At 31.9% G+C, this 72,089-nt stretch overlaps 3 protein-coding genes and 1 long non-coding RNA gene across 5 annotated transcripts; 1 reads left to right on the plus strand and 3 right to left on the minus strand.

The window, feature by feature from the left end:
• Window positions 1-11,688: 11,688 nt before the first annotated feature.
• On the minus strand, window positions 11,689-24,032 carry LOC143046384 (very long chain fatty acid elongase 4-like). Its single transcript, XM_076219526.1, has 8 exons — window positions 23,925-24,032; window positions 18,663-18,747; window positions 17,026-17,213; window positions 15,973-16,053; window positions 14,901-14,957; window positions 14,320-14,428; window positions 13,097-13,224; window positions 11,689-11,893 (listed from the first exon to the last, which is right to left on the minus strand). Exons 2-8 carry the CDS (start codon window positions 18,715-18,717, stop codon window positions 11,720-11,722), a joined length of 792 nt encoding a protein of 263 aa, XP_076075641.1. The 5' UTR covers window positions 18,718-18,747; window positions 23,925-24,032; the 3' UTR covers window positions 11,689-11,719.
• Window positions 24,033-24,088: 56 nt separating this feature from the next.
• On the plus strand, window positions 24,089-25,775 carry LOC143046402 (uncharacterized). The gene is made up of 2 exons (XR_012969156.1): window positions 24,089-24,240; window positions 25,608-25,775. It is a non-coding gene; the product is annotated as an uncharacterized LOC143046402 (long non-coding RNA).
• A 3,254-nt stretch (window positions 25,776-29,029) lies between these two features.
• On the minus strand, window positions 29,030-40,746 carry LOC143046372 (very long chain fatty acid elongase 4-like). Of its 2 annotated transcripts, XM_076219509.1 has the most exons (8): window positions 40,528-40,745; window positions 38,930-38,991; window positions 38,220-38,407; window positions 37,314-37,394; window positions 34,425-34,481; window positions 30,767-30,881; window positions 29,893-30,020; window positions 29,030-29,255 (listed from the first exon to the last, which is right to left on the minus strand). In XM_076219509.1, exons 2-8 carry the CDS (start codon window positions 38,982-38,984, stop codon window positions 29,079-29,081), a joined length of 801 nt encoding a protein of 266 aa, XP_076075624.1. In that variant the 5' UTR covers window positions 38,985-38,991; window positions 40,528-40,745; the 3' UTR covers window positions 29,030-29,078. The 2 variants fall into 2 exon arrangements, with proteins under 2 accessions (XP_076075624.1, XP_076075633.1); XM_076219518.1 differs by lacking the exon at window positions 34,425-34,481 and having other exon boundaries at window positions 40,528-40,746.
• A 3,808-nt stretch (window positions 40,747-44,554) lies between these two features.
• On the minus strand, window positions 44,555-56,263 carry LOC143046392 (very long chain fatty acid elongase 7-like). The gene is made up of 8 exons (XM_076219539.1): window positions 56,119-56,263; window positions 54,473-54,534; window positions 52,366-52,553; window positions 51,263-51,343; window positions 48,544-48,600; window positions 47,109-47,223; window positions 45,888-46,015; window positions 44,555-44,839 (listed from the first exon to the last, which is right to left on the minus strand). The coding sequence occupies exons 2-8, from the start codon at window positions 54,525-54,527 to the stop codon at window positions 44,675-44,677; spliced, it is 789 nt and encodes a 262-aa protein (XP_076075654.1). The 5' UTR covers window positions 54,528-54,534; window positions 56,119-56,263; the 3' UTR covers window positions 44,555-44,674.
• Window positions 56,264-72,089: the final 15,826 nt, after the last annotated feature.

The following is a 72,089-nucleotide window of genomic DNA, read 5'->3' on the forward strand; positions in this document are numbered from 1 at the left end:
TACTTTTATTATCATACTTTTTTAATGCATTTTTGGTATCATTTTCGCTAGTTTACTTGTTTGCATCTTGCACACAAAGGTACATGAATTCTTGATTTTAAATCAAAAAGTTCAATATCTAATTGAAATTCAAAAGAAAAAGCTACATTCATCCGCTAGTCGTCGTGATGTAATATCGCATTGATTTTTTTCGCACCCGATCAGCTATGGTGTATAGAGCAGAAATACAAGCACTTAGTCTACCGTGTTTAAAGCAGAACTTGTAACTAAAAAGTATCCATGGGAAAACTAGGATAACTATCGTCTACAGCGCATAATTAAGAACATAACCGTGTGCAGAGCAAAAAAGACAACTATTTTTAGCGGAATTATGAACACTACCACGTACAGAGCAGAAGAAATGTATATGGCAGAAATAGGAGCACAACCGTGTACGTGGTACAACTAGGACCACAGCCGTGTACAGAGTAAAACTAGGAACACAACCGTGTCCAGAACAGAACCGAATTCATAACGGAACTTAAAACAAAACCGTGTACAGAGTAAAAATAGGACCACAGCCGTGTACAAAGGAAAACTAGAACTACAACTGGGTTCAGAGCAGATCAAGGAACATAACCGTGTAGATATGTCATTTTTGCGGGTACGCCCGAACCTTGGCGAGGGGTCTGAGGAGCCCAAGCGGGTCCAAGTCAAAGCACCGGGTGGAAGTGGGTCCGAGGGGCGAAGCCCCCGAAAGCTATCGATTCATTGAGGTATAAAATACAATTCCTGTCATTCAAAACTCATCAACAGTAACATATTTTAGAATCTAAATAGTTCATTTTTTTATGTTAAATTTATTCATTGTGTAAGTGTGGGATCGATATCTAATGGTCGTTTGTTTTATAGAAAACGTCCAAACCAATAACTTTGAGATATGTTTTAAAGAAGCCGCGGGGTAAAGCATTCAATCGACAAATAAAATTGTAGGTAAACATAAAAAAATAAGTTTTTAGTTATTTACATGTGCAATATCAAAACTCGTAAAGGGGTTCTGTGGAACCCTTGATCCTACCTTAGAGTTCTTCACGACAAATTTGTTTTATCATTTTATCAGTAGTTCTTTACAGGATTTAATCAAACATTTTCTTTAATTATTCTTTCTTGATCTGGAATATTAACGTCTGCCCAAGTTTCATGACAATCTGTGAAGGGTTATAAATTCATTAAGTAAAACGAAATCCTCGACCATTTGTTAAGTGGGTAAAGATAAGTCCGTCTGTAAAAAATAAAAATAAACGAAAACAAATATTTTCAAAATTTTGCTGTAGACATTCACATAAAAGAAAGCTTCTTCCAAGGATCAAAAACATTTCGATGACGGTTTAACAATTTAATTGATGTGAAACAAACTTCAACTTCAAAATCTAACTACTTTTTAACTGCAAAATGAAATTCCTTTAATCCTTAGAATACAGGAAAATTAAACGTTTAATTTCATCATTATGCTCTGGATACTCATTGGATTATAAACACTTTCTGTCCAACTTTCGTAAAATTTCACGAAGGCCGTTTAACACTTAGTTATTGATATTAAAAAAAAGCTAAAACCACACACACAACCTACTCCGCTGTCGAAATTTAGAATAGCTAAACATGTTAAACCACAGGCTCGACAAACCACATATATATCGAATCTCATCAGTAAATGCTTTGCTTTGAACAAAAGAAAAGTACGCATACTTCACAGTAGATTCAGACTTTTACAGGATATGAACAAATATACGATTTACTTCGGATAGAAATCGGCCTTGTGCAATTAATATCAATACATCTGCTAACATATTTCGGATTGAAAAAAATTTCTATGCAAATTCTGTAACTGTTTGTAAATATTGCCATATAAGAACCCTACAACACAAATCAAAGTTCACCTATTATTGTATGTTCCTCGGAGTTCAGTATTTTTGTGATTTTACTTTTTCCAAACTTGGTCATCATCTTATACATGTAAACGTTCGAATGTGGATTTCTACCCAAAGCAGCCCATATGATATGATGATATGATTCCATTTGGTTGGAAAGAAAATTTGGTCCCTCTTATTTGAAATTCATTGAAGAAAGAATTAAAAGGCTTATATGCAGTTAACCAGTTCTTTATAATTATTTTTAGATTCGATTTTTTTTTTATTATCAAAATTCAAGTGTACGCCCGGGCGTTTTGACGTAAACGTAGCTACGCGTCTGGATTTCACCACGATTGTTTTAAACATGTTCAAAGCTGGCCACGCTCTTCACGATCTTGAAGACCTCACCCCGATACGACCTTACTGCGATCTACACGATCGTACTACGATCATCAAAATTTGCATTACTTTCACAGATCGTAGTGCGATCGTGGCCTAGTGGGACTGCGGTATTAGATGCATTTTTTTTTATTAGTTGTTAGTGGCTTTGAACTAAATGTAGCTGTCAGTAACACTGTGAGTACTCTCAGATCAGTACGTTATGTCTTTTTGTTGTGGGATATACAAGTACCCGGCCACGTCCATTCGGTGTTTTTGTTAAATGTATTTCTGTTTGTATCATCTGATGAGTTAAAAGATATACGAAGATGTGGTATGAGTGCCAATGAGACAACTCTGCATTTAAGTCACAATTTATAAAAGTAAACCATTATAGGTCAAGGTATGGTCTTCAACGCGGAGCCTAAGCTCACACCGAACAGCAAGCTATAATTGGCCCCAAAAACTACTAGTGTAAAAGGGTTTGTATGTGCTTTGTATCTATCTGATGACTTAAGCTCTCTCAACTGTGTTTTCACAGTTTTACTGTCACGCCACTTAGGGCATGATTTGGCGCAAGCAAAAATATTTAACCCTTCCACATTCTGAATGCAACTGTCCTAATAAACTCATCATATATACCAGGACTAAATTTTGTATATACGTCAGACGCGCGTTTCGTCTACAACAGACTCATCAGTGACGCTCGAATCCAAAAAAGTTTGAAACGTTTTACAATTGTAATTGTTTTGCTTTTTATAGCTTTCGCTGCGGTATTGAATTTATCCATTGCTGAAGGTGGTGCGGTGACCTATGTAGTTATACTTCTATGTGATTTGGTCTCTGGTGGAGAGATGCCTTATTATCAATCAAATTTATGTAAAGGTTATTTCGTTAAATGTCAAATTTTCATTACACCTGTACATTAAATTGAGAATGGAAATGGGGAATGTGCCAAAGAGACAACAACCCGACCATTGGAAAAAACAACAACAGAAGGTCACCAACAGGTCTTCAATGTAGCGAGAAATTCCCGCACCCGGAGGTGTCCTTCAGCTGGCCCCTAAACAAATATATACTAGTTTAGTGATAATGAACGCCATACTAATTTCCAAATTGTACACAAGAAACTAAAATTGAAATAATACAAGACTAACAAAGGCCAGAGGCTCCTGACTTGGGACAGGCGCAAAAATGCGGCGGGGTTAAACATGTTTGTGAGATCTCAACCCTCCCCCTATACCTATACCCTATAAAGTAAACGCATAACAATACGCACATTAAAATTCAGTCCAAGAGAAGTCCGAGTCTGATGTCAGAAGATGTAACCAAAGAAAATAAACAAATTGACAATAATACATAAATAACAACAGACTACTAGCAGTTAACTGACATGCAAGCTCCAGACTTCAATTAAACTGACTGAAAGATTATGATTTCATCATATGAACATCAGGCACAATCCTTCCCGTTAGGGGTTTAGTATCATACCATCATAACATATATGAGAAGAACATAACCCGTGTCATGCCAACAACTGGTTTTTGAATAAATGTGTTTAGGTCCGATGCAAAGACCCTATAAGTGAATCAATATTAACGCCAAAATATGCAATCTTTAATGACCTGACAACAGTATCGTAACTATATCCCTTCTTAATAAGTCTATTCAAAGGTTTTGTTAGTTTTTGAGGTGAATACTGACACCTTTGTGCTTTATAAAGAATATTTCCATAAAAAATGGATGTGAAATACCTGAACGTATAAGAAGTCTGCATGTTGAGCTATATTTACGAATGATGTCCTTACATTGTATACCGATGATAAAATTTAGTAAATGTTTTGACTAGTTTGTGATATCGAAAACCCTGGTGTAATAATTTTTCAGTGATACATAAATTTCTCTCGTTAAAATCTAAAACATTGTTACATACACGAGCGAATCGTACAAGTTCAGATATATAAACACCGTAAGATGGTGACAAGGGAACGTCACCATCTAAAAATGGATAATTAACGATAGGAAATGAAAAATCATCTCTTTTATCATAAATTTTAGTATTCAGCTTTCCGTTAGTGATATAGATATCAAGTTTGAGGAAAGGACAGTGGTCATTGTTAGTATTAGCTTTATTTAAAGTAAGTTCAGCAGGATAAATTTCTTTAATATACATACTGAAGTCGTCATTATTGAGAGCCAAAATATCATCCAAATATCTAAAAGTATTATTAAATTTGTTTATCAGATTTTGTTTCGATGGGTCTTTGCTTATTTTTGTCATAAATTGTAACTCATAGCAATACAAAAACAGGTCCGCAATAAGTGGTGCACAGTTAGTCCCCATTGGAATTCCGATAATCTGACGATATACGGAATTCCCAAAGCGAACAAAAATGTTATCTTGTAAAAATTCAAGGGCATATATAGTATCAAAGCATGTCCAATTGACATAGTTTTTTTGTTTATTGCTACTAAAAAATGACCTAAAAGAGTTTGAACATATATATTCACATTCTGACTTTTTAAATGCCCATTTAATTAGGTGTGTGAATTTTTTTTAATGAGAATGTGAGGCAATGTGGTATACAGGGTAGAAAAATCAAAACTTTGAACAGATTCAAAATCACCAATATAAGCATGCAATTTATCAAGTACTTCCAACGAGTTCTTGACACTCCAAAAGTAATTAATTCCACCATTTTCGAAGGCCTTATTTGAACAATTTATTATCAGATTTTTAATTGTACCAAGTGTGCTGGTAAGAAGAATAGACAATTTAGTAGTGAAACAATGGCTTGAAGACGAAATAAATCTATATTTGTAAGGTGTTTTGTGTAGCTTCGGAAGCCAGTACATAGTTGGGACTTTCATTGTATTTGGCTCTGCTTGTAAAGCGGTAGCTAAAAGTTTATGTTTGTTACAGATGTCGTTTTCTGAAAATGGAGTCAGTTGGAATGTTGGTGAATTGGTGATTTCTTTTTTCAGAACCTGAATGTAAAATTTACGTCAAACAATAATAATGTTATTAGCAGCTTTATCGGCCGGGACAAAAACAAATTTCATGGCTAGTTCTTTTAGTTTATGTTTGATACGAGAAATAGGTTTTTTTGTGGTTATTGTTAATAGTAAAATGTTCTTTAAAATGTTGAATACGTATATCAACTATCTTCATTACTGAATTAAAAAAAAGAGTCCAAAGATTTTTTGTCAGCTTTTTCCCGTTTTAACCATTTCATACAGTAAGTATGGAGTGAGTCGTGGATGATATTACGACACTCATTCCAATTGATAATTGACGGGGGACGATATTTAAGATCTCCTGTTATAACATGGGAAATGGGTCCATAAATATATTCGGAGGTACTACAATTACATGAAGTAGGTGTATTTTCACTGATATTAACATCTTTACACAGTTGACTATAATTAAACACAAATTTCCGGGTAGATTTTTAGATTTTTATGGATAATGCAGTTGGTCCGAGACCACAATTATTTCGTAGTGCATTTCTTTTAGAACATAAATGAAAATAAAAAAAAATCCCACCTGCTCTTTCTCAAAGAAACTTTCACAGTGTGTTGTACTACTTTTGGGACAAATTATATCAAAATTATAGAAAACTTCATCGTCTCTAAATCAAAATATGGACAATTTTATGTTTAGGGCGTCTTGAAATCTTTTGACAGCTTCCGAAGGGCCAATTTTAAACCTTTTTCAGCTGGACCAAATCACTACTTTCCTTTAAAATTCTGGACCCAAATTTTTTTACAGTGTAATTTCACCCCCTACTTGCAATTTGTGGCATTAAACATGGAAAATAAAATAAATTTGGAAGGGGTATAAAAATTAATGGCAAGTAACCCACTGTCAACACTAGGGACTATATTTGAAAACAAGGGACGACAATGGTGGTCTCGGACCAGTTGTAAGTGATTATTTGAAAGTCTGTAAGATTTATGAGTCGGAACATTATTAATAAACACAAAATGTGTCTCTTTGGTAAGATTGAATTATATTAGTCCGATTTTTGTGTAATTTATGTGTGTACAGTTTCCGCTTAATCTATACTATTAAACGAGAAGACCTCATTTTGTGTGTCGCTTCTCTTCCTTCTACGATAAATTAATCATCATGCCTCTGTGTTCTATATGTAACATGCATAGTCGCATTTGTCATCCATTCTTATGATTATTCAGATTGTGTTATTTTTGGAGAAAAACGGGAAAAAAAAAGGAGTCCGAATATTGATTCCGTCATCAGACTGACTTTTAGTCATAGATAAACTTCCGGTTTGAAACACGCACAAGTACAACCAATCGTATGATAGATAACAAAAATGAAAAATAAATAAGCCAATCAGAGCGTTTTACAAATCATGGTGTTTAGATCGTCAGAACCACAACTATTATACCTCCTAAGAGAGGACAATTATTTTTCGCGTTTATCTACATGTAAACTACGATTATAATACTTTAATATATAGAGACTCTCTGTATTCTGTCTGCAGTTTTCTTTGAAATATATTACTATTTAAGGGGTCATACAAATGAATATATATTAAAATAAGTAAAACATGTGGAAACAAGAATGTGTCCATAGTACACGGATGCCACAGCGGCACTTTATTTACTAAGTTTCGAGTTGATTGGACTTCAACTTCATCAAAAACCTCCTCGACCAAAAACTTTAAGCGGGATAGACGGATGCACACTAGAAAACATAAAAATTTTATTGTTGGAAGTAAAAGTAGTGATTTGGCAAAAATGAAAGTAGGGTAGAGATTAGAGGGAGGCATAACCTTTTTTCGGGAGGTCGGGGTCGTGTGTTTTTAATGCCGGGATTTGCGGATTGTTCCTTACGGGATCCGGGAATATATTTTTCGATTTCGGGATATGAATTTTTTTAAATTCTGCATCTCGGGATTTCATGTTTTTAAGCCCGGTATTTCGGGATCAGGACCCCTTCGACCACCCTCAAATTGGTCTACGTCGGTCTTAGTCATTTATACAAGATTCATATCCTACCATTGGCATGTTAATAAGGCTCTCAAAAGAAAAAGCACTTATGGATTATCCTAGAAGCATATTTTATTAGACTAATAATGGTCTATATATAAACAGTTACATTTATTTCATGTTTGAAGCGGTGCAATTTTTTAATTTAATTTGACATTTACCAAAAGATGCATTGTAGCAAAGGAGAAGAATAATTGTGGTCTGAGGCACGAAACACGAAAATAATTGAATTTAACAGAAAGGAAACAAATATCGGAATTTGGAAAAAAGGGAGAGGGCTTTTGATACCTTTTATGAAATTCTCCATACATAATATCTTTTACAAAAAATCACCCTACAGCAGTTCACAAGCTGTATATGCCTGCGATTTCGCGGGTGTGTTCTTGTACTTTTTAAGATTGGTTTCCTTAGTTTCTGATTGCCTTGATATCTGTAAAGGAATAATCATAGGGTCTTTATAATTCTATATGACGTTTTCTCTAACTAAATTCAATCGGCATACATGAAGTTCATGTCCATCCTGTTAACGACTCTAGATCAACCGTTAAATTGTTTCTCGCTTTAATATTTATTTAACTATTCAGCAATGGTTTCAAAAGTTCGAAACATTCTTAAAATTTAACACAGCACGTTATTTCCAAAACAATGTAGAGAAATTAATTTATGCTTTTTATTGAACAAAAATTAGTGGTCACCCTTTCATCATGTCTGTACTGTTACTACGATATAATTATTATACTTACAAAAAGAGCAATTACGTGTTTGAAACAAAAAAATCACAACCGAAAAAACATTATCTCTGCATCAGAGGGAATTCAAAGGTAATTTCACAATAAAATTTATCTATCATGTTACAATGGTTCCAGTAACAAGTTGACACTATTTGGCTGAAACGTATAAATAAAACGTATAATTATAATTACATAAACTTGTACACATGATGAAATAATTTAAATGTTTGGTTGTTTTAAATCATTCAAAGGTTTGAAAGTTTTAATCTTGCCAATTAAGCATATGTAAAAGTTGATACATATGCAATACTGTATCGGACAAGAAGGGTAGTAACAGGATAGAACTTTTAAATATCATGTATATATAGTGACGTATAGTCAACGTACGTTCCTGTGATCATAAATCAAAACGACAAAAGTAAACCAACATGCGAAGGAATTGATGTTAGAGAATATTAGATAGAAAGGTATTGAATCCAGCAATTAAACTAAATAATTTTGGATCAGCCCCGTAATGATAATTCTTATATACCATTCAGTTTTGTTCACATCACGACGGGGAAGCATTCATTTATTCAATTAGTACTCAAATGATTAGTTACTGTATATTTATAGATGATAATTTCAGGAGTTAATTTAAATGACATTATGGTATAGACAAAAGCATTGATAAGCGTTTTCGATTATTGAGAAGAGGAAAAAAATAAGCAACATCTTATGTTTCTTTTTATTGAATAATTAAAAGCTTTATTACTGCTGCACGTCCAAGGACTAGAGGTCACATTCGTTACATATGGTACATGCATTTCTAGAAGAACAAAAGGTCAAAACTATTTACTACATGATCAGTCACATAGCAAAAATTGTGCACAGAACCAATGCAACATGTCTGTCAACGGTAACCAGCTGGTAAACGCGAATTATTCCCACCTCTGCACGTGCATGTCTATAATTACGTTTCAGACCTCAATGACCAAAATCACGGATGTGTTATTGAAACAATCCGAGAAAAAGTGATATTGTTTCTGATCATAAAATGCGACAAAAACATTTTGACTGAATTTAATCATCATTTCACCAGTCTTTAATTTTATTGAATTGAAAAGTCGTTGTTCACGAACAATTTACAATGGTTGCGATTATATATCGTTAAAAAACATAAAGAAGGGGCAATTCTGAAAAGTTTTTGCTTTGTTGATAAAATTATAATCACATTTCATAAATATCTATTATATATAGGTGGCCATTTGTGTCATTCGCTGTGTACACAATCTGTTTTAAATTCCATACACATATTTAACGTATAACGCGTTATACATTCGTGTTACCACTTTTACTGCTTTTACCGCGTTGCTTGTAGAAAAAAAAAAACTAACGCGTTCATTTGTAATTCATACGGTATACAAAAAATCTACCCGTTAGTTGCGCAAACTATTAGGTTAATGTTTCCTTTTAACGATGTATACCGTTCTTGTTTCAACCAATCGATATTAGTGATACAATCATGGTTTGATGTTTTTGATACCTCTGATTTATATTGGGCCCTCGTTGCCCTAATGGTCTAAGTAGTCCAACTCCTGTATCATGAGCCTGGTTGTCAAAGCTGAGGTTGTGAGTTCGAGTCCAGTAAGTGTCAGGGGTGTTCGATAGATAGAGAGTATGAACATATGCTTTGTCATGCAATGGCCAATAACGGTCCCTTGGAAGAGTATTTCAAATTTCTTTTAAGAAAGCATGACACTCTACATTTATAAGACAAAAAATTCAGCATCTCTATTTTGATCGAATGTTACTGCGTATATACATCCCTCGAAACCAACACAAAAAACAAAAAAACACCCTTTCTTATGTTAGACGCTCAATTTAACATAATCCAGTCAACTTGTGAGGCGTATTTAATTTAACTGAATATAACGTTGTAATTGGTCAATTTATTGCACTATGTAAATTGTCATATGTGTATGCATAAAAAGTTATATCACAAAGGACCTAACTGCACTATAAAAGACCATTATATACTATATATTTCGTATTCTTACAGTTAAATTAATCATTTTTGTTCAACTATCTCATTCTAAGTTCGGTTACAAACAAAAATAATTGCGAGGACAAAAAGTAAAGCAAAGGAGAAAATTATAAAACTTTTACATAGATTTTACTAACATTGATTAAAACATTGAATTCGTATCAGTTTTTAACTTGATAGAAATTTTTATATTTTTTCACACGACAAATGCTGCTTTATATCATGGGGCAAGATTAAATATACGTACATGACAGTTTTAAATAAGACAACTAAGAGTCGCAGTTTTGATGAAATTGATGCCAGATATTACAAGATTGTTCTGGTAAAGTATATATTTAGCTTGTTTGAAACATTTTGTTTTTGTTGTTGAATGTTTTGAATGCTTTTGGTCGTTTTGGCTTTTAAAGAATTTTATTTATGAATAAAACTGTTTCTCTATTGAATACGTTGGTATTTCTTATACAGATAATGTGGTGAACTATATTGGGGTTTTAGATTTGTTATGTTTTTATTGATTGTGTTTTCTCTGTATTTTTTCTTTCTTATCCGAATCTTGATAGGCATTCTAAAATTTAGTTGGGGACGATGTTTGTGATAGGAAAGATAACTCTAATTCTTTAGTATTATAATCTATGATTTTTGTCAGTGACATATGAGATGATATGACACAGTTCAGGAGGTGTTGCCAAGATATCACATAATCATGCTTATGGTTGTTGTTTTTTTTTTTTAAACCAGAATGGAAGGAATAATAAAAAAGATAGACTGGTTTTCCTGCCTCGATAAATTTTCATGTTACACGTTCATGTTACATATTTCGTATATAAGGTGATCATACATAGCTGGAACCAGTCTATTAAGATTGCTTTACATATTTAAAACTAATTATCTCGTTTCTAAATACAACTAAAAATGATTTCATGACATTTGAAGGAGTACATTCGATATTTTTTTGAAAGTATTTTTCCCAATTTTAAATCAAACTTTTAAGCACATTGTGTAGCCGGTTGTCTTTTGCTTTTTGTCATTTGATGTTTGTCCCATTACCTAATACCGTCTAGATTATCTTAAACATATGTGACACAATAATAAAATAGATTATTATTATTTATTATCTTAAACATACTGTTACTTTACGAATAACAACATTACAATACCAAGGGAGATAACCACGAGGCACAGAAGGACTTAATGAAATGAAACAAAAACAAAACCAAAATCCACAATCATTTAAAATGTGTACTGTTATTAGTTTGAAACAGTTTACTGTATATATATTTTTCGTTTGCAGATTTCTTTTTTGTTAACTTAATTCACTAGGCAAAATTTTGCATTAATATTATAATACCAGAAATTAAACAAGAATGTGTCCATAGTAAACGGATGACCCACTCGCACTATCATTTTCTATGTTCAGTGGACTTTGAAATTGGGATCAAAACTGTAATTTGGCATTGAAATTAGAAAGATCATATCATAGGCAACATTTGTACTAAGTTTCAAGTTGATTTGACTTCAACTTCTTTCAAAACTACCTTGACCAAAACTTTAACCTGAAACGGGACAGCCGAACGGACACACAGACCAGTAAACATAATGCTTCTCTACAATCGTAGGTGGGGCATACAAACGGTATAAGAGATTACTTTTAAATGTTTATTAAAACTATCGTAAAATATTTACGTTAGTTTCTTCTTTTTTTGTTTTTGAACATAAGATTTGTAATAAAAATTTGCAAATAACAATATAAGAGTTAATGAATATATTAAGACTGCTATATTGAATCCCTGAGGAAAATCGCAACCGCTGAGCAAGTTGTACCCTGAATGAATAATGAACGACACAAACTGTATCTGAAAAAAAAATCAGCTTATTAACAATGATAAATACAAATCTGCGGATATCTGAATGTTCATAAATATGTGAGTCAATCCAATCTTTTGGTTCCAACCTTTAGTGCAAAAGATCTACAATTTACATTTTATAAACAGGTTTCCTACGCAGTAAATACAGGCACTTGTCTCAGAATTTCCACCCCCCCCCCCCACACACACACATATAGACCTATGAAATCCTTAATATAACACTAGGTATATAGGATTGTTTTCTGTGACAGTAAATAATGAAAAAGAAACTTTACATTGTTTTTTTTAGTTTGGATTGTTTCACATTTTGTCATGTCGGAGACTAAAATGTCATTTATACGGCATATGTTTTGCCAATTGACGAAGGCCACATATAGACATACTTACTTAAATCCCCGTTATTTGACCTCTGTTGGATAGTCACCGTTGTCTAATTGGCAATCATATAAACACATCTTATTCATTTTATACTATTTAATATTAGATCCAGTTACAATCTTTATTGTGTAATTTTTTAATTGTCTGCCGCAAGAGTATACTCTTTGTTGTCAGTACTAGTATTATAGAACGATTTATTAGTCATCCTTTTTCAAATACATTAATTCAAAGACAGCACCAGTTACATGAAAATAGTTATAATATCACAGAAAGTCTGCAAAGTATACAAAATGTCATGTGTGCAGGCATAAATATTTCATGTTTGGTTGTATTCTGTTTTTACAGTCCGTTATTACAAAAAAAACTAGTACTTAACAAATTTACTGCATGGAATGATAACAATGGCGTAGGCGCACACTTAAAAGTGACAAGTACAAACAAAAACTTTTTGAAGTCTTATAGTCTAGAACTAATTCAGTGTCCACTTTCGTATACATTTTATCTAATTTGTATCTTCAACAATGTATGTATGTTCGAATAAACATACTTTTACTACTTAAAGGTTTTAATGTCTGTGTCATTTGGTCTCGTGTGGAGAATTGTCCCATTGGCAATCATACCACATCTTTTTATATTTATAACGTGGAAGCAAGTGATTGTGGTTTTAACATTAAAGCAGGGCAATCTATCAAATGCTGGTAATTATATATATTGTTTTTCGGTGCTATTAACAATTGCATGTTCTGATTACACTGACAATGAACTAGATTAACTTAAACTCAAAGAATGAAAAAATAAAATTTAGATACTTACAAGTTGTAATTTAGTCAAATACTTTTTCCACCAGAGGTATTTTTGCATATGAGGTCCCAAAACGGCAAGACCATAGTATGTATACATGATGATATGCACAAAGGTGTTTAACATTGGAACGAAGAATGCTGAAAATATATATTTATGGAATAAACCACATAATACCTATAGTCAGTACAGATATTGAGTTACTGATACTTGTTTTCCCTCATTACCATTCCTTTATTAAATTTATGTGATTCTCATTGCTTTCACTCCTATATTTATTTTTGTGTGTGTCTAATTCAATTTTGACATTTCTAATCGGTTTCTCATTGCTCAATATGTAGTGTTCAGTACAATATTTGTCGTTTGTTTTGTTTTAAACATTTTTGTTCATACTCTTATAAGCCTGTTCTTTGAATTAAGGCCACTAAATGATAGATTTTACATAACGAAATAAACACATATAGCCTAGAAACATTACAATACTGTTGCGACTCCACTTGATTTTTAGTTGTCGTTTATAACACAATAACCAAATTCGAAATAAAATGTAAGTTTCCCTTCCCTTTTCGTAGGATTGAATAAAGCTAAATAAAGATGGCATGCACCTTAGTGACTAGTCTTGATGAAATATCTAGAAACAAGAATACACACGCTGCTGTGCTAAGCTTATTCTACTAGTATGGGAAATCTGACAGATCCGAAAGGAAAGCGCCAATGCGCTACATCTCATTACTGACAAGCTGTTGACTAAATAATAAGTAATTTTGTTCAGCAGTACTTATAATGAGAAATATGTGACGAAAATTGTTATCTTCAATTGACATGTTGAAAAATCAAAGTAAACGGTTTACAAGAAGAAGGTGTCCGACAAACACATAAAGTGCTCACACGTATACAACTCGCTATTATCAAGCTACTGACCAAGTACATACACAAATATCACGGAAATAAGAGTTGAATGAACGGACCGACAAGGTTAATGCAATATAAAATTGAGAATGAAAACGGGGAATGTGTCAAAGAGACAACCCGACCAAAGAGCGAATAACAGTCGAAGGCCACCAATCGGTTTTTAATGCAACGAGGAAATCCGCCACCCGGAGAAGTGCTTCAGCTGGCCCCTAGCCTCTTGGCCTTTGGGTATAATATTTCTGACCGTCGGGAAAGGCACCTTCCTATGCCTGTCCATGTGTTGGTTTTTCCTTGACATCACTGCTCCTGTTATTCATACAAACCTTGGCCTCCAGCCACATATTTGACTCCCATCCAATATGTAAGAATCATGGTACAGTGATGATATGCATGTAAAAATGAAACTTGGTTCTTTCTCAGTATCAGAAATAACTAGAAGAAAATATCATATTTATTATGTTTTATTAAACTTAAAAGTAATTGTTTAACTTTCATTTTATAGGAAAATGCAGTCAATATACATAGTACTTATGAATTAAGATTCATGCAATGACAGGATATCGGACTATATACTAAAACAAACGAGAATGTCTGTTGAACAAACATTCCGACGAAAAGAGGCGCTGCTTGTCTGTATTTGGACAAACATTAAAGATGTATACAGAAGAAAAAACTTACGGCTTTTTGTTTTATCTATGCATTTAGTTTTGTTTGGTTTTTACGTAAGCTTCTTGTGTCAAAATTAAAATTAAAAAAAAGAGTACAGTTTTACTGCTATGTATACGCCAAGTTCAATACCATAATGCGTAAAGTCCTCAAAACTCAAAATTCAAATGGTCATTTCTGTCTGCATTAATATGTTTTGAACAATATCGAAATTTTAATTTGTGTAAATGATACTTACTGTATCGATAAGTTCTATAACTTTAGAGAAAAAGAACCACCATAAAACTTTCGCCATCTGTGAAAGATAAAAATGGTAGTGCATATCAATTTGTGCCATTTAGTATTCTATAATCATCCATGAAGTACTATGGTATTTCTTCAGACCCTACTTGTGTCTCAAATACAATTTTGTCTTTCTTTTATGTAATATGTTGTTTTCTTTTCTTTTTGAATGGAAATATATTGCTTTGAATACATTTCATAACTTGATAAAATAAAATCTCTCAGCGCGACATAACTTTTTTTACAGCCTAAGGTGGTTATCTGCATAAAAGAATAACCATGGATGTCGAAACGGAACGAAAAGAAACCTCTTGTTGACACCATGAAAAATGTGCTGAAATTCGATGATACTTAGAAAAGACCTTAAAGTAATGATCCGGTATGCCACTTAAATATTTGGACCACAAATGAAAAGTGATACACTTACAGGACATCAATAACAAGTGTTTTCTTGATGCAGTCTACATCAAGTATAGAAGCTATTGTACGAAACCATTAACCAAAAAACTCTGTAATTTTAATGTCAAATCGCAACCAAGAAACAAAGAGAATTGGACTACGCAACTTATCCAGAACATTGTAGTTTCTAAAACGAAATAAATAAATGTTCCAAAATATTGGCTCCCTTGCAAGAAACATATAAAAGAATTTCTTCTAGAAAGTGACTTTCAAGTTTTAGAATAAAAAATGTCAAGTGTTTATTTCAAAAACAAAAATAAAATTTTATTTTATTTCAACAATCTTTAATTGTATAGCTATGGTATTTATACACTTCCAAAAACGAAACAAATTTATTTCTAAGTACATGTATAAAATTGGCAATGGGGAATGTGTCAAAGAGACAACAACCCGACCAACGAGCAGACAACAGCCGAAGTCCACCAATGGGTCGTCAATGCAGCAAGAGGCTTGCTTTAACTGGTCCCTAAACAAAAATGTATACTAGTTCAGTGATTATGGAAGTCAAACAAAACTCCAAAACATAGACAAGAAACTAAAATTAAAAATTATGTATCATCGAAACTTACCCTGACTGCTAAATAGTCCTCTGAATAATCTACTGGTTGGCATCGATAACTATAGTTGGACAACAGGGATACAGTAATAAACTGAAAGACAACGATGTCAAGATATCAATCTAATTAAAAACCGATCTCTCATCGCTCCTGTTTCTGATATGTCGCGTGGGAGATCTAACGAAACCCGCTTTGAGGTCGCATGTGAGTGACCTCGTAGGTGTGTCTTTTTCGACCAATGAAATTGAGTCTTCCACGATCTTGGAAGTTTAACGTAAGACAAAGGGATGTAACTCATTTTATTTACGACGAAATCGTCAGTCAAAATAATTCATAAACTTTTTTGATTGGCTTATTAATAGGTCGTCAACTCATTTGCATATCTTTATAAATTCATAACTTTTAGTTCACTCACATGTGACCTCAAAGCCTGTTTCGTTAGATCTCCCACGCGACATATCAGAAACAGGAGCGATGAGAGATCGGTTTTTAATTAGATTGTCAAGATATAGGAGAGTTATAAGCTATGCATTACTGGAAAAGACACCAGGATGTTTTTTGTCAACTTCAGTAAATTATTGTTTTTAATCAAATAAAGACACGAAAAGTTGTTTGTTACATTTTGATAGAAACTTGTAAAAATGGTCCTAACTTTTCCAAACTTCACAAAAAGTCTTAATCATTATGCATTTTTGTTAAAAACAAACCAATAATAAAACTTTTTCCTGTATCAATACTAACAGCAGAAATATTGTTAAAGTGTTATTACATAAATCTATATGAGTTTTTTTGTTGTTGTCAAATACATAGAGTCCAAGTAGTAACCGGTGTCACTAGTGTTGCAGGAACTGCTTATTTTCTTAATAATCTAAGTCCATCCTCGGTTCGGTTCGTATTGTTTCTGTAGTTTACTGTGTAATTAATTCAACAATTGTATTATGTTCGCCGTATGTGTTTGTTCCTGTTATCGGTTATCTTCTACTAATAATTGTATTTGTCTGCTTGGTATCTTTATTCCTATTTGTGAAAGTTTATTCATAGTTCCTTTTAACGAATTATACTCACCTCTACAAACATATAAACCGACAGTGCTACCAAAACGAAGTTATAAGGCACAAGAATTAATTTTAAATTCATTGGAGGTAATTTTTTCACAAGTTTTGGACATATAAGCACCAAAGAAACATACACACTGAACACAAGAATTATTGGCACAGGTGATTGCATAAAGGGCCAGTTCTCCACTCTTGGATCTACAAGAAACAAAATTCAATTATTTTAGTAGAATTATAAAAGCAGTTTTCAATTAAAAAAAATATCATGAGAACAGCGCTTTGAAAATAAATGGTCGCTTCTACTTTTAAAAGATCTTCTTTTTATGACGCGTAAAACCTTTTTCCGAAAGCAAAAAAAAAAAAAAAAAAAGAAAAGACTTGACCTGCAAGACTATTTAACACTTGGCGTTTTTAAGCAAAGTGTTCTCTGAAATTATAAATCATTTTTAAAATAGTGAATATCATTTCAAAGGATTCTCCGTGTTAGTGAACAAATATATTCTATTAAAAGATCTACCACTACTGTCAATCCCGCAATGCAGAGTGACAGGGGGCGCATTGCATTTGCGATAATGTTTGAAAATTACAATCTTACATTTGCACAACAAGCACAAGGTTATATTTCATTTGCGCCAAAAAAAAAAAAAAAAAACTTCATTCGCGCCATTTTACAGGTAATTCAGGAAAGCAGTATTAGAAGCGTTAAATATTCATTGCTCTTTGCTCTAATAAGTTTGTCTCTACAGTATTCCCCCTGGATAATTGAGTGAGTTCAATGCCATACTCATTTCTGAAGCTGGGAGTCACTAAGGTTTATAATTATATATAGTGTTCACATGTTCGAGGTGTTAAGATGGACATTTTCAATTTAGACATAAAACAGGAGAATTAAGCGTTTATTGGTACCCCAAATAAATAAAACCTTGCAAAGCCAGCTGAAATGGACTGCAGTTTATGAAAAAACGGGCTATATTTTGTATTAGTATGGTATGCACTTGAGAGGAGGAATTTTCCAGACATAAATACATCAGGGCCGTACAAGTTTAATGTCGGGATAGACGTATAACTTTACAATAGTGTATCATGCTTAGAATTACCCCAGTGTAAAGTGTTTTCTTTCATGGTTCATACTAGCTGTTATGATCACGTTTATTTATAACAGAACTGTGTTTCATTAAGGGGCCCAACGTTAATCCTATTACAAAAATGAAGTCTATTGAAATCAACTTAATAATTATTCTCCCATTTAAAAATTTTAATGATTTATGTAATATTTACATTCAATCATAGAAGAGTGTTTAAGATTAAGTAGTATGAGGATGATAACTATAACTATTATCAACAGGATTATTAATAGACTTTTGGCTTAATAAGAAGATTAGCCTTTGGTTTTTTTTATTCAGTTTTTGTGAAAGTGAAGAAGTCAAATTAAAAATAAATATTTGAAACGTAGATGTGAATGTTTGAGATTAAATTCTTAATTCTTAATTATCAATGCTTTTCTACTAAACTATAATTCTCAGTCAAAATAATTTTGAAAAATATAAATAGAAAATGAAATGCAACAATCTTGTAAAATTGTGTGGTCCACTATCTTTTGTAGAAACAAATTAATTCTTTAAAATCATACAGTCTCATTATACAAACCTGCTCTCTTTAATCCGTCAATGTACATCTTCCTGATATCGTCAAAAAGTGCCATCTCTGTCAGCTTGAGCCTAGTATCAAGCTCCTGTAATTGCACATATTAAGTTTACAACAGGAGCAAGCATGAATTTTAGGATCAAACAAATCAAGAAAACAAATGAGTTGTTAATATCTCTGGTTTAAAGCTAGTATATACGCAAAGCATACGCACGTAAACCGTTGTGTTGCTTACTTGGCTATAAGAATAGGAATATTTATTATTCCAATCAAGGGCCCTTGATGGGCAGCATAACATGTACACATAAAACAATACATCATGATTTGTAACAGAAAAACATTTTTTATATACTAAAATGAAACATTAAAAAAGGTTCAGACAGATCTTATTATCTTCATTCTATAAAAATCACATACATTTAATTTTAGGCAGGATCAGAACCATAAAATCATTACAATTATCATTTTTATTACATACATTAATTAACATTTCGTCTAACATCTAGACATGTAATAATATAGCTCCCTAAATATTTAAGTACATACAAATTTTCATTAGTAAATAACCAAACAAATTTTGCCTCATTTGAAAGATTTATAAAATTAGGACAGATACAGTATATCTCCTTGAAAAATATCTCCCTATCATTTTTGTATGCTGGACAACTAGTTATAAAATGTTGTTCATCTTCAACCAATTTGAGATTACATTTCTTACAAAGCCTTTGGTCTCTTTCTATATATAATTTTTTATACCTGTTTCTTTCTATTTTGAGATCATGTGCATTGATTCTAATTTTACATATGGCACTTCTCAATTGAAAATTGTTTAAAGATAGATACATTTCTTTAGAAAAACAAGTTTTAAGTTTGAAATAAGTATCTTATTTACTACTGTGTGTATCTGTTGTTTTTGTGTTCTAAAATTTTACAAAACTATTAAAAAGTTTTTGCTTAACTGACTTGATAAAAAAATTGAGCTTCACCTCCAAATTATGAATATTCAGCTTTTTAAAAATGATATGTATGGATGAATACCAGCTTTCAATATTACTATTAAACATGTTTTTGTTACACATATAGGTATCATACAGTAAACCATCTTTCATATTTTTTATTCTAAACCAATATTTTAGCATTGACAATACAACTGAAAAATATAAAGGGAATCTACCAAGCCCCTTCTAGCACAGATAGGTTAGAAGACTTTTTGTTTACACCTAATATATCATAATACTTCATATATCTTAAATTGGATTTATCTAAAAAAAATCATTCACATAAATGTGCTGTAATAAATATTCACTTTCTTTCTGGTATGCTGCAGAGCTAGTTTTAAACGTACCTGTAATTTCACTGCCATACGTTAAAATGGGTTTTATTGTATAGTCATATATATGTAATAGAGTAGAAATACTTGGATTGGAAGATGATAAAGATCTTTGCAATTTGAATACAGTTTTTGGGCGCACTACGTTTGCGGGAATTACAATGTTTTACGTTTGCGCGCAGCTTTCGATTACATTTGCGCATTCATTTTACAGGTAAACTCAGGTAAAAATATAAATAAAAATCAAATCAAATTGTAATTGACTATATCTTATTTGTATTTTCATAATAAATATGACTATCAATGATTAATTTTGAAAATATTTCTTAATTCAAATAATATATTTTTTCATATTGAATTTTAAAACCAGTTATAAAGTGATCATTATAAACTCCGTAGTATAGCTTAATACATACATGTAACTTCATCGTGAATATTTCAGGATGAAAAGTGTTTCAACTGAAAGTGGTTTTTAAAATTGGGAAATAATTTAAGTTAGTTGGTAAAGTTACACCAAGGTACAAACATGGAGTTTCGGCACGTACCGACATGTAAAGTAATGAATTTATCTGTATATATTTCTATGATTTAGTGCTTGTGCATAATAAAATGGACTTAGCTTGCTCGAAATCCACTTCCACCTCATCGTTAATGAGCAGGAGACTAAGACTAACGGAATGAGTACTTATACTTGTAAATAATTAAACAAATTATAAATAAATAAGTATTATAAATTGTATTTTAACTGAGTTAACCTGTCAAAAAAATGCGCGCAATTGTAATCAAAAGCTGCGCGCAAACGTGATGATTTTTGTGCGCAAATGTAATGGTAATGCGCGCAAACGTAATGCACCGCAGCTGGGCGGGAACACCATACGGGTTCAAAACTTAGGACAGATGACATTACATTTTTCAATAACATAACATGTATATGCAAAAAAATGCGCGCAAAATTGTAATCAAAAGTTGCGCGCAAACGTGATGATTTTTGCGTGCAAATGTAATGGTAATGCGCGCAAATGTAATGCTCCGCAGCTTTTAGTGATTCTTTGTATAATTCTTCCTTTCCTTGCTTAAAAACTCCACTAGATATAAATTGTAAACCTAAATCCTTAGTACATGCTTAAGCATTTTAATGCTTTTAAATATAGAATTTCATTTTGAATATTGTAGGTTACAATATATATATATCTGTTATTTTAAAGATACCTGCAGGCGATTCCGCAATAAATTATTTTTTTCGTTGATTTTGATACTTTGAAAAACAGAAGCTAGAATGAAATTAATTATGAAGCTGCTAATTGCATATACATGTTATGTTATTGAAAAATGTAATATCATCTGTCCTAAGTTTTGAACCCGTATGGTGATCTATAAAAAAAATTATGTCTATGTCTGCAACCTTGAGTTCGATTGTTATCTCATTGACGTTTAGCCAACATACCACTTTATGTTTATTAAAAAGACACTAGCTGTGTTTAGAATTATTACTTGTGTTTTAGGTTTTTTGTTTTGTTATTTCTTGATGTTATCTGCATCTCAATACATTGGCTCAATGCATGTCGATTTATACGTAAAGAGATGTGGTATGATAACAAGACACCAAATGATACGGGTTAAACATCTAAGGGTCACCGTTAACAATGCATTCCTTAAATATAAAAAAGAAGATGTGGTATGATTGACAATGAGACAACTTTCCACAAAAGTCCAAATTAAACAGAAATTAATAGCTTTAGGTCACCGTATGACCTTCAACAGTTAACAAAGCCAATACCGCATAGTGCTATAAAGGCCCCGAAATAACAAATGTAAATCAGCCATGAAAGGTGACATGGAAAAAATGAAACAATTTAAAAGAAGAAACCAACGACTTGATTTATACTAAAACATTAAACGATATATAAATATGCTAGATAGGACCCAACGACGATTTCTGAATCACATGATCTTAACTTGAGACCGGGACACATAGAAGGACGCGGAGCTGAACATTTTTGTGGGCGCTCAACCCTTCCCTAACATGTCATGCTGGTGTTAAACCACACAAGAAAAAACTCAGTTGGAAATGACAGACCGACTCAAAGTACACAAATAAAACTACCAAAAGACAGGACCGATCAAAGAATACTCACATTTTATGAAAGCGAGTTAAAGAACAATTTCGACAAATAAATTAACCATATTTCCAAGAATAAATTATCAATCAATACACATCAGACGGATTTAATGGAAATTTCTTATAAACTGTCGGGAAAAACATGATCTTGCACATTACAAAAGTATATGTATCGCCGGTATGTGGAACATTGAGTGTTTGTAACTGTATAACAATTACATATTCCGTTATTTTTCAATTTATTAAAGATAAAAGTCAATTTTGGTGCCGATAAAAGACAATGTTCAAAGATCTGACATCGGAAACAGCACATACAAAACTTGCATTATCATGTTTCCCAAAGGTTCTAAGGTCTTGTGTTTAAATTTTAGAAATGATGAATATACAACTTACTTATATCAGTCCACTCCTGATGGTACACAGTTTATATTTTATTTGTGTTTTCCTTAAGTATTGTATAACCTTGTCTCAGTGCATTTTATATCTGAAGATTCTTCGGTAAGGTATAAATGCCATTTTTTTTACATTTTATAAGGTTGAAATGGTCCTCAATTTTTTTTTAGTGGAATTGGATTTATGAAATTGGAATTGATTTACCTATAAGAACAGAAATCAATTACCGAAGTGATGTTCGTTTTTCCCTCAAAGTCTTCGCTACATGACAAACCGAAATATGATGTGATTGGAGGAATAATTATACTCTGTAATATAGTTCCTTATTAAAAAGCACAAATGCCAACGCTTAAGTGATTACACATGTAGGTTCATCGGAAAATTTCTGGTTTTCTCCAAAATTAAACTTCTACCGTTGGTGAAGGGACACACAATTTCTCAACGTGTAAGTTAACGTTGGTCTATTTTTTAATAAAAGTATTTGGAGTTAGATTGTTAGTTTTTCTTGTAAAATCCATTATATATAGTATTATACTTGTTGGGAAAACATAGTAAAAGTCAGATTCCTTATATCAAAATGAAATAATTCAATAACTAATTTGGTAATGAAATAGTCAACCTCAAATAATAGTATTCCCACACCAAGCTTCTCTCTTCGGAAAGTAGGCGGTATTGTCCTTAAATTAGCTGATTGTATGGGCGTTGCACACGGTGCTGGTACAAACATCAATTTTGACACAGATTAATAATAAAAGCAATACAATAACTGGTCGCATTGATAAAACATGACAATATGTTATTGATTTGAATGTAATATGCTTGCAAATAGTAAATAAAAATTAAAATATTCAAGTAATAACTATATTCCCACGTATTGAGGAAGAAACCAGAGAACAGTTTCAGACAAAAAAACCCATCTGAAGACTAAAGTTCATCGTCAATAAAGGTAACAGTAGTATACGGCTGTTCAATAGTCTAAATTCGATTAAATAAAACCAAATCCGAGTAACAAACTAAAACGGAGGCCTGGAAATGTTTCAGAAAAAAATGGTGAGTCAAACCTGGTTTCATGGCTAACCGAACTATTATAAATGTAAAGTAAAAATGTATATATATATATAATAACTCTCACATTATATATAAAACAGTGGAAGATTACAATAATGGAATGATATTTTCTAATAAAGCGTGTCTTAGATCCCTATAAACCTATGCGGAGTTTAAAAACCTAAGACCTTGATGAAATACAAGTGTACAATAGAATTACAGTCTATTTTAATTTGCGGACAACTTTACAATTGGATTAATTTAAGTATATAACCCTAAAGATAATTAAAGTGGAATTTAACATTGTCGTCAGTCGATTTAGCGCAATTAAAAGAAAATCAAGCGAATGAATTCAAACAAGTAAAAAGTTACTTACTTTGTAAGATCAGGAGTTCTTTGTAACTAACTTCCACTGTTTCTTGATTTAAATATTTTGCCCTATTGACAAGTTCTGTTCGACTAACAATAAACGACATTGTAATCACATTATATAGTGTTGTCTTTAAATCAATTAAACATTTACAAGACGGATTACATATTTAAAACCACAGGTTAATGATTATATTATTGATTGGTTACTCGTGTAAATTGTCAATACCTGTTCCAAGAGAATATTGGAACTAGTTATTTTTCGGTGAAACAAGATTATTGTAATGATTTTCAAGACGTCAAATGCTTGCAAATTATGACAGGTTTGTCAATATCTTTTTTTCTTTTAATAGATTGCATAATTTTGGTAAATTTCCGCCTGAAGACGGACAGTTTGCTTATACAGATATTTGTGTTTTCTGATTTTAATAGTAACATTACTTTCAATTAAAACTTCTGACTTTTCAAAACTAATTTAGCATTTGAAGTAAATAGTTTGAACACATCTAATTTTAAATTTGATTTAATAAAACATTCAAAGTACATATTAAGGCTTTCATTTCAGTGTCTACCAACTAGCATCAGCGACCTCGTAAAAAGAAAGCTAAAAAAGATGAAATATAAAACGTTTTGAAGCATACAAACCTAAAGGTTCCAGATAAAGCGATCGACGTCAACTTTGCCCTAAAAGATTTGCAGCCTTAATTTTTGTTAGATAACATAATTCATTACTTGTAAGAAGTAAAATCAGATAAAATCAGAACTCCAATGAAAATACAAAACGAAAAGTCCTTTATCAAATGGAAAAATCAAAAGCGCAAACACAAATGAATAATATATATGAATGAAAAATAAACGAATGGAAAACAACTGTCTTATTCCTGACTTGGTAAAGCATTTCTATCTATGTTGGATTAAACTTGATTTTACAGCAAGCAAAACCTCTCACTTCCTATGACAGTCGCATAGAAATCCCATTTTTTTGTCAACAATGTGTGAGCAAAGCCTCACATAAAAGGTAAATATCAAAAAATTGGGGTTCAGCCGTCATCATTGTGTTATATTCATCATCAGTTTGGAAACAACAACTATTTTAAAAAAGAAAAACAAAATGGCATATAGACACTCTATACAAAAAGTATATCAGTGGAAATGAATGACAAGAATACAAAAACATGACAATAGCGCAATAACACAACGGTGGGATGTATAAATTACGAGCCACACCAAACGGATATTTACCAAAACTAGACTGAACTAAAAAGGTTCAATACATACAAATGCAAATTAAAAGACCTAAGATGATAAACAACATCAGTACCTACATGTATAATATATACTTTAAAACCGTCATCTTTTATTTGTGAAGTTCATACAGATCAACAAGGCCTTGATATCTTCGGACGAATTAATTTTAAGAAAAAGAACGAGACACTCTTGGACACAAATCTGGTTCATCAATTTTCTGCTCAGACACTGGTGACGTTTTATAATGGTTGAGTAGTTGTTGCAAGCTCTTGAATACCGAATGAGTTGAAAAATGTATATCCCACAAGTAGGTGAAGTTGGTATATTTCTGCTTTTAAAGGGAAATTGCAATGTCAACGTTAAATTCGTCTAGTTTGTCATGATATGTTGTTAGCAGTTTGGCAGTTATGAGTTGTAACGTTTGTCTTTCTTTCCGTTTCAGATGCTTTGAATTACGAGATGAGTATGGTTTGCACGACAACGACAACGGATGCATTCTAGTTTGTATCTGCCTTGTACCTTTCCTGATGGCGTACTTTGCAATATGATGTTGTGTTTTTTAGACACTAATATAAGTTGAACGAAAGTCGGTAAATGATTTTTTACTGTCTATGTTCTGTTTCTCAGCGATTGCCAAATGCCCAATTCTATTATCAAGGAGGTATCGAAACAATCATACAATGTCAATATACATGACTTATCTTACTGTCTCTGATATATTATTTAACCCTTACTGAGTTTCACGTTTCTTGAGAGGTGCTCAATTTAGTTTAAACAATATTTATTCAAAAAGTGCATGAAATATAAATATACAATATAAATACAGGGATTCGGAAACAAGAAAAACTTATATAAATCCGTCTCCCTTAAGAAAAAATGACAAAATTAGGAACATAGTATATAAGAAACTCGTATAATCTAATTTTCAATTCACATTTAACATGTTTATTCTGTGGTTTGCCCGTTACTCAGAAGTCAGTTTGATCGAAAAATGTGATCAACTCTTTTTATTATAATTATGGTTCATATATCTGAGAAATATGTAAATGTTCCGAAAAAAAAAGGTAACATTAAATCAAAGTTTCAACATCTAAATCGACATCGACATAAAGATAATTGTTATGGACCAAATCTCCCTGTTTCTAAAATAAATCTTTGTACAACTTTAAAAATATATTCGTTTTCCTCATCACTGATGAGTTCACTACCTGATACTAATGTTTGTACATTATATATTGGTAGTGTAGAAATGGTTTATGCCCTGATGAGTCTATAATTATGACATTCTAGCAAATAATGTTTGCTGCTCTCAACTTGCCCACATTAACACAGGCTGGAAAGAACAATATTTTTCTGGAAAAGGTGTTCATTTAAGCCACTGCAGTTCAACCGGAGTCTGGCGTGAAGTATTTGGCCTTTTCTACAACCAGTATTATAATATGTAGGGACTTTCTTAGTATCTCGATTTATGTAATTTTTAAGTGTAAATTTTGATGGATTACATCTAACGTCTTGTGAAAGCCTGTTCCATTCACGAATAATAGATGGTAGGAAAGAGTTTTGATAAAAGGTAGTTCTACAGTTCATATTTTGGACATTAAATGCACTTCTAGTATTATAGTTGGTGCTCAATTGAAAAATAGTCGTTATTGTGGTAAGACTATTTCACAAAACCTAGTTGTTCTTTGGAAAAAGAATTAAAAAAAAACCCTTATTGAAACTTTATAGAGTTAAACTAGATTAGTAATAGATTATAAATCCATTCGTACGAAGTTTGTAATTAAGGTAGGTTTGTGTGGTTGGCAAGACAGATAACATACTCCTTAAAACAACCTTGAAAATTTAACCATGCACGAATATCAGAAAAGTGAAACACATACTCCCTTTTCTGTGAAAGTGTTCTAAATTCAGGGCGGAAATTATACACAACAAGTCCAACAAACCCAGAAAATACCATGATTATAAAGAGTACGAAAAGATAAACAGTGCTATATTATGTATAAAAACTGCAAAACAAAACAGAATGAACATTCAAGAATTGTACATCTCTGATCTCCTTAAGCTTGGTGTCATTTGGACAATGGTCCTTAAAAAAGAAGACCAAATTTGGAACAGCTAAAGGAAGCAGAACGACAGTGACGCATTGTTATAGCAAAGATCTCGTTACTCTCGGTCAAGAGATATAAAGGTGGTATTGAGCGCTTGCATACATATTTAATCCGCAACATTCTTTGTGTGCCAGTCCCGAGTTGTGAGCTTACAATTCAGTTGTCGTCGTAACTTGATTTCTGTCAATTGTTTTTTTTCGTATATTCCATTGAATACATCATGCAGTTAGTTTTCTCGTTTGAATTATTATTCAATTTTCAAATCGAGGTCTTATATATTTAAGACTCTTTCATCTTACGATAGTATTTGATAACATTTGACTTTTCTACACTTTACATACATGATCCCCATTTCAAACATAAAGACAAATTGAAAGAAAAAGTACTATTTTGGTGACTATGTTGAACGCACCTTTCTTATCGAACTTGAGATAAAGGATACTACAGATACAGTTAAGTCTGTCGCCTATCTCGACTTGCATCTAGAAATTAACACAGTTCATGAGGGTTCGATGAAAACAAAACTTTCCCACAAAAGAGACTATTTCAGCTTCCTCATTGTGAACTTTCTATTTTTATGTAGCAACATACCAGCAGCGCCTGCATACGGAGTTTATATCGCCCAGTTGATACGATATTCAAGGGCTTGTATTTCCTATCATGATTTCCTTGATAGAGGGTTGCTACTCCCAATGAAGCTATTAAACCAGGACATCCAGGTGGTGAGTATAAAATCATCCCCTCTTAGGTTTTCCGAGTTGGTTGACTGTTATGGAATATTGGTTTCACAGATGCTAGCGGAATCGTTTCTGTCCCCTTTTTCCGACTGTGAACTACGCCACCTTAAATTAGACATAAAACCTGGTTTGTACTAACATGGACAACTCGACGGGTTGTGGCGCAGGATCTGCTTACCCTTCCAGAATATGTCAAAGGGACAACAACCTGACTAAAAGGCAGACAAATCTACTTATTTTCATATGAAAAGGATAAATAAAATATATGACGATACAATGACAAGGACCGCCCAGTCTTTGGTCAAGAAGTTTAAGGGGGTAACTAAAATATATAATGGTAAAAGACCAAGAAAACCATAGAAAAAAGAAATCTCATATGTATGTAAAATTTTGGGATGACCAAAGACTTGATATATATTTTCACATGTTTTTGTTATAAGTATCTGTTACCTAACAGGGATAGGCTAATCTTTTGACAAAAGTAAGAACATATTGTTCGATTTGTGAATTGATCACCTTTTTGGTACTTTGATTTTCTCTAATGTTTGTGATATTTTCACATTTCCTGACCGGTGTGAGAAAAATATTTCTCCTCACTAGTGAAAAATCTGTTCTCGGCAAATGATTGGTTGAAATTTAATTGTGACGTTAAATTTTATTGTTTTCTTCTGAATTTTCTCATTGTGACGTCATAAAAAAAGGCGACCCTGTCTTATGACGTCACATCAAAAGTACACAACTTTCCTGAAATCTTTGAAAGGAAGAAATATTGTAATACACTTGTTGCAGTTGTGGAATCTATATTTCTGTGATTGCAGTTAAATATTACTATTATTCTTTACTCGTATACCATATAGCATGCATGGTTATTGATTTCACTAACTGTGATCACGTTGATTGGTCTTCTTTTAAAAAAAATCTGTCAAATTGTTTAGGTCAGCAACAAACTGATACATTTTAGATTCAATTTTAGTGGAAATGTTGAAACATAAAGTAGTGAATAACGATTCAACAACTCGGGTATTTTATTTTTATTTTTCATTGTATTATAATATTTCATAAAATACCCTAATAAAATTTCTTCTTTTCTCGTTGTTTTTCCAAGTAGGAATGGTAGTAAAAGTTTCCAAATAGTAAAATGAGTGTTATTGCATAAATGAACACAGCAACATTAAAGCCTTGAGGAAAGTCACAGTCAGTTATTAAATTATATCCAGTATGTATAACAAACGCCATAAACTGTGTCTGAAATAAGAAAATAAATTTCACGAATCTCAATACATCAAAATACTTATATGCTCACATTTTGAATTTATACGAACCTTGCACCACATCTTCCTATATCTACTTGATGATGTTATATGTTAACACTTTATTTTATTCTATCATCAGAAAATAATCACATGTATATACTTTTCAGGTTATCATTTTATATTTACTTGTATACCAACAAACACAGTATTTTATTTTTTGTATTCAACTATAGAAAAACATTAATTGTTCAATCGCTTCAACTTCAAACTTTATGTTCATCTTGTTATTACTGCCACATAAATTATGACATTTTCGTATGTTTTTACAAGGATCTGACAACACAGTATCACTTTTTGTTATGTCCTTTTAATTATCACATCAGCCAATAAAATTCAGTCTGAACATTTTTGAAGATTTGACCTTCGGGATGTAATGTCTTTAAAACAGAAAATTGAATGGTGAGCTTTCAGTTTCATGTTTCTAAGCAAAGCTTAAGCACATACTCTACTATTATCATAGATTCTCTTCATAATATATTATGTCCCCTTTAAAACAATAGACCTATCTTGAAAACAATACCAAAGATAGAAAGAAATGATATCATCAAGATATTGCAGCAATTACTTACCAATTGAAGTTTTGTAAGGTATTTCTTCCACCAAAGATACTTTTGCATATGTGGTCCAAATACAGCAAGTCCATAGTAAGTATACATAAATATATGTACAAAGGAATTTAGCATCCCAGTAAAGAAAGCTATGAAAATTAAAAAAAAATAGAAATACCATACTCAAAAGACAATTCAAAACGGAAAGTCTATGATCAAATGGCAACATCAAAAGCTCACAAAGAGATATACTAGTAGTTGACTGAATTGGAATATTATTGACGTAGATGGTCTACATGTTAATAAACAGACATATAAAAAAAAATCAGTGTAATAATTTATCGTTAGTTCATAAAATTATGTGTCCATTGAAAATATCGAATGTTTAACAAATCTATGGACATAAATGAGAAATTAATTATGAAAATTATAGTGAAAACTGCATTCTAAAAACGCTTTTAAGATTAAATTGTTATTGTATTGTGACATGAAAACTAAAATAAAAGCTTTTGGCTTAAATTGATTAGGACTGCGAGTATCTTAAAGCATAGTTAAAGTTCCTAAATATAACAGTATTCCAACATCATTTATGATTATGATAAGAAGTGGGCTGCTCTTTTCCATAATGAAATATTTTTTTTCGAAGTCGAATAATGTTCACCCCTTCAACTGGCTTGGTACGTCTACTTTTAATAATTGTAATATATCAGGATATATATCAAGACAAAAACAAATGGTGAAACGGTAAGTTCCTGTACAACAAGCTTTACTGCACGATCCATATCTACATTTTGTGCTTTCATATGGGCTAAAAAAAAAGGAGAATTTCCCAAGTAACAACTTCAGTTTGTTTTTTTTCGTGAATAAAACTGTACCAACAAATAAATATACTCACACTGTCCTCCTGCGACATACTTGACACCCATCCACCAATTCAATATCATTGTACAATGATGATACACGTGCAAAAATGAAACCTGATTAAACTTTTTACGTAATATGAAAAATACCTGTAGACAAAAAGATAAAATTCTTAGAAAAATATATTCTTGAAACAGAACATTAAATTCTTTTCATACGAAATCGTTTACTAGTAGCTTACTTTATAAGTGCTGTTTTATTCTGTCTTGGTGCTTTCAAATTATTTTTATGGGTTTTGATATACACGAAATGCATTGAAAATAGACATTCCAATAAAAATATGTTAGCAACATCTTATTCACGGACACAAATATATGTTCACAGATTTAACTAAAAGTAAAAATGACGTTAAAAGGTTGCTGGTGGTTCTCTGAAGGTCCATTTAGGTTTAAATACTCCTATTAATTGTAAGTTTTTTAAAATGTTACAGACTTTTTTTTCTAGCGTACTTCTTCAAATTATACCAAAACACAAATTGAAATGTGTATCATTCAAGAAAAGAAGGAGAAACGATATGATTGCCTTTGACAAAACTATAACTAACGTTGTCATAAACAATTATACATAGATCTAACATTGTTAACAATAGTTTAAAATATCGAAAAAAGCAGTATACAAGAATAGCATACATCTGCAACTCGACAAAAATATATAAGAAGCGAGAAAATCCATGTTTCCTCAAAAACACACACCACTTTTTGACAATGGACCTTTAACTTTGAGAAAGAAAGATATGGCCTGCATAACTTTGAGCACAGTTTCTAATGAACAAAATAATTGTTGTCGACTAATTTTACATAAATGTGATCTGAAAGAAAACAACACTCATATAAAATTAATATGCATCATCCTTGTGTGAGTGATATGATAAACGGTGATTAAACCCTCCCGAGTCTTTATGTAACGAATGGATAACAACCGTTATATTCCTAACTTGGCATTTTCTTAATATGTAGAAAATAATGGATTAAACCTGGTTTTAAAGCTAGTTAAATCAATGCATACAGTATGAACACCGAAGAGATTTATCCTGCCGAACTGACTTTAAATTACTTATACCAACAATAAGACTGTCCTTTCCTTGATCTTGATACAATGTATTTATATATTTAACGGGAAACTTAATACAAACATTAATGATAAAAGAGATAATTTTTCATTTCCTACTGTTAATGATCCATTTTTAGATGGTGACGTTCCCTTGTCAAAGACTGTCCTTATGCAAAATAAACACTAAAAAAAGCTCCGCCCGATCAGTTGAAATAACATTGGTAATATGATACTAATCCATAAGGTGAGGGATTGTACTGTACTTGATTTTCGTATGTTGAAAACATAATCTTTCAATCAGCTGAATTGAGGTCAGTAGCTTGCATGTCAGTAACTGCTAGTAGTCCTTTGTTAATTTATGTATCATTGTCATTTTGCTTAGTTTCATTTGTTTCCTATTCTGACATCGGACTCGGATTCTTTTAAACTGAGTTTTACTATGCGTATTGCTATGTGGTTCTTTATTGTACATTTGCAAGTGGTGTAGGGGATGGTTGATATCTCACAAAATATGCTTAACCCCGTCGCAGTTTTGCGCCTGTCCCAATTCAGGAGCCCCTGGCCTTTGTTAGTCTTGTATGTTTTTTTAATTTTAGTTCATTTATATGTTTTGGAGTTTAGTGTGATGTCCATTTTCACTGAACTAGTACACAATTTTATTTAGAGGCCGGCTGAGGACCACCTCCGTAGCTTAATTTTCTCGCTACGTTGAAGACCCATTGGTGGCCTTCGGTTGCTGTCTCTTTGACATATTCCACATTTCTATTCTCAATTTCATAACTAATATACTTACCATGCATCGGATTTAACTGTTTCCAACTAGGGCCAACGTGGCTGTGTATATATACAGCTAAGGCCATAGTTGTTTTTTATTTGTTTTGCGTCCGCGTGCGGGTAGGTTTTCGGCCAATTTGTGTCAAAAACAAACACAAACTTGTTTTTGTTCGTCAGTAGAAAATCCGTATTTTCCGGGTTTTTCCAGCCGTGTTTTTGTGTATTCTTATACTCAAATCTATTTTGCGCTTTAAATAACAAGTACGCTCCTTATTTAAAGCGTTTAAGCGATCTTGACTTCGATACATGTGACAGCAGAAATGGCCAGTATAAATGTGCCGGCGAGCGAGATCGTTTGTGTTTCACCTTTCAAAGATAAAAGGATCGTTCTGGCTCCATATGCCTTTCCGCTCGCCGGCACAGAAACTTTTTCTCAGATCCTAGAGAGCCTTTACGTAGCCAGCATAAGAGACACGTTAAATACAAGATTCAATGAACCTATCACCATAGGGGATAAAACTCTGATAAAATGTTATGTTTCATCTAGCTCTAACGGGGAAAAAATTGAAATGAATACATCTCTCAAGGCTATAGATGCTGTTAAAATGTTTGGTGCATATGTAAGCTTTGAGCTGACTGACAAATTTTGTGAAAAAACTAATTCAAATCAACAAAAGAGTGCCTTTGATGTGCTTATGTCTTCAAAAACACCTATTAGATACCCGCTAAAATTTGGATCAAACCCCGAAGAATGCAAACGAGGCGACTTCAGGCTTCGGAATGACTTCATCGACAAAATTTTGAAGGACAACGATATAGGATTTCCAGATGGTTTGGAAAACACAGTGGGTAAAGCAATTGTAGATAGAACTTGTAATTTGTTAAAATACTTGCTTGAAGCAGCAAGAGTTACCTCCCATTTGCACAGTTATCTTATTTTATAATTGAAATAAATTTTTATACTTTTTTAAATGAAAAATAGTAGTTTTTGCAAATATTTCTAATAAATTTCTTTAAATGATATCTACTGTCTGATAAGATAGGATAAATTAGTATGTACATTTTTAATTCCACAAGATATTAAGATATAAAACATAATTTCATTAGTTTATTTTCTGAAAAAAAAGTATGCAGAACAAAATATTAATATATTGCCAAAAAGTTTACATAAAGTATTCCAATTATAGGAAGATAACTCTGCAAATGGGAGATAATTCATGCTTAAAGCATTATTGATTTGATACAGGGAATTATTGATTATACATAGGTTTTAATACAACATGACACATCTCAGATCAAAACATGTCTCTTCTCAAAGGCTTCAGTATAAATGGGAAATGTTTGAAATACCAAGGCCATTTCTCAGAATATAGTCATATCAAGTTTGTACATTGCTAAATTTCCTGTTTGTCATGTTTGCTCTTTCACTTAGATATGACAGTATTGATCTAAAGTCACTGTTAATCAGTCCAGAACTTAAGCAGACTCTTGTGTTATTTTCTTTGTGTGTGTTTTTTTTCCTTGCTGTCTGGTAGGTTTTCTCAGAATCAGTTGACGCAAAACAAAGAAAAAAACAGACACGGCCTAACAAACTAGACAAACGGACTCCTATTTCGCTAGCCACACTTGCTGAACGGAAAAGTCCAAGATTTAAGTACATGTAGGGTAAATTTCCGACTTGCTTTATGTGATTTTTTAAATCGATCGCTGTTTGTAGCCCTAGATCTTGCAACTGTGGTAAAGCATTCAATTGTAGTAGGTAAAATAGTAATTACTTTAAATGTTAAGCGGGTTGGAATCTGACTTACCGTATCTAAAAGTTCTATAACCTTCGAGAAAAAGAACCACCAACAAACCTTCGCCATCTGCACGTAAAACAAATAATAATCATTATATTCTAATTGCAGGAAGTAAAATAAAACGTATCAATGCATTAAAATAGTTGAATGATCGTTAGTGTAGAACAGTTGATAATAACAGATATATAGTTCCTTCTCAAAGTCCGTTTAACTAAATGAAAACGACATACGTTAAGCCTCGGTCACACTTTAACGGATAGCTCAAACGGATGCCTAATGCCTCGGTTACACCTTACCGGATAGCACGAACGGACGCATAACGGATGAAAATAAGGTTCTCCGTTGACAATATTGTTATCCGTTGGGAGTCCGTGGATGTGGTGACCGTTGGTGAATTTGGCGAACATGCTCAAAATTTCCAACGGACAGAACGGACGTCGATGGATAAAACGTACGCTAAAAGGACATGAAACGGATATGGACGGACGTATAACGGATGTCTTACGGACATGAACGGATTGAAAAAAAGTTATCCATTAAGCGTCCGTTCGAGCTATCCGGTAAGGTGTGACCGAGGCTTAAACGGATAACTTTTTTTCAATCCGTTAGACGTCCGTTCTTATCCGTAAGACGTCCGTCCATATCCGTTGCATGTTCGTTTAGCGTACTTTTATCCGTCGACGTCCGGTCTGTCCGGTGGAAATTTTTGAGCATTTTCAAAACTTTGAACGGACGTCCAACGGATAAAATGTCCGTTGAACGTACGGTAGGCGTCCGTTTTGTACGGTACTCGTTCGTTTCGTTTTCGTTTTGTATCTGTTACGTGTCCGTTATACATCATTTTGAGGTCTGGAAGATAAATTAACCAACGGACTTCTACCGGACGTTTAACGGATAAAACGAATGTCGAACGAATGAGAAACGGACTTCTACCGGACGTATAACGGATAAAACGGACGATGAACGGATCTGAAACGGATAAATGCCAATTGAAAATTTCGCGTCAGAAATGCCAATTATTGGTATGTCAGATTTCATAAGGTTCATGAATTCTTATTATTCATAATCGATCTTAGAGTAAGAGCACGTCTTCACAATCAAGCAGCTCTTATTCAGGTCGGCCACTTCCCTTTGGCGGCATTTTGAAGAACAAATCAAAACCAGTTACACAGAAACAGTTTGAATATTTTTGCGATTTACATGTGTTATTATTGTCGCCTTTAACTTTTCCGTATATCTTGTTCATCCGTTTTATCCGGTACGCTTTTGTTCAGTGACTGTTTTATGCGGTACTCGTCCGCTGGATGTACGTTCGACATCCGTTCTGTCCGGTACGTTTCCGTTTCTCGTACGTTGTATATCCGGTGTGTGTCCGTTATGCATTCGTTACATGTCCCTTTTATTCGGTCAGTACGTCAACGGACTCCAAACGGGCAACTTCTATTTTCATCCGTTAAGCGTCCGTTCGTGCTATCCGCTAAGTTGTGACGGAGGCTTTAAGAAGTCGTCTAGATTTTCCTTCCTTTTAGGGTTTAACAATTGGTGTTTCCTTTTATTGTTTTTATCCAAATTTAATTCGTTCGAAAAATGAAGTAGCATCCCAGGCTTATATTATTAAAAACTAAATCTAAGGTAGCAATACACAGTTCGGTTTCGCATTTTGGCCCCGGTGGATGTTTCAAATTTGAAAGTAATTGTGTAATAAAATTATTGTTTAGACATCTAAGTACTAATTTAGCCTTCAGAGATTGTTCATTAAATTATTTTTTACGTGTTTAATGGGCTATTTTCTGTTTGACTCTCCGTATTTTCATAGCTAGACCGGCCATCCGTCCAGAAATTAATGTAATGTTTACAAACACTTTTTTTCTAAACGAAGTTTTTGACGCAATTTTACAAAAAAAATGAGACAAAAGACATAATGACTTTCATTGGATTTACTGAAAGATATATGTAAACCGTTTCTGGAAAGGTATTACTTCAAGATTGAAATTCTAATTTTAGTAAAATTTTTGTCAAATATGTGTCATTTTTTCTCCCCTTTTTGCAATATTTTATAGCAAATAAATGCAGATTGTTGCCATTTATACACACAAAAGAATTATATTTTACCATTTTATGTACTAGATATAAAATCTACGGAAGATTCTGATTACATACATATGCACATATATGACACTAATAGTACTAAGCTTAATATTGCAAGAAAGCAATGAAAGGGGATGGGAAAATTTATGAGGGCAAATTTTGATATGTTTACCTAACTATTTATTGCTACCTAATGCCACACCATTTTTCACATGCTATATATTCTTAATTATTTTACGAAATTATTAAATTTAGCTGATCTCCAACTCTCAAAACTAATTAACGGCGAAATCTTACTTAAGGTAACGAAAAATTGTGTGTTATGCAAATAAACTCATCATAGATACCAGGACTAAATTTTGCATATACACCAGACGCGCGTTTCGTCTACAAAAGACTCATCAGTGACGCTCGAATCCAAAAAAGTTTTTAAAAAAAGCCAAATAAAGTACAAAGTTGAAGAGCATTGAGATCCAAAATTCCTAAAAGTGTTGCCAAATACAGCTAAGGTAATCTATGCGTGAGGTAGAAAAGCCTTAGTATTTCAAACTTCACGCTGTTTATATAAAGGAGTTTCCATAAACCTTCATGCACTGAAATCGGATTTGACAATGCAGTTGTATAATGTGTATAATAAGTTGACTGCACTTTTGCAAGTGATTTCCTTGGTGCTTTTCTTTCTAAATCACCATGGAAAATATTGTATAACTGTACTTTATAAGGATTGGCAGGTCTCGATTTTATTACGAAAAATTTATTTATCTAAAAACTAAAGACGTATAATAGTATATTTAATATCCTAGCTCTTACTCTTATGGCCAAGGGACTTTCTGAATAATCCACTGGCTGACAAAGGTAACTATAATTTGACAGTAATGAAACAGTAAGAAACTGAAATAAAAAAATAAATATTATGCAACTAATATTTGTTTTTATTCAAAGCCATAATAGAAAGTCATACTGAAAGTAATTTTGAATACGGAAACGATGATCGAAAAGAAAATAAACTCTTCCTTCCCTTCATCACCCCTCCAAAAAAAAATAAAAAATAAAACTACAGAAAGAGCGAGGAAGAGTTCAATACAAAAGTTTAATAACTAATCTAAATAATTTCAAAATAATGAACATACATTAAGTGTCGTTGTTTCAAGATAATAGATTGTTACTTTCATAGAACTTAGTCTAATGTATTACGTCATTATTTTGATGTTGTGTGTCGTTATTTGTCGACAAAGAATATTGTTATCTTAATATATTTTTTTTTAATAGCAGAAATAAAGATGTCTAAGTATTTTAATATATTTATACCAATTATCACCATTTACAAGACATAGTGTCGACTTCTCTTTTTTTCCAAATTAACAGAATTGCGATTTTTTTTTAAAAGCATAACCATTTGCATATAATACACGAACGAAAGAAAAGTTGATAAATAGATTTCACTACATGGGTTGTGTTCATACAAAATCAAAATATACGATGGAATCAAATGATTCGATTTAAGCCAATAAAAAGATCATCATTTATAACTTTTATTTTGACATTTGTTAAGGAACTTTTCGTTTTGAATTTTCTTCTCGAGATTGGTATTCTTGTTATTTTACTAATATGAATTGAAAACCTACTAAACATATTTATATTGAAAAAGAACAAGTTTAAAGTATAACAACGCGAATTGGTGTAAATACAAAAAAATAAACGAAATATAACATGTACCTCTAAAAACATGTAAATGGATAATCCAACTAAAATAAAGTTGTATGGGATTAAAACTGCTTTCAGATTTAATGGTTGTACATATTTCATAACTCTAGGACTGACAAGCACAAGGAAAATGTACGAAACAAATAATATCATTATTGGAACAGGGCTCTGCATAAGGAACCATTCCCCTACTCTAGGATCTGAAATTAAAAAAGTTTCAAAAGTGATTTAAAGTGTTAAACAATCTGTCAATATTTCTTGATAAAATAACATGAAAAAAATGAGCTTTATGCATAACGCAACGGACATATGGTTAATACACCGAGTGAAAAAATCCTCTACATATTATGATTTCGACCAGTGCGAAATGTATTTACCATTAATTTTACATCATCTGTAGCAAGCGCTTGAATTCCAATCAGGCCCTGTTAATCAGATGCCCTTTATACATGTAACAAACTCATCACATTTTTCAGTTAATCTCACTGATAGAATCGTAGATTATCATAGACATATTATACTACAGTACAATGTTATACTGCTTACATGATTATGCCAATCTTACTGTGTTCTTGCTTTCATGTAACTACCTTTGTGTCTTATGAATAAGGCAGTTGCTATTTCTCCGCCTAAGATTTTCATAATATCTTTTTAAAAATATCAAAATTATTTTTTTGAACTGATGGTGTACGTTAAATTTCTATTATTAAAGCTACACTTACCTCCTCTCTTAAGAAAGTCTGTATAAAATGTCTTGGCATCTTCAAAGAATGACATCTTATATCTAAAAGGAATGCTAGCGTTTAATGTTTAATGTTTCTGTGTGTGTTACATTTTAACGTTGTGTTTCTGTTGTGTCGTTTGTTTCCTCTTATATTTGAGTGTGAATTCGCATTGATATAAGACGTGTCACTGTACTTTTCTATCCCAAATTCATGTACAATGTATTTAGTTTTGATGTTATATTTTTTATTCTAATCGGATTTTGTCTAATGCTTTGTTTGTTTCTGTGTGTGTTACATTTTAATGTTGTGTTTCTGTTCTGTCGTTGTTCTCCTCTTATATTTATATGTAATGCGTTTCCCTCAGTTTTAGTTTGTAACCCGGATTCGTTTTTTTTTTCCTATCGATTTAAGAGTTTCTAACAGCGGTATACTACTGTTGTCTTTATTAAGAAATCTTTATCGTCGCACAGACATCTTAGCAAAAAAATTAATAGAGTATACATGTTTTTGCATTATATCCTTTTGCAATCAAAGGCGGTTTTTTCTCATTTTCAAGATACATTTATTTAAACTGGTAGAACATGTCTAAAATGTGTAACTTAGGGCTAAGCTTAAAATGAATTTAGGAAAGGAGAAAATAGATAATTACATAAAAAATGGTATTCATTTTAACCTCTTCCATAAAATATAATTCTTAATTGTTTGGACGAAGATAACAAAAATACTGAACTAAAAAATTCAATTCGGATAACAATATTATTCATACATATATGTAGTTCGCATATGCTACATAAGTTTGTATATAGTTAATATATATATATATATGTGTGTGTTTTAAGAGAATCAAGTATTCATTCATTTATACATCATTTGACGGGTATCCTCTGACTGAAGTATTAATGTGAAGCAAATAAATATGGAAAAAAAGGAGAGACCCCGGAAGCTGACAAATATTTGTAAAAGACTAAGGATGAAATAAAAACATTTACTACAATTTTGCAATCTTGACTTCTTTGCAAAATTGTTTGCATTCAAACTAATCGTTATATCAAGTTTACAAAACAAGTTGATTTGATTTGTGTGAATGTAAACGATTAAAAAAAAAAAAAAAATTGTGTGCGTCCTAATGTTATGAAATAAGAAGATATGTAATGAAATCAGAAGATATGTTATGATAGCAATGACACAACTATGTATTAGAAAACGAATGGCGTGATGTAAGCTACTATAGCATGATTTACAATGTATTAACAATATAACTTTGGACAACGATAGTACTTTACTACTTTTACTCTAGGTACTTTATATATTAGAACTGTATCTGATAAATTTCTTACATATGACAATTGACCCCTGTTAAAACCTCAAGGATGTATATCATCAATTTCAAATATTAAATATTGTTACCGTGAATATGTTCTGAATTCTATAGATTTCATCTTTTTTATCTTACCATAAATATACATCTGCATCAATTTTTTTTCTTTTCAAAACTTCCAATAAATATGATTCGTCACCGAAGGGTTTAATTATTGAATGATATCCACACAATTGTTTTATTCAAAACACGTGTTTGTATTATTTGGTATACTCACGTTTCAAGTTATCGATACTGATACGGTTCTGTTGTTTACTGTCAGTGTGTTGGTCGTAGGCTGTATGCAATGAAAATGTAGAAGTTGAACTCTAATGTCTCATACACACTTCTGTTAATTTTATTGATATAATAACCTACATTTTGTACTATTGAATTCAGGTTGTTATGTACTAGGTTGTGTACAAAGTCGACAGAAATGAAACATTGATAACATGAAAAGGTAAACAAACATAAAATGGGAGATAACTCCAGGTAGAAATTGTAACATAGGTAGAATGTATAGGGGTAAATTCAGTAAATAAATATACGTCATCAGGGACCGCCCATTTAGGGGAGAGCTTTCTGTCTAAAAGTGAAGTCATGTGCTCTTCTGATTGGTAGATAATGTTTGTAATAAATATTTTTTGGTAGTTGGATCAAAATTAGAGTTGAAAAAAAATAAGAAATAAATGCTGAATGTATTAATTTTTTTCCCTACAGGGTTGAAAAGTAATGGGGGTCAATATAGGAATTCAGTGCGAATCTACATTGTTTGTAAACAAGGCCATGTGAATGCCCAAAAATGCCGCATGACCCTATGTTTTTATTGTTGCAAAAGATAGGGCTACTTTTGTACTTTCATGAATGATATATGAAAGTTTTTAATTTCTAAAGGTAAATCAGGTATAAATTTATTCCCACACATAGATTAGCATTAAAGTCAATGGGAGATTTTTTACTGAATTTACCCCTATAGGAAAATATGCACTTTTTCACTGTACTTGTTCAAGGCCACACAATAATCACAAAACTTATTTCCTGTAAATGTTAATGTAATGAAAGGATTTTGGAACCATTTGAAGTTGTTTTTTACACAAATTTCTATCTTTAACTGCGGCTATCCAGGATGCACTCTGTGTACTGTGAGAGAAGCATGGAGAATATGGTAAAAATCAGTTTTTGTGTCCAGATTAAAAGAAACAATAGAAATTACACTTGAGAGTTATGATATCAATGAAATGCATGAATATTCTCCCCATTTACATCACATTTTGCACATATTTCTCCTCATAATGTCTAAAATCATATGAAAAAAATGGATTACCTCCCTTTGACATAGTGTTTTTTTTTAAGCTGTGTTCCTCATGTTAAGTTGTAGAACAAGTGGTAAATAAGCACTTTTCTAGTATTTTAACACTCAAATAATCTGACCGCATGAATGTATTCATTTATTTTTACATAACGCATTGCGATTCTTTATTTAAAGCATATACTAGACAACTTTTCATGATTACATGTCCTTCATCTATGAAACAAGAGTTTAAATGTTTGTAATTGGATTTTTATGTTAAATGATTGCTTTTAAATATTCTAAATTGTTACTTTAATCTCCCAAATGTAAAGTTTGGTCATACCTAATCTTATTTTTTCATATTTGGCACTTTTTTCTACTTCAGTTCTGGCTGTCTAGTTTTGGCGAAGAACCCATCCTGATGTTGGGGTAGCATGAATTTCTGCAGAGTGATTGTCAATGACATTTTGTGAAATTTACAAGTAATTAAAACACAGATTTAGTATAATGAAACATAATTGTTGATTTATTTGGTATGAAACTGCTTAAAAAAGCCTTTGAAAAGTCTTTTTGTGGTCTTTTCATGGTATTTAATCAAAAACTTCCATATAAGGAAAAAACTAACTAAGAGTACACCAAGACTTTAGTTTCTAGATGTACTTGCAATACTGGTCAAAGCAAACACAGAAAACAATTCATATTTATTAAAAATAGTATTTTACACCATTCTTTCAAAAACAGTCAATGCGCAACTTTATATACAAAATATACATCGGCCGCAGTATGGGCTGTAGTATAAATTTTGCTCTATCTTTACAAATTCAGCATTTATGAAGGTTGTATTGAAACTGGAACTTGAAAATTGGATACATTACATGTTTATTACAAAAAAAGTTGGAAAAGAAGTAAAAAAGTCCCTTATAGGGGTAAATTCAGTAAATAAATATACGTCATCAGGGACCGCCCATTTAGGGGAGAGCTTTCTGTCTAAAAGTGAAGTCATGTGCTCTTCTGATTGGTAGATAATGTTTGTAATAAATATTTTTTGGTAGTTGGATCAAAATTAGAGTTGAAAAAAAATAAGAAATAAATGCTGAATGTATTAATTTTTTTCCCTACAGGGTTGAAAAGTAATGGGGGTCAATATAGGAATTCAGTGCGAATCTACATTGTTTGTAAACAAGGCCATGTGAATGCCCAAAAATGCCGCATGACCCTATGTTTTTATTGTTGCAAAAGATAGGGCTACTTTTGTACTTTCATGAATGATATATGAAAGTTTTTAATTTCTAAAGGTAAATCAGGTATAAATTTATTCCCACACATAGATTAGCATTAAAGTCAATGGGAGATTTTTTACTGAATTTACCCCTATAAATTTATTTTTATCGTGGTGTACTCGAGTACACTCGTCATACTATTTTCAAATACACTGGACCATTTTTTTTTTGTATTCCTTCTGTCTAATTATGCTACAAACAACTATATAGAATATGAAATTAATATATGATAGTTTTTTTAATATTCATATTTTTTCATATTCAAACTAAATTTAGTATCAAGTAACTTTTTCTATTTATGTATGACCTCACCATACGCAGTGGCAATTACTTTAGAGGGACGGAAACAATACAATATTTGTTCTTGTATTTCATGAACATTGACTTTATTTCAAAAAGTAATATTACAAAATTACAGAATTATAAACGGAAGTCCTTAAGCAAATGGAATAAAATATAAAGCTCAATCACATCAAACAAATTTATAACAACTGTGATATTCCTGATATTCTGTTTATAAACAATATATCATCCCTTTCCTGAGGCAGTTCAAATTTCCCCGATCTTCATCCTGGACGTTATTTTTATTCTTAATTTTACTAGGTTTTCTTCATAACTTTGTTTTGTATTATCTATCCGAGAATGATTTATGTTATTTCAATCATTCAATTCGATTTAAGATGATCATCACCGATTATCCTTACACGACTTAATATACTATCTCTAATCATTACCACCATATTACATTGTTATTGGTAAAAGAGGAAGAATAATAAGATGTATAAATCTACTTCGTATTGGTTTCGTCTTCATCTGTAATGTGTTTGCTACTGATGAGTCTTGTGTAGACGAAATGCATTTTGCATACAAAATTATAAGCCTTGAATTTTGATGAATCATATGGAATGTGTTGAGTTACTTTGAATTATTATATTCTAGTAAAAGTTTGAATGTTATAGTGTGTGAACATTTAAACGGGTATCATCAACCTTTTTTCTTCAATTATTTGTAAAATTGCTGTGAAAATTATTTAGAGTAACATATCGGCCAATTCTCAAAACTGTTTACGAGATCGGAAACATAACGGACGGTCAGACTTTACGATTTACGACCATAGTAAGTCAGTGGAGTGTATAGAGCTATGCTGCTCAGAAAAATCGAAAACGGAACAAAAATAATCCGGTCGAAAAACTCTCACGTTTTAAAGGCCCCGTTTTAACTGTCCCTATCCTGTATATACTGTATTTTTTTCCGGTTTTAATTACCATAATTACCATAACCTATGTTTCACACTGTGTAGTGTATATGATGGCAGGCATACGTCAATAGTTTTCAATGGTAGATTGTTTTTGTTTATTGAAGAGTTTAGTTTTTGTCTCTATTGAATTGTGTTCATCTTTCATACCAATATCGTAAATAAAGGCAACAGTAGTATACCGCTGTTCAAAACTCATGGACAAAAAACAAAATCGGGGTAACAAACTAAAACCGAGAGAAACGCATCAAATATAAGAGAACTAAGCATTAGACAAATTCCGATGAGAATAACAAATATAACATCAAAATCTAATACATGAATTTGGGATAGATAAGTACCGAGACACGTCTTATAGTAAATAATCCAAAAATTGCAACATGAGTTGATCTATTAACATCAATAATCAATCAATTAATACCTAAAACAAATAGGCAGATTACACCACAACAAACAATTTTAATAAATAAACAGTTATGTACACCACATCATCAAAATCAATCATGTAAGAATCTGTACTTAATGATATTAATAAATTATTTTTTACATTTCTCAATTATCAAGTACTATGCTCTTTCTTCTCGTATGCAGATTTGTAAAAGTTTGCGAACAGAAAGACCAATGAAAAGGCATATACAAATACTGCTACATTGTATCCATTTGGAAAGTCACACTCAGTTACTATATTCAAACTGGTATGGATGATGACTAGGAAAAACTGAGCCTGTAATAAAACAAAATCTTAATATAAAAGGAGTGAGTTAAACAGAAAAAAATAAATCAAAATGTTCATTCTGGCTTCTTCATCACTTAGTCTCCGGTGGAGAGTTGTATCACTGGCAATCATTCCACATCTTTTTATTTACATATATATTGTTTTTCTTATTTTTTTCTACATAGTATTTAACGGAGACCGTTTAACCGCTTGGAGTTTCCCTGATAATTGTTCTTAAAGATGAAAATTGAAACGCTGTGAGCAGACAAAAACCCATAACAAAGCAGAAAACAGACAGACAAAACAAAACTACCGAACTGAATTACCTTAACCATTTACGTAAAATAATATATTTGTAAATTTTATGGACTCCATCATGAGTTGGTTGATCGTTTTTGAATAACCGTTTCACAGATGATATCGTATATGTTTCTTACGTCCCCTTCCCCTTTCATGAATGTGACCTACCGTTTTAGACTATTACCGTGTTTGTAATAACACGAGCAACACGACAGGTGCCACATATAGAGCAGGATCTGCTTACCCTTCCGGAGTACTTGAGATCACCCCAAGTTTTTGATGGGGTTCGTATTGCTCAGTCTTTAGTTTTCTATGTTGTTTCTTGTGTACTATTAGTTGTCTATTTGCCTTTTTCATTTTTAGTCATGGCGTTGTCAGTTTATTTTCTATTTATAAGTTTGACCGTTCCTCTGGTATCTTTCGCCCCTCTTTTAAGGGCGTAAATAATTCATATCATTAAGTGGCAAATACGGGATAGTTTAATATCCGTTAACGAAATCACTGATCAACATGCAAACTTTTTATATATATTATCAATTAAAAAAAATAACATTCTATTTCAAACCTATAATGGAATGCATTATTTTACATTTGACGTATTATCATTGTTTTAGAAAAACTATATGCATGTTATATCTCATGTTATATTTACTCAGGGACTCTAAATAAAGCTTTGAATTGATATGTGATGAATTAAAACACAGTAATAATAGCCGTTCATCGATTTCAAACAAACACAAGTTCTAATTTTACTTACAAGTTGAAGTTTTGTTATGTACTTTTTCCACCACAAATATTTCTGAACATGTGGACCAAGTGCTGACAATCCGTAGTAACCATACATTAATATATGGACAAATGTATTTAATAAAGCTAAGAAAAATGCTGAAAAATAATCAATTGTTGTAGCTCAGGTACTTTAAATATAACCTTCTCTTAAATATTCCTTATACATAAACTACAATTAGAGGGAATATATTACAATCAAGATCTCAATAAATTTTACGACCTTGAATGAAAAGAAATAGTTTGAGATTCCGAAGTCTTAAAGCAAACTGCGAAAACATAATCCCTGAACTATCATAGCAGTTATCGGGTTCACTCCATGTTTGGGTTTGGTTCATGTTACTTAATCTTCATTTAATTGTGTAGTGTTTTGTATTCTTTTTCATCTTTTCATCTCTTTTCTTCATTATGTAAGTTTGATCTGTTTTTATCAAACTTATGTTTTTTTTTCTTTTGTATCTTCTCCTGTTTATAGTCTTTTTCCATTCTTTTGGTCATGTCATTATATCGATAAACCTAGCCTTGGTCTGCTCTTTTATTTTTTCGTAATTATACAATGGTATCAGATCTTCTATCATTTCATGTTAAGTCATTCTTAATTGTTGTGTAAGCAACTGAGTGATCACCATATATTTGCTTCTAGAAAGTTGAAGATTTGATATCAAATGAGAATTCAAGGATTCAAAATGTTATCAGAGAATATAAGAGAACCAGTTGCACTTTGACATCAAACTGAATGTCCAAAACTTGAATCAACTGTTGTTTAAAATCTGATTTAACCCACCATTTGTTTGGTAAAATGCATGTTTTTTTTAATATATATATATATTAGACCGTTGGTTTTCCCGCTTAAATCGTTTTACACTAGTAATTTTGGGCCCTTTATAGCTTGTTGTTCGGTGTGAGCCAAGCCTCCGTGTTGAAGGCCGTACATTGACCTATAATGGTTTACTTTTATAAATTATTATTTGGATGGAGAGTTGTCTCATTGGCACTCATACCACATCTTCCAATATCTATATACTAAGCAAGGCAAATGACGGTAGTTTTCGTTCGTTCCGTTTGTTGCTAAATCTAACGTTTATTTTGTCAATTTTTAAGGACTTACCTTTTTTGAATTTACCTTGGTATTCGGTATTTTTGTTAATACTTTTTAACTGTATTGTTAAAAATAAATAAAAAGTTCACTTACATTGGCCTCCAGCGATATATTTAACACCTAACCACCAATTTAACAGCATGGTACTGTGATGATACACGTGTAAAAATGTAATCTGTTGATCCTTTTTCCGCAGAATGAAAAATATCTGAAAAAAATGATAAATTTCACTACAGAAATACAAGCATATTTAATGAATATTAATGTCTTTTAAATAAATGTTCTTAAAATAATTCATACTAGGTCATTTTTTTTATTGAATGGTCAATGGTTTTCAAATCTTATAACAATCTTGGCGAATACATTCATATAATTTATTTTTGTATAAAAAAGAAGATAATGACAATATTCTCAACAAGAGTGTTTGCCTAGAATCTTCTTGTAAACAAAAAAAATATCATGCGTGTTTAATTTACTTTAAGTCACTATTTGAACATTGTTGATGTGGTTCATACGTGTTTCTCGTTTGTTTTTTTTTTTATAGATAGATTAGACCATTGGTTTTCCCCGTTTGAATGATATTACATTAGTCATTTATTTTTTGGCCCTATATAGCTTGCTGTTCGGTGTGAGCCAAGGCTCCGTGTTGAAGACCGTACTTTGAACTATAATGGTTTACTTTTACAAATTATGAATTGGATGGAGAGTTGTCTCATTGGCACTCATATATCTATGTTTGCAGTTTAAAAGTTTGTCTTCGTCTTGGAAGCGGCCATGCAGCGTTTTCTTAAGGAGTAGGGGCAATAAGGCCATTATTTGGCCCAAAAATTACTGCAAATTTAAAAGTTATCATACATATTCTTAAATTAGTGAAAACTTTACTAAGGTATAAGGTACTAAGAAAATCAAAACAAATTTGACATCGAACAAGTTACCATGGCAATAAATCATGGCTTAATTTGCATATTCTGTTACATTACGTGATTTTCCTTGTTTATTCATCAAATTTTAAGTATATTTTAGATTGAAAAAGTATGTGCGCACCCAAGAAACAACTTTATATTTGGTGAGATTATACCAATAGTTATAATAAAGCTTCTGTTAAATTATTTTGTTGTTTCTCGGCTGCGCAGGATGTTTCCTCAAAGGAAACAAAGATAGAAAACTGCATAAATTCTGTATTTTTCATCGTTTTCGTGAAAACAGTACATATTTTGACGTAATTGTGACGTCATCAGATAAAAATATTTATGTTTTTCATTTATATTTCTTAACCCTATGCATTTCTGAACATTATGTGCCAATTCGAAATGGTTATCAAACATTTAATTTTCTTGGGCCAAAACCAGGCCTTAATGCCCCTACTCTCATTTTATGTTTTGTGTTCTTGCATGAAAGACTGATATTTTTTATCGTTGCATAATCTCTACAATATAGTACTGATTTTAAAAGACAACGCTAGGCATCATTTTAAAATTATTTACCATCTATACGATTTTTAAGTTATCTTATTATAAATATTACTTACTGTATCTAAAATTTCAATAATTTTTGAAAAGAAGTATAACCAGCATACTTTAGCCATCTGTAACAAAACATATAAATAATGTATATAAACATAAACTATTGTTGATAAATCATCGGCAATAAAAAAAAATGTAACTCAACTACGTTCTTCTACCTTTTTGCATTTTTTTTGCCCAACCTACGATAGAAGAGGGGCATTATGTTTTCTGGTCTGTGGGTCCGTTCGTTCTTCCGTCTGTTTGTCCGTCCGTTCGTTAGTCTGTTCGTCAGTCCGTTCGTCTCGTTTCAGGTTAAAGTTGTAGGTCAAGGTAGTTTTTGATGAAGTTAAAGTCCAATCAACTTGAAACTTAGTACACATGTTCTTTATGATATGATCTTTCTAATTTTAAAGACAAATTAAAGTTTTTACCCCCAATTTCACGGTCAACTGAACATAGAAAATGAGAGTGTGAGTGGGTCATCCGTGTACTTGGGACACATTCTTGTTTACGTTGGTTTTAGAGGCCTCACATATTTTGGCATGTTTATATTTCTAAGGAAAAATTCACTAAATAATATTACAACGTTTTAAAATGCAACCATTATTTGTTGCACATCGTTTGCGGTAAGCCCAATATGAACATTCATTTTTCATCATCGGAGCTTAATTACAAGATCGCTCCCAGTTTTTGGTGGGGTTCGTTTGCTTAGTCGTTAGTTTTCTATGCTGTATCTCATGTACTATTATTTGTCTGTTTGTCTTTTTTTCTTTAGCTAGGGCGTTGTCAGTTATTTTAGATCTACGAGTGTGACTGTCCCTTTGGTATATTTTGTCCCTCCTTTACAAAACTCGGAAAATTGAGTCCTAATTGGTTTCTTTCTGTATTCATATTAAGCAGATGGCTATCCATGTATTATACAAAAATGAGGTGTTACAGTAAGTATATATATATAAGTATATTTTTTGTTTTAATGTGTTATAGATATCTTAAGAAGGTGGACTAGAACATCCACTCTCTACTGAAGTTCAAGATTACAGGTTACCGTAACTTCATTCGTGTTGTGACGACTATATTGTATTATTTGTTTGTCCGTTTCTCAGTGATTATAGTGTTCTTATGCGTGTGTGGGGCGGGGTGGGGTGCATTTGTGTGCTGTATCAATGGCACGTAGTATTGTCATTTTATAGAAATTTTAAACATTGTCAGATAAGTGGGAAGTTTGGCTAGCAAAAAAAAAAACAGGTTTAAATCATCATTTTTTTCTTTAAAATTCCTGTACCATTTCATCAATATGGCACTTGTTATCAAATAGTTCGTTTCTATGTATGTTAGCGTTGTTTTTTTTTTGTTACACTTCAGTGTTCTTGTTGTTCATCTAAAAGTTGATGTGTTTCCTCGGTTTTAGATTTTAACCCGGATTTTTTCTCTCTCAATCGATTGATAACTTTTGAACAGCGGTTTACTATTGTAATCTTTATTTATATTAGGTTCCCTGTGTCCTTATCCATATTAAACAATCAGTACAATTTTTGAGAAACATTAACTGTTTTATGCGTTCACGACAAAATGATCGAACAAATATTAATCCCCCGTCCCCAAATTGAACCGATTGCAAGCTTGACTTAAGGATGTTTGCTTCTCCATTTGTTTTGCTAGATTTTCAGAATCCTCTGGTTTTATCTATGTATTGTCATTAAAAAATTTTGCCCACTAACCCCTACTTTTCTTTTCATAATTTTATTACGTAAAGTTTATAAAGCCATAGTTCAAAATATTATAAAATTCTTGTTATTTTTTCATAGTTTTTGAAACAATTAAGGTGCCAGTTTTAAATACATGAAAAATCTAGAGAGAATTATTTCCCGCCAAATTTTCAATGGCTTATATCTCGAAAACGAGCACACAGACCCTCCATTTTCTTCTACTTTTTTTGTTTATTTACTTATATACTATCAATTCATATAATAGTCTTTTAAAAAGCTTGCTATTTTTAACAGAGTAGCGAACATCCTTAACATCTTTTAGTAGCTTTTACTATTCCTACTACAGAGAAGATAACCTGTCGAAAAATCATATACTCCAGAATTAGAGTCGGTAATATGAAAATATTCATCATCGCTGGGTTAAGGGCATTGGAACGAAACCCTTAATTGCCGAATATGGAAAAAAATTTATTGACTCAAATAAATGATGGTGAACTACAGTTTAAAAGATGATAGGAACGAAAACTTGGAACTATTTCTGTAGAATCATTTTGAATTAGAAAAATAAATGTTAATAATAATATGAATACTCTCATTTATATTTACCTAGACATTTTCCACCTGTATAATCCAAGTTATGGTTAAAAAAAAAAACTTTTTATAATTTAAGGATTTATCCTTATTTGGGATTTGAAGTTAAGAGCTGTTTTTTTTCTGATCTGGCTGCCTAAACCTCCTAGAGTAAGTATTGATTGGTGTTTTCAGTAAACCTCAAACAAACTTGCATCAAATTTTGTTCAGCGTCTTTGGAGAGTGTATCCATTTAGATAGGTGTAATAGTTCATATGATCTGAAATGACGACATGCAGAGAAAGGGTTGATATTATGTATTTCAAATTATGAGAAACAAAACTGTTCTTGTTTGAATGGGAAAGTTTTTCGTACAACAGGTAACCTAGAAAACCCCTACTGTTAACAACCACCCGGAAAGACTTTAATTCCGTTGGAAAATTTGATAATACCGTTGTCCACTTACCCGAATTGCGATTGGATTATTGGAATAGTCCACTGGTTGGCATCTTATACTATAGCCTGCAAGGACTGCTGACATTAAGAACTAAAGTAAATTAATAAATAACAAATAAATCTACATGCAAATAGTGAAATAGCAAGGGTACTAATTACTTTATTTCTATGTGTTAAGCCTTTCAATAACAAGTAAGTATTCCAGAACTAAAAGAAATATTTATTCTAAACGTTACATTAATTTTATAGTCAAAGGTGTCAATATTTTTACAAAGACATGGTTTAAATGTACTGATCATATATAATCTTTCCATAATGACTTAAATTTAGACTCGTTCTGAACCCTTCAGTCATATACATTCATTTGGAAGATTCAATTCAACAATTACACTTATATCATGAAACGTATTCAGTTTATCACATTTACTACGATATCTGTCCTTTCCAATATTTTTAAAAATGACCGGAGAACCTTTCACTTCGAAGTTTGAAAAAATTGACCGATCTCGAATTGATAGACATTGTAATCAACAGGGTTACGTGTTATAATAAATAACATTTATTTGATAACTTTAGTTTGATAAATCCCCAATTATGGATGTATAAAGCATTCTTACCTCATAGAACATGTACGCTGATAAGAGTACCATAAACAGGTTGTAAGCGATCAGAACATTGTGAAGCTGTAAAGGTTTCTTACCTCATAGAACATGTACGCTGATAAGAGTACCATAAACAGGTTGTAAGCGATCAGAACATTGCGAAGCTGTAAAGGTTTCTTACCTCATAGAACATGTACGCTGATAAGAGTACCATAAACAGGTTGTAAGCGATCAGAACATTGTGAAGCTGTAAAGGTTTCTTACCTCATAGAACATGTACGCTGATAAGAGTACCATAAACAGGTTGTAAGCGATCATAACATTGTGAAGCTGTAAAGGTTTCTTACCTCATAGAAATGTACGCTGATAAGAGTACCATAAACAGGTTTTAAGCGATCAGAACATTGTGAAGCTGTAAAGGTTTCTTACCTCATAGAAATGTACGCTGATAAGAGTACCATAAACAGGTTGTAAGCGATCAGAACATTGTGAAGCTGTAAAGGTTTCTTACCTCATAGAACATGTACGCTGATAAGAGTACCATAAACAGGTTGTAAGCGATCAGAACATTGTGAAGCTGTAAAGGTTTACGGTGCTCCATTAGTTTGGGTCCAAACTTGACCATGAGTAAGTATGATACAAAAATTATCACAACAGGAATTGGTGTTTCCATCAGCAGCCAGTCATTAACCCTAGGGTCTAGAAAATGAAATGGTAATTGAAAAATAACAATAATATCAACATAAAACCAATTATTATTGAGTGATTATTTGTCAGTTGGATCGATATGTGCGTGTTTATAATGACTTTTTAGATTTCCACAGCGATTGCTTTAAATATCTAAAATATGGGTACCTATATGTTGTATTATAAAATTGGTCAAAACATTTACAAAATATTATCACAAATATAAAGACTTTTAGTCGAAGTGTGATTACTCTTTTAGGACAGTAAGATAAATGCTATCTCCCACGTCTTTTTATGGTGATATTAATGATTGATCAACGTCCGCTTGACATATTGCAAAGGCACTCGTCCATGGTTAAAGACCGTTTGTTGACTTTCATGTCATTGGCGTTGTTTTTTTTTGTGTGTGTGTGAGGAAGTTTATGCATATTGCGAAAAACTCCAGTAAAGACAAGGCGATGAGGTGAACCTCGGCAATCAGTCATTTGGGTTCATTTTAAATCCATATATAAGTAGCAATGCACGTGGTTAATAAATTTTATATTTCCTTTTTTGTGCTTCTTTGTTATATATTTGTTTGTTTTTATTCTGATTCAGATTGTGACACGGTGATGATGACTGTATCCCTATTTTGACAATTTTACCTATTATGTCTGTTTAGTTCTCGCATCGTTATAAATATAATGGACTTTGATGGGACTGTCATACAAGTGAGAGGTTTAACGGTATAAAACCAGGTTCAATCCACATTTTTCTACACTTGAAAATGCCTGCACCAAGTCAGGAATATACCAGTTGTTGTCCATTCGTTTGATGTGTTTTATCATAAGGGACTTTCCGTTTTGAATATTTCTCGAAGTTCAGTGTTTTCTGTTATTTTACTCTTTATTGTATGGTAGCAAATAGTTGATTTGTTTACTTCCCCTTATTAGTGTACATGCTGTACAAATCATAAAGTTTACTACCACTGGCAAATGTACTTGCCATACGAAAAAAAATTTACTACCACTGAAGTATGTACATGTTGTACGAAAAGAACGTTTAGTACTCCTCTGCCTGATGTTTTTTCGATATAAAACGAATGTTATTAAAGACGATTTACTCTCACTCACTGGCTTATGTACTTGTTGTACGAAAAGATAAAAGGTCTACTACCACTGCCAAAGTTCTGGCTAGAAAATTTGCTTTTTGGAAAACAGTCCATTGCATATCCTCTTCAATGCTAAGACCCCTACAGCGCATCTCAATTGGGCTCGTACCCAAGGCTTTATTGCACTGAGGCATTCACCAAAGAGGTATCGCGATATTGCAACATTTATTTATCCGGCAGAAAGTGTAGCGCTTTCTCTACAAAAGACATCGGATTCAACGCATTCATTCGGACCGGACGTAAAGTGTTGCTGCACAAGTCTATACATCTTGCACAGCGTAAGCACGGTATGCATGTACTATTTGTCATAGCAAGTACGGTACATGTACATTATATGTGCAGTATTACTGTAAATATTTGTGAATGTACAAAATCAGAGATTTGATATAAAAAAAAATGTTTCACAAAAGAAGTTTGCTTCACACAGACAGAACATTATAGAAAAAACCGTTTTTCTTCGAAACTTGTGGACAAACTTCCGGGTAAACATGGAATAAAAAAAAAAGAAAAATTTCTGATATTTATCAGTTATAAATGATAAGGTCATTTTTAGTGAAATTCGGCATTCTACATGAAGAAAACCACTATATCGTTTTTTAAAGATAGGTTTTAGATGGTTTTGGATTCAAAATCTTTCAAAACATGCTTTTTGTGGAAAGTTATATTATTTAGACATTTTAATATTCAAGTTGCATGATCTTATATCAAATTTCAAATTTTACCAATAAGTGAAAAAAATAAAAGGGATTCAACAAAGAATCTTTTGACGTTTTGAACCTACCTCCTTTTGACATGGCCAAGTGGTAAAAATGCCGTACATTGTAAACCACCTCCATTCTTTACCTGCAATTTGAATAAAAATTATTACATAGGAACTTGAACGTTAAATCGTAGTTATGCAATGAAATAATCAAACACGGTAAATGTTTGAGTCCATAAAACAAACATTTAGTATAAAGGAACTACATTGTACGTGTATCCACACAGTTTTATCAAAATTAATTACAAGTTTAGAACAATAAAGATTATGCTTTCTTTCTATGCACCCCTTTACGTTACACCTTTTTAATCCGGTAGTGATTACATTTATTTAACATATATTGAGATCCGTATATTTATTAAAAACGATTCCCTGTCTTGTCAATATATTTGAACGAATTATTGGTCTTGTGAATACACACCGTGAATCATTTTAATATCGCAAGTTGTATTGCCACCGTAAGCACGGTATGCATGTACTATTTGCCATTGCACGTAAGGTATATGTACATTATATGTGCAATATTACTGTATATTATTAATCAAATATTTTTAAGGATTTGTGATTCGTTAAAACTTGATCACATGAACATTTGTATTTACTCAGTTTGCACGCCAATACTGTTGTGTTTAGTTTTTCGTAGGTCAAAAACAGCATATTGCACAGGGCATACAGCATGTTACTAAAAATACATTCTAGAAATCCCCAAATTTACATTGTTCATGCAATAGTTGTTGATTAATAATATAACAATTGTAGCCTTTGGTTGAGGTCAATACGATGTTATATCGACCTCATACAAAGGCTATAATTATATAATAGATTTGTGAATGTACAAAATTAGAGATTTGATATAAAAAAATGTTTCACAAAAAAAGTTTGCTTCGCACAGACAGAACATTATAGAAAAAACTGTTTTTCTTCGAAACTTGTGGACAAACTTCCGTGTAAAATGACGGTTGTCTCTTTTGTCGAGTTTTCTTTTTTCACAAAATGAACTTCATAGATAGGTTTTCAATAGTTTTTCTTTTGCAATATAAATCCGCCATTGTAATGGACGAATAAACTGATAAATACGGGTAAAGAATTTGGCCAATTTGGCCATGCATGGATAAGATTTGTTTAGATAATACTATGTACATTAATGTCAGCGTGACTGATATGAAGTGGTCAAACTGACGGTTGATATAATAGATAAATTCACATGGTATAAATATATTCAAAATTGATCATAAACTTGGATTTGGTGCAAAACTTGGATTTCATTTTGTTCAGTAGACGTTCTTATATTTTTAGAACTAATTCACAGAAATGTATGTTTTGGCATATTAAAAAACATAAGAGGGCAATGAAATTCTCTAATCTTTAAAATTTTCTCTTGTAAAGAGAAATTACCTACAATTTGTAATTCCGATAAGTATTTTTCATAGCAATACATACAATGGTATCAATAAGTTATTATATTTCTGTTATCTCTTTGTAAAATAACAAAACAAGTTTACTCCTGTTAATGAAATTAAGCATATATAATTGTTGAGGGGTGGAGACACCAGTTCAACGCCCACCAGTCGGACGGTATTATTTTCATACAATACACATTTTATTTCTACATCTCAAACGGTTACAAAAGATACTTTTTCTTAAAATAAATAAGTTAAACAACTTACCCCTTGTTTATAAATAATGTCAGTTACGTAAACTCTGAACATGTGCTTTTATTGTTTGTAAGATCGACCTTTAATTCCGAATTTAAATTCTCACGTGGGTTTATATTTGTTAAGGTGTTCATATAGCGGTGAAATCAATGTTAACCTTGATCAGCAATTGAAATACGGTACAATTAGCATATCCTAACATGTATTTTTTTTCTGTAGATGTAGTCATGCAATCCAAAATAATTAAGAAAAATCTTCGTATATCTTCTTCTTTCTGAATGGAGTATAATTAGATGGACAGATTTACTTGATATTAATAAGCCGTTGTGTTAAAACAGGTATATCATATTATTATTTAAGAAGAATCGATACGAAACAGCAACCTCGACATTTTCATTTGAGTTTGAACTGAACACTGTTTCAAACCAGAACAAATTTGATGACATATATACTTGTAAGAAAGCAAAACTGTATGAAATTTTAAGAAATTTTGGATTAACATTCAATGAAGAATTGAAGTTGCCACATTTTTTAATGATCGTTTTGAATATGCAGTGTCGTGCTTCCTAGGGACTGTGATTTAGAAACCTAACATGGTTAAACCACATATTTAAAATTGATATAGTTGCTACATCTCCTTTTACCGAGTATTCTTTATACTCTTACCATTATATTTTACAAATCAAGTAATTATTTCCCTCAGTAGTAATCTTTTGTATTTGTTTAATTGTGAATTGAAATATACTGATGTTTACCCATTGTTGGCCGATTAATTTTAAATAAAATAATAATCTTTTATATACTAAAAATAGGAACAAATATGACCAAAATGAGATTTGAAGGGTTTGAGTTGAAAACGAATCCTCTGCAGATTAGACACTGTTAAAAAAACAAAAATATCACGAGATCTACACCAAACATTAATATGTTTTACTGATTTCATAGCATAGACATTAGATAATGTGGTATTAGTGCCGATGAAACAACTCTCCGTCCAAGTCAAAATGTGTAAAAAGTTAACCATTATTGGTCAAAGTGCAGTATTAAAGTTTCATTTCAAAAATAATATGCAATGTTTCGTCATTTTTAGTAACAAACTGTTTAATTTGATGGTCATACGTTGTCTAGCCTGCGACGAATGGTGGCTCGATTATTGTGTGTTTGTGTTTGTGTTTGTGTTTTTTTTTTTTTTTTTTTTGCATACGTCCATTGGTAAATGGCGCAAATTCAGAACAAAACACATTTATAATATTCAAAAGATAATATCTTGTCTTTCAGCTTTCGAGCCCGCTCAAAAACGTGCTTAAAGTGTGATGTTAGAAATGTTCATCCCACATAACCAAATAATAGATATGTCCAGTTGACCAAATTGCAATAATCCAGTCAACTGCCTCAAAAGACTTTGCAATGATACATCGGTATTACAGTAAACGTTATTTTGGAAAAGAAATGATATTTATCAAATTCAGCTAATATTACTGAAATACTGTACTTTGGCAATATGTTTTACTATAGTTACACATTTTATTATTTGTTTAAAGCTGTCAGACTATTTTTTTACATGACCTATTGTAAAAAGTACAAATAGTTTTTCAAACGAGAGGCAATAGGATTACTATTTAAAACAACAAATTTTGACAATACAATTAAAAATAATATGAAATAAAATTACCAAAAAAATTTTTTTTTTAAATGGAGAAATAATAAAAGATTACTCAGAAATAACTGAGGATATATTAACAACGAACTCATTGAACTAAAAACAAAAAAACAAACAAAAAACAGTCGTCTATATCTTTTTTAATTTAATCGCAAATGCTTTGGCGTAGCTTTCAAAAATTGCACCAAAATAAACTGGGACGAATGAATTTATTAGGAAATTATCATGTGGTTAATATGTATGAGTGTATGTAGGGCTATTACAGATTAAAATATAATAAACTTGTTGAAAAATACAAGCAAGAGTTACCTTTCGTTGACCTAATGTGATTAGCATTTTAAAAGAACTCAATGTATTTATTGACTATGCTTTAACGGTATAACAGTACAGGAAAAGAAATGATATTGTTGTTCTGAATGTATCAAAAGTGGCAACAAAAACACAGAATAGGTAACAATATTTTCTTTTGAAGAATAATTTGGTAAGTTTATTAATGCTTTGTATATACAGTCACATTATTAGCTGTTTCTGTTAATGATTGGTTGTTGCTTCCTAGACGTCTAGTTGCATAATTTTAAATTTATGCATTATAAGACGATAAAACGTATCTATTATAATACATCGGGTATAGGCCGGGTATTTTTTTTTTTTACTTATTCTTGAAATATCAGAACTTTGTTTGGTAGGGACAGAAAGTATGCATTGTATCTGACACTTGCGGACTAGAATCTATACTTAAAAAGACAATCGTGTAATAATCAGGGATCATTTTATAAGCATGTCCTATTTCTTGTTTTAGTCTTACATGTCTCATGTGCGATCAACCCCTTTCTCTGACTATAATAGTATGTGTGAAATGTACAAATTCGACTGCTTTTAGTTTTTCAAAGATAAATTTAATCAACAAAGAATTTGAAATGATATGGCCCTAGTATAAAGTTATTGCGCAAACAAGATAAGGCAAGATGAACTTACAAACCGCCGAACCGTTATTTTAGGCAAGCCTGTGCTCAACTGGAAGACAAAAAAGCTACAATCCTTTACGTTAAATGCTAAATAGAAAGATCTAATAAAAAATGGGCCCCAATACGTAGCAAAAACACGATGGGGAGGGGATGGAACCTTAACTAACTATGATGGCAGCTCAACAGCGCATTTAGACGTCTGAAATGATGTGTAATGGAATAAAACTCCGTACAGTAATCGTTACCGTTCCGGAACTATTTTACTTTATTCCATCAGTAGTATGCGGATAGGAGCTGGAACTGCCGACGAATTTGTAATGGAATGTGGTTAAATTCGGAAAAAAATAAAGGATCGATTGCATTGTTAGGTTTTTCCGGTTGATTTTTATTAAGTAACTTTTAGTGCTGTCACCAGACATTGAAGCATTTTTTCTTGTTCGTTCACCACGTGGTGGGGGACCTTTTTTTCAGCAGGAACTACGGTATATATTTTGTAAAATGGAGATTAACTAATTAATCATGTTACTATGGAATAGTTCATTATTTCAACTTAAATGCACTGAAATATAAAAACAAACAAGAAAGTAATTTGGCGAACGTCTTTTAAATTGTCGGAAAACTCATGAAAAGAAAACATACGAATCAATTGATTTCAGCTGTTCACTCATCTGTCTTACATGAAATAAATCTGTCTGGGAGATCATGATTTATTTTTTTTATCAAATGTAGCTATGATTGGCCTTGAACTAGCTTTCAGTAACTGAGAATACTCTTTTCCTAGTGCTTTACGTCTTTTGTTTAAAGATATTATGTTTGCTACGTACCGACCTCCTAAGATGAGGCCTTTGTACAGTTTGTTTTTGTTGAGCTGTGTCAGGTTAGGGAAGGAGTTTATGTGTAGCCCGCCACATATTTAATTTGTATGTACCCAAGTCAGGAGCCTGTATTCAATGGTTGTCGTTATTTATCATCAATCATACTTGTTTTTTGTAAGTTGTTTTATTATAGATTATGCCGTCAGTTTTCTCCTTAGAATTGTGTTTCACACTTTCCTTATCAAAGCCTTTTACAGCTGACTTTACGGTATGGAGGTTCTCATTGTTAAAGGCATGTAACAATAAATTGAATATCACTTTACATTACATTTTCACATATCAAATTCGCTGATCTGAGGAAACATGATCCTGTCAGAAAACAAAATCATTGGACTTTGCAGCTTATTTTTGGTATCAAATCGGACGCTAGGAGACTAAAAATAATCTCTGGCAGGCAAATGTTCTCCTGCTGCTGATAAACGCCACTATTGGCTATTTCTTGGCGGCCAATTTATATGCTGGAGGAAGTAAAAGTTCCTAAAGAGAACCACCGACCTTTGGTAGGCAAACTGACATCTACATTTCGTTGTTTTACTCTTTTGTGTTGGACAACAATAACATAGAATGAAATTCAAAACAGTGTGGCTGTGGCCATTGATTGACACATTAAACTCATCCATTGACTGGGACAATTTAGGTGAACGTTTGTATGTAACGACCATTGCTTACTATGTACTTTTTAAAGACACTTAAACTATGGGGTCACCAAATGTTCTCAACACCTTAATAAAGTAATTCGAAAAATTAATCAGAAATAACACGATGTTTTGATTTATATCAATTATATAAATCAAAACATAAAGGTTATTCCTGATTAATTTTTCGAATTATTTTATAATTAAAGGTGTTAAGAAACCTTTGGTGACCCCACAGTTTAAATGTCTATCGTAGGTTCGTCGTGAACAGTGGTCGTTACAGACAAACGTTCACGTAAATTGTCCCAGTCAATGGATGAATTTAATGTGTCAATCAATGGCCACAGCCACACTGTTTTGAATTTCATTCTATCAAGGAAAGGGTATAAAAAAATATGCTTTCAACAGGCCACCAATGAAGTACGCCGATGCTGATAAAGTGTACAGAACGTGACAGATTCCCAAACACGTCATTTAGTATTTCGTCATTATGAAAACATCGATGCAACTATAGAGTTTCACTATCAATACCTTCTCAAGGTAAGGGCTGTTATGGCGAAAGAATGTTACACTCGCACTTGTTCATCTTCATAATAAAGGTCGAGTATCAAGTGTCCGTTAACGTTCGACTTGGCACCAGTATATTAGTCGGGACTTTCATTAACACGCAGATGTGCAACAAAGGAAAACGAAACAGTGCAATACTATATCCAATAAAAACGATAAAACAGAATTTTGCATGAAAAGAAAAAATGCACACTTATAAATATAAGAAACGGTAATTTAAAGGACAACTTAGCATATACATAGAATGAAATTCAAAACAGTGTGGCTGTGGCCATTGATTGACACATTAAATTCATCCATTGACTGGGACAATTTACGTGAACGTTTGTCTGTAACGACCACTGTTCACGACGTACCTACGATAGACATTTAAACTGTTGGGTTACCAAAGGTTTCTTGACGCCTTTAATTATAGAATAATTCGAAAAAATAATCAGGAATAACCTTTATGTTTTGATTTATATAATTGATATAAATCAAAACATCATGTTATTTCTGATTAATTTTTCGAATTACTTTATTAAGGTGTTGAGAACCTTTGGAGACCCCATAGTTTAAGTGTCTTTAAAAAGTACATAGTGAGCAGTGGTCGTTACAAACAAACGTTCACCTAAATTCAATCAATGGCCACAGCCACACTGTTTTGAATTTCATTCTAAATGTACAATTGATTCATATGAAAACAAAATTCACTCAGACATATATATATATCATATGTTGTTTATTTTAATGGATTGATGATTACACAAAAGAGCAAACAAAACTGTCAATATCTCAAAGAAAAATATGTTAGTAATCAATACATGAAAGTAACTGATATATTAAGTAAATATCTTCTGCTGCACTGTTCATAAAGTTCACTGTTTGGACGAAAAAAAGTTGAACAAACGATATGCATTATTTTTTTTTTTGTTTTCAAGAACAATGCCAACAACAAGTTTTAACTTAGAGATGTTTACGGATCAGCGCAACGACCGAGCTTAAAAGGTTCGAAAATGGTGTCATTCTTACGAAATTCTTAAAAGGGATCAATTAGTTTTTATATGAATTTTGAAATTTTAGGAATGATTCAAGACTGCAATCACTGTTTATTTTCAAGGAAACAGCTATCAAATAGTTTTCGATCATTGTCCAAAAAGTACACGATGCGAACCGAAAATATAAGCTATTAAAAAAGTTAAAATCTTTCTTCTAAAAAAGTTTTAAATTTTTATGTCATATCTAAAGTGTTCAAATGATTTTGCTGCTGAAACAATGACAACAGTGAAACAAGCTAACTGATTTTATTAACAAGCTAGATGTATAGCTACTATTTCTTGTTTGAGATGATACTAAACATGTTTAGAGGTTTAATTTCATTCAATATTAGAATGTGCAACATACGCTTCTTATTCTATTTCACAAGTCCTAGTAAACGTTCTATTGTATTTGTAAAAGATTGTAAATCTCTTATTTTATCATATATAATCATGACTGAAATTAAAAATTGTGAAAAAATTATCATAATATTAGTGCAAAACAATTACTAGTGACACATGTTCAACCCCATGTTTTATAGGGGGTTCGTTATGCTTAAGTTGTATTCTACTATTTAGTCTGTTTTAACTGTAAATTCGTCTTTTTCTTTTGGTAAGGGTGTTATCTGATTTATGATTTAGACCATCTCATTGGTATCAACATATATCAATATATATATATATAATTCAAGGTAGATATAAGAGGTATGATTGCTAATGAGACAACTCTTCATCCAAGTCACATTGTGTAAGAGGTCAAAGTATGCAAAATATTCAAAGACAATGAACTATGAAGAGTAGACAGGGCAAAAAGCAAAAAAAAAATTTTGAAGTGAAAACTAAAAAAATGTCAACCATATAATGATGTTCAGACATTTACGCAGAGTTAAATAAGCATACCTGCTATTACGTTGTGCCTACGTACTTCAAGTATAATATAAAGCTTTAGTCACTTTATGAAGATGAACAGGAAGGGTATATTTACGTAGAGTAAATTAATTAGATTTACTTTTACATTGTGCGACACTGCCTTCATACTTAGTATATAAATACAGTTCTAATATACTGATATTATTTCCCTTTACAAGTTATCCTCTTTCCGGTTTGCTCAACTTCTCTGAAATTATTTGAAGACGAATGTATAGATTTTGTCTGATATGTTTCTGTGTTAAGATATATTTTTTCCTCTCTTTCATCCAGAATGACTGTGAATAGATAACAGTATCTTATCATTCAAAACGAGAGAGAGAAAAGTGAAACTCTTGTTTCAAAAACAGTATCTTATCATTCAAAACGAGAGAGAGAAAAGTGAAACTCTTGTTTCAAAAACAGTCTCTTATCATTCAAAACGAGAGACAGAAAGTGAAACTCTTGTTTCAAAAACAGTATCTTATCATTCAAAATGAGAGAGAGAAAAGTGAAACTCTTGTTTCAAAAACAGTATCTTATCATTCAAAACGAGAGAGAGAAAAGTGAAATTCTTATTTCAAAAACAGTATCTTATCATTCAAAACGAGAGAGAGAAAAGTGAAACTCTTGTTTTAAAGACATCTTGCTCATATTGTTTAAATTAAACTGCCTTCAAATTAATTTTATAATTTTAGATCATTTCGAAAGAAAGGTAGAACAGTGTCATGTTTTAAGAAATTACACGTATTAAACTCTCTTTTAGCAGATATCTTCCAACTTTCGTTCATCTTCAATAAGAGGTGGAAAGTTACTTATAAAAAGTGCAAAACACTTATTTATAGTGCATACGGAAGGAAATCAATAGTCTTGAAACTTATATCTGTTTAATATCTGTCCCTATGCTCAAACAGAAAATCGACTACATCGTCACAAAAATCGGAAACGTTTAAATGTATATTTAAATTTCTTAATTTCTTTTTGTCATGCAAAATATAACATTGTCAAGAGCCACACTGATTCACACGGCAAATACACAGAAGATGGTAGAAAATGCTAGACCTTTTGATCGTTAAGTTATGAGTCGATTTAGGTGGACTGATATTCATCAGCGGACTGTCGGTATTCAAACGAGTACTAATTGTGCACCACAAGTAATTCGTAGTGCATTTCTTTTAGAACATAAATGGAAATTAAAAAAATCCCATCTGTGCTTTCTCAATGAAATTTTTACAGTGTGTTGTACTACTTTTGGGACAAGTTATATCAAAATTATAGAAAACTTCATCGGCTCTAACTCAAAATATGGACAATTTTATGTTTAGGGTGTCTTGAAATCTTTTGACAGCTTCCGAAGTGCTAATTTTTAACCTTTTTCAGCTGGACCAAATCACTACTTTCTTTTAAAATTTTGGACCCAATTTTTTTTACAGTGTAATTTCACCCCCCTTCTGTTGTCTCGGACCTACTAACCAATTTGATTTTGTGTTTACATGAAGCAGGAAATTCACAAGGGACCTTCTAAATACAAAAGTTTAACAAAAACTTATCTTGAAAAGCTCTTTAATTTCCCTTTCAGATATATTCCTTATGTCCTGTTTTTCGTAATTCCTCACTGCAATTAGTGCTTCCATCTCATATATATATGTTGTGTACAAGTTGTAACTTTGTACAAAATTTAATTATAATTTGTACAAATATTTTGTTCAAGTTATCAGTGTTTAATGAACTGCTTAACTCAAATGGATGATTCAAGCACACAGTCTTTTGTTTCGCATATTTCTGTCATATTTTCACAACTACATGATACAAACTAATACTGAGCATTGATAGGGAATATAGGGATAAAATGAATAATTTCACACTAAATACTCGTCTCGGATTGGGATTATTGATACAGAACGCTGAAAACCAAAACCAATGCGTGCGCATAACTTGAACAGTGTCCAGCTCATTAAAATCGGACACTCTAGTCAAATGGCAAAACTAAAGCTCAAACACATCAAACAAATTGGAAAACGACTGTCATACTACTAACTTGAAAAATTCTATGTAACAGAAACGCTAATTAATGTGCAATGTAGTAATATAAGCGTTATCATTATATCAATTACCAATTTTGAATATATCAAAAATATTTGATTGAATATAACCATCGTAAACTCATTCTATGAATAGCATATTAACATGATTTACAACCAACACAGAAGCAATATACACATGTTCGAATGCCTTAATTATCTTTAATAAGACTATTGGAAAGGTTTCAGCTGGGGTGTATCTGTTTAGCCGGTCATAAACTTCAAAGTATTTCCGCAAATTAACCTTGATTTTCATCTTCTTTTCCCCCGCTATAAATGCTAATTTACTGATTCGAAGAATATCGTCATGGGTTATATTTACCTGAATTAGCTTTGTCAACTAAATACTGCATGTTTTATATATTTATTTTTGTATGATTAAAAAACACAAAAAAACGAAGGGAGCAATTTAAATAGAAATCAGAGACAAATCATTACACAAAAAAAAACTTAAAGATTTAGCAACAGGAATCCAATATATAACTGGGTTTTGATAAAAATTAAACAGGAACCATGTATACATAATGACTCTCTCATATTGATTTTTCTGCATTAATCTGGAGACCTTTTTAAAAAATATATATATTAACCCACCCTTTGCACCAATTTAAAATACCAGCCTTGTTTCCATTCCGTTATTTATAACTATACAGACTATTGTTGTGTTCTCATTTTGACACTAATATACGTAATAGTGGAAGCCTGTTCTATTTGAAATTGCTATGGAATTAACAGTAAGAGCTAGTTAAGATATAAACATTGCCACCTTCAAATACTTTAATTTTTCCAGCAAAACCCACATATCTCCGAGCTGATAAATTATTCTATGTTTGTATTTTTATCCAGGTTTCTTTGAGATATGGTTGCATCTTACATAGACAATTTTGTATAACTAAGGGTTCTTAATGGTACAGATTAGCTTTACGAAAATCGTTATGAAATATCTGTAAATCAGACGATACAGTTGTCGAATAGTTATCAAAGGTATCTGGCTTATTATTCAATAGTATGGAAAAATGTTATAATCAGAAACTTATTTTACTCAGAAATCATATTATCCAAATTCCAATAGGTTCCTTTGCCGCAATATCTGGTCGAAAATTAGCAATATGTTTTATATCATCAATCAAAATTGATCTTAATTACTATTAAGATATGAATTTAGGTTACAGTAGTTTATCGATGTTCAAATCATATAAATCTATTAAAAAGATTCATATCAAATTAACTAACGTGCAAAAACGTTTATTCAAATTACAAAAACTTCAAAAGAAACAATAAACATTGAATGAATTCGTTATAATGTATCAGTATTTCGTTTTGTATTTCAGGCTAGCCGCCATCTAATTAACCACAAATATGACCTCCGAAGAATGCCGATTGTCATATGTAACTAATGCCTCTTTCGGATCAGGATTTTAACAACCTTCTGTCTGGAAAGCAGTTTTAAATAACCGTTATTAAAAGTCTCTTTGGGACTAGCCAAAAAAGTAAAAATGTTAAAAAAAAAACCCGTTTAACTCTTGATATCATCTGTTAGATAATGTAAATTCCACGTTTGTTTTTGTTTTTGGTTTTTTTTTTTTTTTTATGAATTGTATTTAAATAAAGTTTTACTTGCTACACTTCAATTTTGGATCATAAATTTTGAGGTTATGCTGCATATTGAAATACTATTGCTTTTTTTTGTATCTTGAAATACTACTATATTTCTGTATGAACAATGTTTTCATTCTCCAAGGAGGAAAACAGATTAAGTTAAAGCATTTCATCTGTTTCCGATACAGCTTCATAATAAGCTTAATTAGCTCTATTTTTATCAGCTGAGTGTGGTTGGTGAACATTAATAACCTCTGAAAGTTGAAAAGCGATGTTTGGCTGTTCGTCCATGTGTTAACCTCAAGTTATAATTTTACAACAGAATAAAGTATTATTGATTCAGAGATTACTACAGTATATGTTAGATATTTCTCGGTACAATTATCTTAATTAACGTTGTTTCGTTGCTTGCATTTTAAGTCTGCACATTTCATCGTTTGATTAATATAGATAAAATATCTTATCGTTGATGGTTCATACCCTTTGGATAAACACAGCAAACTTTATTCAGTATGTGACTGTACTGTAAAAATGTAGGCATAATCAATAACAAATGTGCTTTAATGAATCATATCCTCCATCCATGGTAATATAAAGACATTACTCATGTCTTACTATCCTTGTGAGATGTATATTGAAGGACATGAGTGCTTTTATGTAATTGGTGGACTTAGAAAACCAAATGATTATGATTTAATATATATAGGGACACAATCTAAACATATGGTCTGTTTTGTACAAGCTCTTTAAGTATAAATGTTCTCAACAGTTTTGAACAGTAGTATACTACTGTTGCCTTTATTTGTTACTTTTGGTCTTGAGCGCAGCTAATAATTTATTCCAGAAACAATCAGTTTATATACTTTAAAAGCCATGGGGATTATCATAGCAAAAAAAAACCCAAAGTTTATCATCGTAAACTTTAAACTAAAGTGTAAAATAATGGAAACATGTACAGGAACACTGGTGGTATGTTTGCCAATGAAACAATATTTGTATATTTGAACTTTTATTGCTAAATCAGTAACAATATTTTCTCCAACAATAATTGGTTTATGATAAAAACAAAATGCTTAAGATTTATATCAGTTTAATATAATTAACCCAAAAGTTTCACCAGAATTACAAAAGATAAAACAGATAACAATTACTCAACTTCATACTATAGAGGTATGACCTTCATGAAAAGTTAATATCCACAATTATATTAACTCGAGAAAAGGTCGTTTTCCAAGTTTTCCGTAAGACTGAGGGAAATAACTTTTTCAAGAAGGTTAAATATTGTCTATATAAACTTTTCATGAATGCCATACATGTATTTATGTAAAACAAATTTCGTTGTAGAAGGGCCTAATACAGCACAAACACATTTTCCAAAAGACCGAAAAAGTGAAGAAGTATATTTAAGCAAAACGCATTTGATTAACAGGTCGAACAACTGATGCTCTTTGACCCTGCTGACTGCCATTGGCGATTGCCAAATAAAATTGATCACAAGATGTAACAAAATGGATCTTAATATAAATTTAATACTAAACAGAAAACAATTAACTTGTGGCCACGATGTTATGCCACAAACATAAGGTGTTAATATTTGTTTGTACACCAGATCCGGATTTCCTCGTCAAATTTAATCTAGCGTCGTAATACAGTACATGATATATTAGGCATGGAGATGTTATTGTTACAGATCAGCTCAATTATCTATAGTAAAGGATCCTACAAATTAATGCAAGATACAGTTACAGAAAATACTTATATTTATAAGTACGTCTGAGTCAGTGACAACTCTACAACAGATTTATCCATCGGATCACCAGCAATGATGGTGATACATGGCTGTGTACATTATGTATATACAACTCGTCTAAACATCACCCCAACAATGTTAGATCTGTAAATTTGCTTTCGCAAATTTTTTGTTCTTCCCTCGCCGGGATTCGAATCCATGCTACTGAGATATCGTGACACCAAATCGCCTGTAAAGTATCCGGTGCGCAAGACCACACGACCACCTTGGCTTCACAAAAAATAAAGCTTTCGGTGGCCGGGTGTTACCTTTCCACGTCAGGTTTAATCTAGCGTCGTACTACAGTACATGATATATAAGGCATATTTAGTATTTTTGTCTCTAAATGTGGTCCAAATCTGAAAATGAGAAAAATGTTGAGGCAGGCGAAATAATTTGACGTGCAAATATGCACCAAAACAGTTATTTTTGCTACACGGATATTCCCGAACAGTTATGTTGCCTTCTCGCATATTTCCAAACAGTTATTTTGCCTATGCGATATCTGCCTTGGGAAAATGGAGGTTATTCTCTTTGAACGAATGAAAAACATACAGTAATATATTAATTATTCTAGAAAAAGTTGCTTTAGGAAAGTATGATGATACCAGTAAAAAGATGACAACCTTACTAGCACAACAAAAATATAATTCCGTACCAAAGAATGCTCTGTTGGTGAATAAAAGTTAAAAGTACTAAGAAACTAAAAACGTACCAATGTGCAGATGATTTAGTCGGTCAATGAACAAAAATATTCTTACCTCACCACATGACTACAACTTAGTAATTCTGATTAATAGAGTTTCATTTTTCTTCGAGCTACTTGATAAATGCATTTTATATGGTATATTTCAGCGCTTAGTAATAAATCATCGAACTAACCTGCAGGTATATATTTCAAAAACAATTGTGATACATGTGTATTGCGTTCAGTTAAGACAGTAGAAAACTCCTTAGTCTTACTTATTCGATATGATGGCTTTCATTGTATATTATACATGATCACGTTTCCTACAGATCAACAATCTTCAATCCATTATCACTTTACATGTATAATAACATTAACGGTACCAATTTTCCTGCACCAGATGCGCATTTCGACAATACATATCTCTTCAGTGATGCTCGTAACCAAAATATCTGAAATCCAAAGTTATATAAAAGATGAAGAACTATAATCCAAAAGGTCCAAAAAGTATAGCCAAATCCGTGAAAGGAATCAGAGCTTTGCATGAGGGAGATACATTCCTTAATTTATAATAATTTCTAACATTTGGTAACAGCAAATTTTAATAACACAAAAAAATCCTTATTTTCATGCCAGTACCGAAGTACTGGCTACTGGGCTGGTGATACCCTCGGGGACTAACAGTCCACCAGCAGAGGCATCGACCCAGTGGTAGTAATAACATTAACGGTACCAATTTTCATGTATAAAAAACGCTAGATAATCATCTGTGTATCCCATTATTTAAATTTCAAAAGGTTCTAAATCTGAAATTGAGGTCATCCCTCCGAAATTTTTACGGAGTCATATGGAATATTTCAGTTCGAGCTTACCATAGATATGTTACTTTTGTCTTAGCTACGAACCTATCCGTTTTTTTTTTATCTCATGTATATATATATATATATATATATATATATATATATATATATATATATATATATATATATATATATATATATATATATATATATATATATATATATATATATATATATATATATATATATATATATATATATATATATATACATAACTAGTGTTACTGGATTTTGGGATTTCAACTTCCACGAATGCTCAAAACTATTCAAATCAATCAGATTGACAAAATGGTAATGTTAATGAAATTTAGTTGAAAAGGAATATTTTACATTAAATACATTTTTGCAAATTTTACGTCTTACAAAATTTGAATCGACGGACATGAATTGGATTTATTTGAAAGGTGACATAGGTATAAATTGTGCACAAATACTGATTGCAAAAATTATACATAAACTTCTCAAAAACAAAATTGGAAAATACTTGAGTTTCTCTTTCAGATATATCGATGATGTTCTGCTTCATTGGTCCTTAAATTTCATATATTCAATTGAACTTGAGATTAAAGATAATGTCGAAAGTAGACGGTCTGGTTCATGTCTATCACATTCGGTGACCTTCAACCAAAATCAATGACAAATGTAATGATTTCAACTTTCCTGTTGTCAATTTCCAAATTCTCAGCAGTAACTGTAATATAATCCTACCCTCGTTTACAAATCTTTTTTAAAACGTTACGCTCGTAAATGGTCACCATACACGGAATGTATTAACATGGGTGTACTCTGAACATAAAAACTTCCCAACAGAGTTATGAGGAAGGACGATATGGACTGAAATCGGCATTTCATATGTTTCACGATCACCATCCCAAATTGGTTATCGATACGATGTGTAGGTGTTTCAACTCGCCTGCGACATATTTTTCTTATCTTAGACGATGAGATTTAGTAATGTAGTCAAATCTGTTATTTTTCTGATTTGATCCTCATTCCGTTTTTGACATTTTGTGTGTAGATCTGCATGGTGATGCTAAATGTATATATAGAAACACTTATCTGTCGACGCACCGGTCTCTTTCCTTTAAAGTTCATGGCATTTCCTCGGTTTTCGGTTTTCGGTGGTTGTTTATTTATTTACCTTGATTTGACCTTTCTTAATCAATTTATGAAAGTTGGACATCGCTTTACTACTGTTTCCTTAATATAACTTTGGTTCCACCTTATTCAGTTAAGTTATAAATATTCATAATAATGCTGAAAGATTCATAGTAGATGGTGTGATATAATCTAAACTTATAGTTAAACCTAAAGGTGTGCATATATTACGTGGTAGAAGTTTTTAAATTGGAAAACAATTACGTAATAACTTAAAGAAATATGTAAAATACATAATACATACATTCAATGTCTTTCTTTAAAAAGATCATATTCTGGATAGGGTCAGTATCTTTCCTTTCAGCTTTCGACGGAGCCCGCCCAAAAACTTGCAGACAATGTGACATTAGAACGCTGCTTCATTCATCCCACATAACCCAACGTACGATATGTTCAGTTGACAAAATTTCAATAATCCTGTCAACTACCTATTTAAAAAGCTAAAAAGCTTTTTAAAGAGGTAGTTGACAGGATTATTGTCGAGGTCAAATTTGTCAGCCGTCATTGGGTAAAAACGACAAATCAAAGAATTCAACCTTATATATAGTTAATATAGGACAATGGTCGTCATCAAAAATTACACCACTCCAGACCTTTTTGTTTTCCACATAATTAATATTGCCAATAATTATCAAGTTCCGGGTCTAATCCGATACCGATACCAATAGTATATTCATCTGTGCACCTGTTACCTATTACCTTATTTGTACGTTCCGCATCTGACAAGCGCACCACCAAACGGTGTATTTAGGATTTTGCTGGTCATCATCACAGGTTTGACACTACTAAATTCCATCATTGTCAAATCGTTCCCTATTGTAGTATTTTAATCAGTAAGACTTTCTAAGATGACCATACGAATACTAAAAATCTAGACTTAAAATAGGTACAGTTTTCAATTTGTTATCGGGCATGACGTAAAACAGCGAATCAAAGAATTCAACTTTATTTATAACTAATATAGGACAATGCTGTTGATTAAAAAACACTCCATTCTGGGACTTTTTGTTTTCCAAATAGTTAATATGACCAATGATTGATAAGTTCCAGGTCAACGGGTTCAAACAGAAAGATTTTGAAAGCAGACAAAACTGTGCATCTTATAATCGGCATGACTTTATCAGATGACAATACCAATACTAACATAAGGCTTTCGCAAAGTTTTAACTTTAATTCAGTCACGG

The sequence above is a fragment of the Mytilus galloprovincialis genome, chromosome 1 (assembly GCF_965363235.1).
Source record: "Mytilus galloprovincialis chromosome 1, xbMytGall1.hap1.1, whole genome shotgun sequence".
NCBI lineage: Eukaryota > Metazoa > Mollusca > Bivalvia > Mytilida > Mytilidae > Mytilus > Mytilus galloprovincialis.

Excerpts from the sequence above, each read along its gene's own strand:
- LOC143046384 (XM_076219526.1), bottom strand. The coding sequence starts at position 18,717 with ATGGCACTTTTTGACGATATCAGGAAGATGTACATTGACGGATTAAAG. Across the intron at positions 14,958-15,972 it reads AGGACTATTTAGCAGTCAGG|ATGGCGAAAGTTTTATGGTG; the intron begins GTAAGTTTCGAT and ends TATCTTTCACAG. Across the intron at positions 14,429-14,900 it reads TTATAGAACTTATCGATACA|TTATTTCTGATACTGAGAAA; the intron begins GTAAGTATCATT and ends ATTTTCTTCTAG.
- LOC143046372 (XM_076219509.1), bottom strand. The coding sequence starts at position 38,984 with ATGTCATTCTTTGAAGATGCCAAGACATTTTATACAGACTTTCTTAAG. Across the intron at positions 37,395-38,219 it reads CCATTTACATGTTTTTAGAG|TTTCTTACTGTTTCATTACT; the intron begins GTACATGTTATA and ends TTTTTATTTCAG. Across the intron at positions 30,882-34,424 it reads TTATAGAACTTTTAGATACG|GTATTTTTCATATTACGTAA; the intron begins GTAAGTCAGATT and ends TTTTGTCTACAG.
- LOC143046392 (XM_076219539.1), bottom strand. The coding sequence starts at position 54,527 with ATGGAGGTGGTTTACAATGTACGGCATTTTTACCACTTGGCCATGTCA. Across the intron at positions 48,601-51,262 it reads ATAATCCAATCGCAATTCGG|ATGGCTAAAGTATGCTGGTT; the intron begins GTAAGTGGACAA and ends GTTTTGTTACAG. Across the intron at positions 46,016-47,108 it reads ATATATCGCTGGAGGCCAAT|CATTTTTCTTAGCTTTATTA; the intron begins GTAAGTGAACTT and ends ATTATTTTTCAG.